A 71,304-nucleotide genomic window follows, 5' to 3' on the forward strand; every position below is an offset into this window, starting at 1 on the left:
ATCTATTTAGCAGGCGCAGGAGAACACGCGCAATAACTTTTCCAAAATTTAACTCGATGTCTAATATAAACACTTTATCATGTGTTGCTCGATAGGAACAATAAATTAGAGTGTTTAACTAAAATTTATTGACAAATTTAAGGGATTATTCTGCCTTTTACATTTGATTACATTGCTGCAAAAAGGACACTTTCGTTTTTGGAACAATATCTAAAAACATCTTAAACTTGAGCGAATTATTAATTGCACAATTAAATTATTTATAATTTGAATTATTCCCCTGGAGATAATTATTTTGTAGTCTTTAATCCTCTGGACATTGACATGACAAATAATTTAGATAATCCGTTCTTAACCCATCCAAGTTCAACCCAACCCATCCAATTGTCACTACTAGTCTTCTGCAATCTTCACTGATATTTGGTTCTTGCTAAAGATGTAGACATATGAGAATACTTTTGTGCCTACATTTGTCTAAAACTATTTCGCCATCTAAATACATTTTATAACAAGAGGCGAATTCAGGCTCTAATGTCACTAAACTAGAATGAGTGCGGCTGTATATTCATACATTTTAATTTTTCCAATATATACATAGTTCGAGCTAAAAGTAGACGGAACCTCCTAGATTCGCCTCACCATTTTACCCTGTCATCATGTCAAAATTAGTGCTATTTTGAAGCATCCATGTACATCAACCTATGCCACCAGCAAGCATGTCTTTGGAAGTATGTCTACATTTCTTGTTTCACTTTACAAGTTTGGACCAATCCAGATGATTCGATTATCTTACTCTTGAAGTCTGTCAAGCTTTCTTCCACTCGGGCAATGTCCAAATCGGCTAGCTCCTTCATTTCCTCCATGACAAGAAACTCAGCTTTCATTCTATCAAGAGCGTTAGTCTTTTTAAAACACTTCTTAGCCAAACTCAATTTTTGCTCCTGGATTGCTTTTCTCTTCGTCTTTGCATCAAGCTTGCCTTCAACTTGCTGATTTGGTATTCAAGTTTGTCATTTGCGTCTTTGAGGTTAGTATAGAGTTCCTGATCCTTTGTGAGTTCGTCGATGAGGAGCACTTTCTTGGCAGCCTTCTTGTAATAATCCTCTGTCCTTCTTAGCTCTACGCAAGGTCAAGGAAAGGTGCAGAAGGTTCTCTTTGAGTTTCTCCAAGGCAAGCGATCTCTCAGCTGATAAATCCGGTGCTGCAGCATATACTGATAGTGCTGCACTTAATGCTGAGCAGTTTCCGGGTAGAAGCAAGTCTTGAGAAGGCATGATTAGTAATCTCTCAATATCACCTTTTGCTGTGGCAAGCATTTCTGCTGATAGCTGAGACCTCTGCGTGGTAAATATTTTGTCATCTATAGGAGAAGATTGGTCAGCAGAAGAACCGAGAGATTGAGTTCGTTTAATTTGTCCACTAACTCGCACAAAGAAGTCTTCTAGATTATCAAATTTCACAGGGCAGTCAGGTGGTTCAATAATATCAGATGTCAAGCTTCTGGTATTAGCTAATGATTGGGAAACTCTGCATTTTTTTCCTTCCTGAAAAGAAAAAGCTCTCAAAATTAGACGGGGTAATCAGACATAACGAACACGGGTAATAAGGAGAGCAATGGTGGAAAGTAAAGAGCTTCACCTGCAACTCTTAATTTGAACGACTAACCTCCAAACATGATGGTTTAACAATATACGTCATGTAAGCATAAATCATTTAAGCCTTCTTTGCATGTGCTCAGACCATTTTGCTCTTTCTCCATTTTCTCCAAATTTAACTTCTTAGCTTCTCTTTTCTACTTTACCCTTGATGGATCTTGAAGTACTCATTTCAGCCACAGTTATACTAGTACCATCTCCAAGATACTACTCGAGAATTTTTTATCACCCAACGGTATGTTATGTAGTGATCATGTAACAGACCTTCAAGGCTCTTCTACTGAATTCAACTTTAATTACTATTCATACTTACATTCACCATTTACAAACAAGAGCTTTCACTTTCCTGTTTTAACTAAAATTAGATCCCATTTTACCACTCATAGTGAGATCCTGCATTTCTCTGCCTCTTTTCACTATGCCCCAATTTGAAGTTAAATTTAATTTTTTTGCTTCACATATCAATCCTTTTTATTAACGAACTGAATAGTAGATGACTAATTCTGGTTTTGAGATATGTCAAACTATTTGACATACTTCTACAAACAGAAGTCATTATAAACCTATTTACAAGTTTAAGAAATTCAATTTAACAAACAAATCAAATTTACTCTATTAGTAGATGTTTTTGCCTATAGAATGTAGTATTAATTTCTTCTACTTCTATAACTATGATATGCAAGTCTATTCGCCCACAGTTTCAGAGAGTAATCAATCAGCCACACTAAAGGATGATCTCAACCATTTCACTTCCAACTTCCAACCAGTATCAAAAGTTAGGACATGAAATGCAACACCTTGGGTAACTTACAGTCATCACAGCGTTTGTCTGCCATTTCTCTTACTACATTTAAGTGATCAAATTCATACATATCGTTGAAAATATATGTTTTCAGCTTTGTTTCCTAAACCTTCTTTCTATCAAGCCTAGCACAGCTAATCCTGGGAAGTCTACTACCCACTTTTTTCATAAACATGCATATATATTGTGTAATACGAAACATGCTTGTGTAGTGCTTGAGAGAAGACTACGAAAGTGAACTTACTTCAGCAGATGAAAGTGGTGATGTGGAAAAGGATGTATCATCAAACACAACAACATCGGTTACAGTCTTCTGACTAGTAACAGTTTCTGCAGAGTGATTTGAGCCATGGACTGCAGGAGAGTGTTTGGTGATGTTAATAGCAGGTTTTGGACTTTTATTTGCAGAGAACTCCGTAAAGCCCTGAAAAGTAGAAAGAGAAGAGATAATGAAACACAAAATTTGCAATGGTAAAAGGTTAAAGAGAACCAACAACTTTGGCTTCAAGGTTTAACTTACAGGCGCGAACCGTTTCCTCTCGGCTTTCTTAGAAGGCCTCTCATCTTTTTCTTGCCTTTCCAACTTCTGTTGCTGTGAAATATACTCTTGAAGAAGAGTAAAAAATTATAGACAATTAAAGAAATGCTAACAAGTTTCATTTAGAGAAGGAGAGTTTTCAAACTTATCAGAGTTATAGAATTTGATAATCTCTCACAGCCAGATTGCAAGTATATCGATTAACGTAGGTGTCAATGGAGAACATAAAACAGAAGCCATCCATGCCCTTTCACTTGAGAGAGTGTACAAATATATGACAGAGAGGTAGATAACTACACTGTAACAATTTTATTTTGACTTTGACATGGCAAAAAACTAGGACATGGAATGTATGTGAGGCCCGTGGGACTATTTTGCTATGTACCATACCTTATATCAACTCATTCTCAAAAGTAGCCACTCATTTCTATGGGTCTAATATGGAAGAAGACTCAGTTACAACTTTACAGATAAGGAGAACTAAAGAAAGGCAAAAGTTCCAAACAATAGTTTTAACAACTTCGCTTTTATTTTCAGCTACTTATTAAATTTTAGCTGTTTCCGTTTTTTACCATACCTTCTTTCCTCCTTTTTTTGGTTGCTTGTTCTCCAGCAATCTGTGCATTGCTTCCTGAATTCTCTGGATGGAAGTTCTTTTTTTCTTGCACCACAGTTGTAGTCAATTGAAAATCTGGTTAAATCCTATAAAGGATCTCCGCAGCTGATTCAGTCCGAGTTCTACCTATATAAGTCGACCACCAGGACTCAAAGGATGAAGTACATTTTGGATTGGCATCAAATTGGACAGCTGAAAATTTTTTCTTCAATTGGACGAACCTTGAATCTACTTCTTTTATGCAATTAGCTGAACGGAAAACAGCGATGAAGTATTGGCAGACTGATAAGGAGGGAGAGGCACAGCCTGTATCATGCCAAACTGCCGTGCAAACTGATTTGGTGCGTAATACTCCACTCCAGCTTTGCAGATAATTGACGTGCCCAGTGCAAGGCCATAATGGAGGTCTCGAGCAATAAGGTAACTGGACCAGATGTCTTTCAGCTCCTCCTTACGAGATGTTCGGCAGTGATGATGCAGCGACAATCTTGGCCACTCAGGACCAAGGGTCCTAGAAGAAAATGGGGTGAACTGGCTGGGAGTTCTGGAGGAGCATGAATAAAAAAATTCAAAACATTCCCGGAAGCTTTTGTGTTTTAACTTGCCTTGAGCCAGGGGGACCCCATAAGTTGGACAATTTTGTGAGTCAGAAGTCAAAGGTCCATATTCAGGGAAATAAGACTGAAGTCAGAACTGTAGGATCCAGAAGGGCCCCCCTGAAGGACCAAACCCTCTGGTAACTACATTTCTACAGCCTCAATACAGATGAGATAATACAAAAGGAGCCAAAGCAAGCTTTCTGCCCGAAGCAAGAGCAACGGCTAATTGGCTACATTCCTTTGTCACCCTTAATGAAGCATTGCAAAAGACGTACTTGCAAAGCCACATAATTAGGAAAGAGATATGTTCATCCTCCGTTACATCGTCTATTTGCATGGATACTTCAAGGAATTCCCTATAAGATAATCTTTTATCGTTCTCACCCGTCGGTAAAGTAAAGGACTTTAGCACGTAGAGCATTGCGCTAATCTCCTTGCCATGAGGTCTGAGCCCTGTCAAGGCAACAATATCCAGTACTGTTGGACCCATCATGCCAAAGTTAAAGTGAAAGGAGTTACTTGAGATTGACCAAAAGCACAAAGCAGCATACAGAAGACTTCTGTCACGGGGTATGTCGAATTTAGAGAGCTGGATGGCGTCTCCACTTCTCCCCTTTTACCTTCTCCAATCGATCAACCCAATCAGTCCGTCCTCTAGTTACACGTGGCCATGACGTCGAAGTTTGGCGTCTTTGCCACTCAGGTTCCAGAGAGTGCATAAGGAGCTTTTCCCCTTTTGCTAAGGGATAAAATGGCTCAAGCTCTGAAGGAAATGCATCCCTGAAGCATGGACCTAATATGAATTCAGAGAAATTTGCAGGATTAGGAACAAAAACCTCAGTAACAATCAAATCATCAGATTCCTTGATTTTTTGCTCCACAATGATTGCCAGTGATGGAGCTTCAATATCTGGACTACAATGTGTCCCTTTGTCCATGCAGAATTCAATCTAACTATGCTGCAATTTTCACGAAATCCAATACTATAAAGGATACAAACAATTGAAACAAAACACATTCGAAATGCCATGTGACCGGGAGGTCACGGGTTCAGCCATGAATGTTCTCTTTGTACGCAATGGAAGAAGCCACAGTACGACAGACCCTTGTGGTCCTTCTTCTCGACCCCAAGAAGACGGAGCTTAGTCTGCACCTGCACGCCTCTTTTATATATCAAATTCAAGAGATGCAGATTAAGAACGACGAGTTTTGAACAAAATTTAATTGATGGAAGAACCACACTGTGAAGTACGAGAGAAATTACCTAAAACAAAGCACATTTGAAATGCACACTTCACCTATATATATATATACATATATCTGAAAATTCAAGCTATACAGATTGAGAACAACGAATTTTGAAAAATATTCAATTGATTGAAAAACTACACTGTGAAGTTCGATAGATTTTACCTAAAACAGAGGCGCGATGAGAAGTTGAAGATAAAATACATTCAACATGATATATACACACACACACACACTGTGAAGTAACTTGATTATTAACCATAATTAACTACGAAGATGACATTTCATGAAAAAAAATGCTGCGATGGATACAAATAAAATACAACTAAACACATTCGAAATGCACACTTAATTTATCACATGCTCGAGGATTATTGATTTGAACCCGATGTTCGTTATCTGCCCTGTAGAGGCGGATGTGATATTTAAATTTTGTGGGGTTGGAACTTATTATATTTTAAAATATATGGGTTTAGAGATATTATTTATTGCGATTTTAGTAGACTTTTACACATAAGTTTATATTCCCGCGTCGAAAGTAGTGGGTTCAAATGAACCTAGTGTTTGAACACTCCATCCGCCGCTGCTACCTTGTGGTCTAATTAATCCGGATGTGCATCGGAAAGTCCCGCTTTTAGGGTAAAGCTCCTCCTGCTGAAGACGATTTTATATTTAAGGTTCGAATCCGATACCTCTAATTAAAGATGGAGTGTATTTACTGCTCGACCATAATTTTAATTTTTAACTGATCAGAGTTTGATAAATATTTGGTACTGACTAAAAGTGCTCACTTTTTGAAAATTTAAAAGACCAAAATTATTCTATTTATACTCAGGGACTATTTTGAACCAACACTCAAACATAGGGACCATTTTTATCATTTTCTCAAAATAAATCAAGAATCTTCAACCTCCCAATTTTTACTCCCTCATCAATACATACAGACACAAAAACATCAAAACAATGGAGGAAAATAATAATCCACCCACAAAACTTAGTATTGTCTGTTGCATAGGTGATATTCATGGCTACATAACAAAACTCCAAAATATATGGTCAAATCTTGAATCTTTAATCAACCCATCTGATTTCCAAACTGCCCTTATCATTTTTTTGGGTGATTATTGTGATAGAGGTCCAGATACTAGTAAAGTTATGGACTTTCTCATTTCTTTACCCTCAAAATACCCTAAACAATGAGTCTGCGACTTTTGTGAGTTAAAAAAAAAAAAGAACCAAAATAGCACAAAAAAATACAAAACTAAGTTTCGCGCACGAATTAAGAGGCCACACCTCCTTCCCCACCACGGTCCCCAGTTTCAAAAAAAAAAAAAAAAAAAAGACCCGCCATTAAAGGGCAATTTCAGTGGTCCCCAACTCCAAAAACGTCACTTTCGTGTTGTTTTTCAACTCAAAAGTTAATATTCTTGGTATATTGAAGTGTAGGAACAAGTTTCTAAGGTTGGATTTCGGAATAAAGCTGCGCAGAACTCATTTGAAAAACTCAAAAAAAGCTTCAATCTAGGTATTTCACTACGAATTTTCTATTACATTATTAAATATATTATTATCCTAAGCATGATCATTGTGTAATTGTTGCGGATTTCGAAAAAAAACTTCTGCTCATTTTATTTTATTTTATTTTTTTTGCGTTTTTGGGGTTGTTTGTGACTGTCCCCTTTTTTTAATTATTTTATTTGTTTATTTGTTGTTAATTAGTTAATTATTTATTAATTGTTTATTTAATATTTGTTAATTGTTAGATTAGCGACTTAAGTATTTGTTAATTATTAGATTAGCTATTTCAATTGTTAGACTAGCTAATTATTTATTTAGCTTTTGTTAAGCCAATTGTTTATTTGTTAATAATTTGTTAGTTGTTTGATTAGTTAGTTAATTGTTTATTTATTACATATATGATAATAATTTTTTAATTATTTAATTAGTTAGTTAATTGTTTATGCTAATTGTTTGCTAGCTAATTGTTAATTATTTGACTTATTAATTATTAATCTTTATATTTTAGGATTGAAAAACCTTAGTTTAGGATTGATAACCCGTAGTTTAGGATTGAAAACCCTTAATATAATCTTCGATAAAAGATTACATAACTAATACTACTTGTTAATGATTGATTTAAAATGCGTAAAATAGATGGATCACCACAACCGTTAATATAATTTTTAATAAATGATTACATGACTAATATTACTTGTTAATGATTGAAAACCCTTATTTTAGGATTGATAACCCGTAGTTTAGGATTGAAAACTCGTAGTTTAGGATTGAAAACCCTTAATATAATTTTCGATAAAAGATTACATAACTAATACAACTTGTTAATGATTGATTTAAAGTGCGTAAAACAGATGGATCACCACAATCCTTAATATAATTTTCGATAAAAGATTACATAACTAATACTACTTGTTAATGATTGATTTAAAATGCGTAAAATAGATGGATCACCACAATTCTTAATATAATTTTCGATAAAAGATTACATAACTAATATTACTTGCTAATGATTGATTTAAAATACGTAAAACAGATGGATCACCACCCTTCGATCCACGCCCGCCGACCGAGGTACTATATCTTCAGTCGGAGCATAGGTCGCAGCATATATGGATATCCGACCTACAGCCTAAGGCTCAGGTCCATACCCGGTTAGGGGACTTAGCATGGGAGATCTTAGCTGCTTGCCCCCCAACATCCTCGCGTCTTGGATATACTATGTCGGGGTGGTATCTATCGGTGCCTCGAAGTTGGTTGGGTACAGCACGATAGATCGCTAGAGATGGCCTTGATTGAGAGGTGGCAATCGGAGACGTACACATTTCATCTCCGTACTAGTAAGGCTACCATTACCCTCCAGGATGCAGAGGTCATTTATGGGCTATAGGTTGATGGATGCCCATTGTATACTGAGAAGCCTCAGGTGTTGCCGCCTTATCGGGATGAGTTGACTAGGCTCACCGGTTTCGTGGCTCCGGCTGGTGATATTTCGGGCCAGAGTCGACTTTTGTTGTCAGCCCTTTGTGCTCACTTGCGCCTCATAGACATGCAGCATCCGATTGGAGAGGACATGCCTCGGGCTGATGTTGACCGAAGTGCGCATCTATACCTACTCATCATATTCAGGGCCATCCTATTCCCTAACACTTCAGGTTCGCATGTGAGCTTGATGTATCTTCGGTATATCGACGATCTCGCCGAGTTAGGATGTTATAGTTGGGGCGCTACTGTGCTGGGCTACATGTATCGAGGATTCTGCCGATGTTCTATGGGCACGAGGGTAGAGGTCCCTGCATTTTGCTCGCTCCTTCAGGTAATATATTTAAGTGTGTGTAATTCAACACTATATTTTTTTTAAAAACGATGACTGATAAAAGATTTTTTTAATGACTATATCAGATATGGGTGTGGACTAGGTTGAGACCTTTTCAGCCCATACCAACTCACCCTCCCGCTGACTATTTTGCTGTGCCAGTACCATACGCGCGGAGATGGTCGCGAGGCGTACGTCGATGTGCGGAGACGTACCACAACCTTCTCCCGTTTAGGGATCAACTAGACCGCATGAAGGCACAGACGGTATGTTCATATTTTGGATCCACACGCTAGACCACATAGCTACTATTTTAGTCTTTTATTGTTAACTAGTTCAATTATTTTTACAGGCTTTTATATGGACGTCATATGATCATAATTTGGATGAGCTGTCAGCGTTTTGTCAGTACATGTGAATGTCGCGGTGTCCATTGATACATATGGATATCGTTGAGTATCACGCGCCCGACCGCGTGTTACTTAAGGTTAAGTATGTACGCATTATACCGCGCTTCGGAATGGGGTCGATGATGCATGGCGGCTCCATATGAAGCAACAGGTCCAGAGTTAGGATACAAGGATGACGAGCCTAGCAGTGGCCGGACATGACACTCCGATCCATGTGTACATGGAGTGGTACATGCGGATCACTCGCATCATTATTGGTAACCCCACTAGGCGTCGTCCAGATGGCCTAGGATATGTAGCTTTCGCAGGAGTGTATGAGGCGCTGGTAAGTTTTATTAGTCTCAAACTAAATCCATCATCTTATGTACAACTTTACAAATTTATTCAATTGTTAATATTTGCAAACATATGCAGGTACGGACCATTCAGACGATGCGCTATGAGAGCACTGCCTGTACGGAGGCCCCCGAGAAAGCGGACTATGCGGCACTTATGATTGAGCTTGCCGAGACTGGTATGCGACAGGCACATGACTTTGAGCGTCTCAGTGAGCGTGTTCCCGGTGCCCCACCCGGTGCCGGTGGTCGTGGTCGCCGAGAGCCGGTGGTAAGGCTCGCAGGGCGATAAGGCTCTCGTCGCCCGAGAGATCCCGTCGAGTTCTTACCGGCCGTCAACTACAGATATCCCGTCAACTTCACAGACACCTCTATATACGCCAGACCCTTTATCAAATTATGTGCCCTGGCCTTCATTTCCACATTCACCAATTCGTGTTCCACAGGGTGAGCGGCCGGTTCGTGATCTATAGAGTGGCTTACATCTGGACTTCGACGCCATCTTCGAGGACTTCGTGTTTGATACGGCACCATCTGCATCTCCTACTCGGGGGGGAGGGGGGGGGGCTCAGAAGCCCTATCACCAGGCATCTCAGGAGGCCATCGACACACAGGTTTGATTTTTAGAATAAAATAATTTATTAATTATTTTTTTATATGTTATTTCATGTTTAGTTTAGAATAAATCTAAACTAAATTGTTTCTATGTTATTTCAAGTTCATTCTTGTATGTCTGTGGACCCATCTCCGGCTCCAGCTATAGCTCCGGAGCCTACTCAGAAGACCGTTGGGGATCCATCTCAGGAGCCCTCTCACCAGTCATCTCAGGAGGCCATCGACACATAGGTTTGATTTTTACAATAAAATAAAATAATTTATTAATTAATTTTTCATTTCATGTTTAGTTTAGAATAAATCTAAGCTAAATTGTTTATATGTTATTTCAGCTTCATTCTTCTGCGCCTGTGTACAGGTCTCCTAATGAGATTGACGAGACTCCTGATGTTGTTGTCCCACTCCCACCGCCCACCGTCATCTCTCATAGGAAGCATGTTATGAACCAGGGTCCGGGCCGAAAGAACGGAAGGAAAGGAAGCAAGGATGATCATGTCATAGAGCATGTATAGATTAAGAGGAGGAAGGGGGATGGAGATAATGGTGAGGGTGGTGGGGGTGGCCTTAGGCCTAGCCGTACTCTAAAGGCTCTCAGATGTGGGACCTGAGATTGTGTATTTGTAAATAAAGTGTACATTTTATGTTAATATTATATATATTTTTGGTTATTATTTTCTTAATGATTATTAGTTATCTTAGTCTTTATTATCGATTAATAATAACTTGTGCGACGTCCTAAATTAATCAAAACTCTATAAAATATGACACTTAAACCTAAAGATAACAAGTTTTCAAATAAAGAAAATTTACTTCGGGGCACTTTAAAACCCCTAAAACGACGATCCAAACGTTTAGATGTACTTGATGTAATGAGCCGACATTATTGTACGCAAAAAAAGATATTAAGTTCTATATAAAATATTGATATTCCGGCATTTTGAAACATAACTAATCTTTAGTCAAAGTATGGAAAAAACATTAACTTTTAAAATAATTGGCCAAAGAACAAAGGCAAGGGCAGCTTTTGTTGCCCTCTTCTTGCGTGAAAGGACCAAACTTTTATTTTTACAGTATGGTCCTTTCACGCACAAAATTTGTGCGTGAAACTTTTTTTTTTTTTTTTTTTTTTTTTTGTGCTATTTTGATTGAACTTTTTTTTTTTTTTAACCCACAAAAGTTTCGGACTCCCTAAACAATCCCATGTTTTCCTTTGTGGGAATCATGATTTTGCATTTGGTGCATTCTTAGGTGTGCTTCCAACAAAAATGCCCCCTTAATGCTTGAGGGTGGGTTCAAAATAGATCCTTAATTATACATTTAGCAGTTTTGATCATTCAAGCTTGCCAAAAGTTAACACTTTTAGTCTCTGTAAAATATTTATTAAACCTGACGGCAAAGTAATGAACAAAATAAATTTAATTATATACGTCAAGAAGGTCTTATCAAATCCTTAAATATGCAATCGAAAAAACTACAAAAGCAAAAATTACATCTCAAAAAACTGCAATAGACTTTGAAAATAAATTTAAAATAACAAAAACAACAAAAATTGTAGAGTTCCCCTAATTTCCTCTTCTTTCCTGGTTCTCATCAAATTTAATACAGTATTCAATAAATATTTAGCAAAAACTAAAAGTGTTAACTTTTTGACAAGCTTAAAAAACAAACTATTAAGTGCATACTTAAAAAGACTATTTTGACCCAATACTCAAACATAACAACCACTTTTGTCATGTTCTCAAAATAAATCAAGAATCTTCAACCTCCCATTTTTACACCATCATCAACAATTCAACATTTATACACTCTTCTGACAGACCCCATATAATACATACAGACACAAAAACAATCAAAACAATGGAGGAAAATATTAATCCACCCAATAAACCTAGAGTTGTCTGTTGCATTGGTGATATACATGGCTACATAACAAAACTTCAAAATTTATGGTCAAATCTTGAATCTTGCATTGACAAATCTGATTTCCAAACTGCCCTTATCATTTTCTTGGGTGATTATTGTGATAGAGGTCCAGATACTAGTAAAGTTTTAGACTTTCTCATTTCTTTACCCTCAAAATACCCTAAACAATCCCATGTTTTCCTCTGTGGGAATCATGATTTTGCATTTGGTGCATTCTTGGGTGTAATTCCAAGTCCACCTGATGGATCTGAATTTTCAGAGACATGGAAAGAGTATGAAATGAATGAGCAAAGAGAAGGGTGGTATAAAGGTGAAGGCTTTTTTATTATTATTACTCCATTCGTTCTAATTTAAGTGTCTTATTTTCCTTTTTGGTTTGTCTCACAGTGCACATTTATATATTTAGTAAGTTAAACAATTCAAACCTTATACATGACAAGTTCATATCTACTAGATTGAAAGGGTATTTTAGTACATTATACATATCGGCAAGATTCAAAGATCTCTATTTATTTCTTAAACGTCGTGTCTAGTCAAACTAAGACACTTAAATTGGGATGGGGGAGTATTTTTCGTATTGTGTAGTTCCTTGTTTTTAGTAGTAGTACTTAGTTATCGCATAGTTTCTTATTCTTTCAATATGTATATTTTTAGCTGTTGCTCTATTTGTTTTGTATTATCTTGCTATTTTGCTGTTTTATTCTATTTTGAGCCGAGGTTATATCGGAAACAACCTCTCTACCCCTAAAGACAGGGGTGAGGTCATCCTACCCTTCCCAGACCCCACTTGTGAGATTAAACTGGTTATGTTGTTGTTTTGTTGTAATTTTTTAAATTTTTTTATTTTTGGTTTTAGGTGAAGGATTTGAGAAAATGCATTTGCAAGGGAGGAGATGGGCTGGGAATCATACTGTTAAGTTTAATACTGCTAAGGGTATTGAGTACAAAGGATCTATATATGATGCTGCACCTACTTTTGAGTCTTATGGTGTTCCCCATGGTTCTGCTGGTATGACTTTTTAATTTCCTTTCCTTTTTTGTTTTGTTGGTGTATCGGATTTTGTCTGTTGAATGAGTTGCTAGTTCTGTGATGGACCAAAAATTGGAAGTTAGATATGATTTATGTTTTTTTCTTCCTAGATGATGGTGAACTTTTGACTCCTGTTGTAGTTCTGAGTATGGTTTATTATGATAAGATCATTCTTTTTTAGTTGATCCGAAAGTCGGTCGGTTTTGGCCCCCTTTTTAGTAGTCTTTTTTGGCAGTCAGTGTTGGTTTTAAGTCCATTCTGTTAGTTGGAAAAAAGGTGCTCTACTTTAGCAAACTTAAGGGACTATAGATGCTCAGGGTCATATCTAAAGGACCAAAATAGACCTACTCCCATAGATAAGGCCTAAGGGACAATTTTAGCTAAAAACTCGTATGTGGAGCTTTTGTACTGATGCTTTGGAATGATTCCAATTATCACTAGCTTGTCTTTAGGCATGGACGTGATGAGCACTGTCGCTGTCTCCCCCCCTCTAATATTATGGTTTCCTATTATGAACTTATGGACCGGTACTACCAAACAATATGCTGATGAGGTTTGAAGGTACATGCTATTTGCAAATGATACTGTATTAATGGACTAAATCTAACTAGGGAGTTCTCCAGAAGTTGGAATTATTGATAAGCATGGTAGAGAATGAGGGTTTTAGGACTAGTGAAAGTAAGGCAAAGAGAAAGGTTAGTATAAGTAGAAGCGAGACGGAATATAGACACTCCAATTTTAGTGCCACAAGAATGAAAGTGAAGTGAGATTAAGCCGGATTGTGGTGCTTAAAAGAAGACAAGTCAGAAATGTAGGCACAATTTTTCAGGAGAATAGCATGAACGATAAAGATGTAAGATTTTGAATTAAAATAGCATAATTGAAATAGAACAATAATATGGAAGTGCTCTGAAGGGGAGCCTTTGCGTAACTGGTAAAGTTGCTGCCATGGAAACAGCCTCTTGCAGAAATGTAGGGTGAGACTGCGTACAATAGACCCTTGTGGTCCGGCCCTTCCCTGGACCTGCTCATAGCGGGAGCTTATAAGATTAGGCAATATCTATAGAACGCTTATAAGATTAGGCATAGCGGGACCTTTAATATGGAAGTGCTATGTGATTGGAAGAGAACTAACTACAGTAAAGGCAATATCTATAGAACGCTTGTAAGGATGGTAATACTATGTGGGATGATGAGGCTCTAAAACCCAACATATCCACTAGATGAGTGTCGCAAAATTCAAGTGTTAAGAAGGATGTATGACTATATAAGATTAGGCAAAAACTCTGGCATTGATGCAAGTCACACAGAGATTATAAATCAGGAGAAATTGCATGAGATTATTTGACCATATTCTACACAAACCTTCATATGCACCAGTGTGTAGGTTCAACACTATGATAATTATAGTTGGTGAAAGGGAATGAGTAGACTTAAATTCACATGGAGTGAATTGTCTCAAAAGACATACAATCTCTTAGAATCGATAAGGATTTATCTCAGACCAGAATAGAGTAGAAGCAAAGGATCTATATATAGGTGATATCAATTAGTTAGATTAGGTTTGGTTGTTATTGCACTAACAGTAGGTTCGATATATGCTAGAAATCTTCTTATTCTAGTTAGGCTTTATGTCTGTGTAGAAATAAGTGTGAGAATTCAAAACCCTCTAATTTTAAAAGAACTCCTCAGTTACTTTTCAAGAAGTATCGGAATGAAGTGAGTTATAGCAGAATGGTTACGAAGGATTTATATAATTGACTCCAACTATTTGTAGCAATTGCTTGATTGACTATTAATTTGCTATCCTGATTCAAAATCAGCAGATTATGTGTATCAGAACCTTGATGGATCACTAAATCTGTTCTACTTTTGTCTGGTATCTTGTGTTTACGGGTGTTTGAAGGTGTTCACAATCGTAAAGAAATGTGTAGCATTAAGTTTTTATTTTTCTCCGCTTCAAATATAGGTGTATATACACAGCTTTTGTTGAGTAGGACTATTCCTTTTAATCTAAGCGTTGTTCTTTCTTCTTGTGCTCAAAGATTGTTCCATTTTTCATATGGTGTTGGGTGGACCTGTTACTGGAAAGACTGAGAATTCTTAATTCTGCCTATTCAATGTTTCACATAATAATCCTTTTGTTAACGTTAAAATTTTACTCTTTACAGATCTTATGCAGGCAGTTCCTGATGAGCACAAGAAGTTCCTTGCCAATTTGGTTTGGATTCACGAAGAGGTAAGCTCTTTTGTCTTAACTATTCTTTCCTTTTACAAATGTGCAAATAGTGTCTCATTTTCAACTTTTTCCTTCCCTTGATCGATTGCTTATCTAAGAAAGACGTGCCTAAGTTTGATTTATGCTATATAAATGAACTCAAAGAGTGCTCATTTATCATGTCATTACATAGCCAACATGCAACAATAACAGGATTTAAGATTTAAAAAGTTTGTTTTGTTATTTTTCTTTCTAGGATGATGTTTCCATAAAAACTGAGGAAGGAATTAAAAAGTGCAAACTAATTGCTGTTCATGCTGGCCTGGAGAAAAAGAAACCTGTTGAGCAGCAAATTAAAACCCTGAAAGCAAAGGACACGAGGATTCCTAAGGTGGAAGCCCTTAGTGGAAGGATGGATGTATGGGAAATCCCTCAGGTGACTTCTCTTTAGTTCTTCTTTTACAGGATTTTCGATGTGTTTGTGTTCACTAGCTCGCAGATGTCAGTGAAACTAGTTGATGCCGCTAGTCTATGCTTTTTTTGGGAATGGTAATGTTGTATTCCTCAGCATTAAGGACGTGCTGGAGACCTCCAAATATTTTGGGCCCAAAACAACAAGAGAAACTAAAGCAATTATAAAGAACCTAAAAAATCTACTAACTGTTCAGCTTATTCTAAACCTTCCCCTTTACACCAAAAGTAAAAAGTATTGATAGATTTCTCTTTGATTTTCTGGATTGAACTAGAAGTATCCTCAAAACATATGTTGTTTCTTTCTCTCCATGGTAACCACCATATGCAAGGTGGTATTATCTTCCACCATTCTTATCCAGCAACTGAGTAGGTCTGCGGTGTGTTCTGGCATTATCCATTTAATTTGAAACATGCTGAGAAATAGAGACCATAACTGTGCTGTAACTTTGCAATAGAGACCACTCAGTCTATGTTGTTTGGACTCTTCAAAAATGCCGCTTACAATGTGTCGGATCCTTCAAAACTAGTACGTTTTTTTCCCCATATTTTCAAGGTTTGGTGGACAGAGTCACTCGGTACTTGTGCTGGTGAGGAGGTATCAGATACCTCGTGAAATCACGGTTATTTAAAAAAAAAAAAAAGACTAGTGTGCTTTTTTTCTTAAGAAAGGTGAGGGTATTATGAAAAACAAGCACCAAGGTGTATTTAGAGAGGGTTCTAAGGTGTGTCCCTGCCTAATCCTAAAGAGCGGCCCATGAGATCTATCATTGCTTCAGCTTCACCAAATGTAGTGCATTTTTAAAGGATCTGATAGGGGTGCCGTAATATTTTTGAAGGATCCGAGCAACATAAGCTGCTCATCACTACATTATGTCTATGCTATCAAAGATGGTAAATGGATTCTCCAACCAATATTGATTGTTGTTGCATTATTTTGTTAATAGGAACTGGCTAAAACTCCAACAATAATCGTAAGTGGCCACCATGCGAAATTACATATTGAAGGCCTAAGACTGGTAATAGATGAAGGTGGTGGATACGAAGATAAGCCAGTGGCTACAGTAGTGCTTCCTTCAATGGAAATTGTACGCGATACTGATCATTTGGTGAAATAGATTGCTGCACGGGAGAGTGACTTTTTGATCAGCTATCAAAGTCTCTGGCACCATATGTAGTATATTGGCTATGTATGAAGTCTTTACCTCTTATATTTTTCTTTGGCTAGACATTTGTTGAATGTAGTCAGAGAATTTACACAATAAGCCTGTGTCGGACAAACTTCCAGGCCTGTAGAGAATCATATTATGTTGTAGATTCTCTACTTTTTGATATACTGCTTGTATACGGGAAATTTTCCCATATTTAATGAAATTATGTACCGTATGATAAAAAAATTTAAAAAATCATTTATACGCCAAAACAAGTTATGTTTAACTTAGAATGTCAATTAACTTACGCAAAGTAAAGTTTTGATGGTATGCCCTCTTTTAGCTTTTGATTGTGTCAAAAAGTTTAGTTAATCCACTAAACAAACATTCTTAGGTTCTGATCAATCGTATTTGTCTCAACACTTTTTCTTTTCTAAAAAGAAAAAGCACACACACTTTTTCTTTTCTGCGTAGTCCACCAAATTCCCATACGCTGCAAAAACCAATACCAACATTTTTGTTCTGACTCGAGCTCGCAAGGGAAGAAATGAATGATAAATCCCTTAGCTCTATATATTGTTCCATTCGATCTTTTAGGTCCCGACTTCACCTCGATGGGTATGCTTTGCATTTTCTATCTTCGTCACTTGGCATTGGAGCTGTAACCTTAGATACAAGATCAGCCCAACCAAGGCAATCCTCAGAAGAAAAAAGATTGAAGTAAAAAATGAAGAGAAAAAAGAAAGAGGAAAAGTTATATCTCACAAGTAGGACCAGGATTTCATCAATTTCCAAGACCTTAAATAACAACGAATAAACAGTCCTGAAGTTCGTTGATTTTGGTGTGTAACCCCATATAAACCAAAATTTCATGCCATGAAACTGCTGATAGACTGTTCATCCCTTTCTGAGATATTAAGCTGAAAGCCACAGTGATTGCTTCACCGGCAACATGCTTTGACAGATCGCAACCTCGTGCTAACAAATTTAAGATAAATGGTATTGATGGGGGGAATAAAGTATTTGAGGTACAAACAAAGCAAACATTAATATTAAAACGACAAGAACCATCTAGTCGGACAAAAAAAGACTAATTTAAGCTCTAAAAAGTACTCTGCCATGAAATGTTTTATTCATGTCAAATAACAGTACTAACGGTTCTAACTTCTAAGTATATCAACTGTAGAAAGATAATCCAAAGTGATTTACCTGAGATATAGTCATATAACAGAAAAAAGAAAAACTATTAAATACTTTTCTTACCTGCCCCTCCCTCCCCACCCCAGCTCCCCAAACATTTGGAGTGAAAGGATATTTTCTCGCAGGTTTCCTCTTCCCTTCTCCCCACAAAATTCGAACATCATGCGAACGGGGAAATTAGGAGAACAAATATCTAGCCAAGAAAAGAAGTTAGTCGGCTTCTGAACCAGATTCATCAGAGCTTGAACCGTTGCCCTTATTATGGGCCGAGCCATTTGCCACAGCTCCTTTACTCTTTGTTTCCTTTGTATCTTCTTCATCTTCACTGTATTCACTTTCATAATCATCGTAATCTTCTTCTTCTTCTTCCTCGTCCTCCTCAATTCCATCCTCCATGGCAGGAGCCTCATCTGCTGCGAAACCACCTCTTGTTCCAGCTCTGCTGCGTTTCATAACCTTCAACTTTATATTCGACTTTGCATCACAACCAATCCAAGAGTCACATAAGCAGAAAGAGCTCAAGTTGTAATTTCCCTCAGCTGGAGCTTGGAACTTCCCCATTACCAGCCTCGAACCATTTTTCACTTTCTCGAGTGCTTCTTTAACGGCAACATTTATTTCCCTTGCACTTGCACCAGACCCTTCCTTTGACTCCTGGATCGTTTTCGATACAGCAATTATTGCTGTAGCGTCATCCATGAAGCTAACCTTCTGAGAGAGCCACACATCATTCGAAAATGAGTCCGCAAGCATCAGCCAAAAATTCTCTTCTTTGTCAAAAGGGAAATACGGACAATGTGGAAGGGCACGTATCAAGCCACTACCACGGTTTATAGTGACCCAAGCATGCATGGTAACGATGTCACCCTCTTGAATTCCTTCCTCACCCTCTGTCTCGCATGTGATATCAATTGTCACCGAAGGCATCATCTCAAGAACCATCTCCACATCGTAGGATTCAGCACTGGAGAACCCAGCAACCTGAGTCAGCAGATCTGCACGTTCATCCGGTGTCATGTCACGGAAGTCTTGAAATGTCCGAACTTTCTGTACATAGAAGAAAGCGTTAGGAATATTCAAAACAAAAGGCTTCACTTGGCAAAGCCCGTGCAAATACTTTGAGTAAGAGGCAGATGTGTTTAGAAAGTTTGAGGAAAAGATGAAAAGCAATAATTGCAACCTTTCTCGCAATTTTTTTAACAACAGCCTCGCTAAAGTGTGGCAGCTGCAAAAATGGTGCATACCCTTCACTGGATGCACCTGCTGCTTTCCTTGCGCTGAGAGGTACTGCCTGAATCATTAACAGTAAAATGCGTCAAAAATTTCTGGAAGTGTCAGTAAGGGGTCATTAATGAGATGTTTCATCTCTACTGATATGTAACCCCATGGAGCTTGAGGAGCCCAGAACAGTTAAGAGCGACATCTGATCTATAAGTCTATTAGCATTCAAAGCAATTCATTAACAGAAAAATGCGTTAGAAATGAGAGTAGGAAAGAAAACCAATTGTGCCGGCAATGTGCGTAAATGATTTTGAGTAGAATATTGGACTTTCTAGGTCCTAAACCTATTAAAAAGGAAAGGAAACAGCCTCCAACTCCAAAACAAACAACTATTGGAAGTCCAAATTTTGTGCACAAAAAACTCATCAAAACAACTGAGAGAAATAAAATGAAGGCTGACAAAACATTCATCTTATTATCCTAATACATGAATCTCAACAATATTTGACGGAAAACAAGAATAAGCAGTGATGCCCGTATGAATGTATCCATGATTATGCCTTCAGAAAATATGATCAGAATACTTTAGTTTCAGATACAAATGTAGAGCCGACAGAGGATGATTGCAGTCAAAATGATGGTTAATGTACCCATAACAGTATTCAATAAGTTATCACGAAATTAAGTTACTTTTCTTGCGTTCTGCTGGAATAGGGAAAAAGAGAAGAAAATGATAAGAAATATGATAAGACGGAATGAGCACAGTTGCACATAATAGATACAGAAACTAGTGATGATCTCTCAGAAGGGTACTGGCCCTCTAGAAAACCTAACCTGAACAACACTCTGAGACAGTTCCACCACTCCTATTGCAGGTCTTAGCCATCCATGCCCCACCGGAGGGCGTGGAATAATAGCCATCTGCATGCAACAAGACAAACACCTTCCGTTACCATAGCAACTCATATTATGTTAAGCAACAAAAACAAACGTGACATATGGACTTGATACAGATTAAAAGAACGGAGCACAAGAAGAAAAAAAGCTGAGCATTCTTATCCTTAGGTTAAATAACGCTATTGCCCCTCCTCTCTCCCATGCACAGCTCAAAAAAACACAAACAATTTGGAAGTCTCTGAACAATCTAACAGCAAGCCACTGTTTAAACCATTTACGGGACATTACTTGCATGTTACTGCATTTCAGCTTCATTTCCCAGACACTAAATATTACCATATCTTCACAAATTTAGGATGTGCCTACTTTTTTTGACATACTAGTACATTATCCTCCTTCCCCTCCCTTTGTCTTCTTTCTCCTATTTCTTACTATATGTGTTTATTTTATTTTGTAGTTAGTTATGCTCCAGATATTTGTTGATTTATTATGGTTACTTCATACAGTAACTAGAGTGATACTGAAATGAATCAAGTTGATTCTAAACCCCAGTGTAGTAGATGTTACCAAATTTGAAAGGGCTTCAAGCATATGTCCAATTATCCAACTGCAAGTCCATTATATGATGCTAAAGAAGTGAATTAATTCACATGATTGAAGCCCATGCAATTTAATTCAGGACTGGACTTAGATATTAGAATTAGCATCTGGCTTAGTATTATATTTTTACTTATGGTGTTATTCGAATTCTTTATACATGTAAGGATTGTGGAATATGTGCTTAGAACTTTTTTCGGCAATAGGGAACCTTAAATACTTTTTTAATCAAGTAATGAAACATTAAATATTTCTTACAGCACCTTTTTCTTGATTAATGCTCTGCGAATTGTATCCACTAAATACAGTATCATAATTCACGATGTCCTCTAATTTTCGATTTTTTTGAGTCATTAATACCATGAACCTTTTCTTTGGTTGGGATCAGTCAGCTATACCATGAACATTTAGACCAATAGCCATGCTGAAGATAATAACATAATGGTATTCCCCTTCAACCCTTTTTAAAACAGCTCGTCGTCCAATATATATTTTCCAACTTGTTAGTGAAAAATTTCACTATCTAATGACAGTTACCTTACCACATATACCATGTGAGCAGTAAATGAAAGGCAGCACCGACAGTAACCTTATCCAAAACCAAAAAAAAATCCAGCACTAACAGTAGTAATAAGACTACAAACAGAACGAATGGTGATACCTTCATCAATTCTTCCAGAAGCCGAGGTGCGAGTTCAAGCACGCGTTTGAAGTCACGCTGTAAAGCTGGAGACAAGGCTGCCGTCTCACGTGTCAATTGGGCTTGAAGCAACAATTCAGTCTGCAAGCAGAGAAGTACTTCTAGCTTATTCTGTTTTCTTTTCTATTTTTAAATTACAAAAAAAAAAAAAAAAGGGACAGTTGTGGCGAGGCTTTTGGACCTTGGAAATAGAAGAGAGACCACACATACCTTTACTAAAGCAGGATGCTGCTTCCAAAACTTAGCCTGTTCTTGCCGAATATTCTTAAGATCCAAATTTAGCTCACTTCTAACCAAGACAAATAGTCTCTGCAGAGGTTCTTCGTCAGACCGACGAACAGGAATATCCATGAATTCAGAAGCCTTAATGAAAACATCCAGGACCTTGCTGCATCATTGAAGTAATATTACTAAGAGACAGAATGGAGTAAATAAAAGCAACATTATCCGTGAAAGCAAAGACTACCGCATAGTGGAAGGGGAGAGAGAACTATCTGGTTGAAGAAGATAAAGTAGAAATCAAAACATGGCTATTCAACTATTATATTTTGACAACATTTCAGCGAGCAAAGGTGAATTTTCAATATTATGAAGCAATCTACAAACTTAAGTGTGTATATCCTTAAGAAGAAAGTCAAATCGACTATTTCTCTCACATACCTTGGAGCTAAAGAAGGTTTCATTAAGTGGTAATATGCGGCTAATGTCGAGTGCATGACATAGTTTCCAGTATACTTTGACGACCTAGACAAGTATATAACAGAAATTGTCAAGGGCAGAATTATACAGACTCCAACAATTCCAAGCAACAGTATTCCTTCGGATGCTCCATCAATGTTTAGAAGGAACTGAGGGAGGGCAATGCCCATTTGAAGCCCCTGCAGGAAGCACAAAAAGAGAAGAAAAAAAAATCATTAAAAATGAGTACATTCCTCATTAATGAAATGATCATGTCTTGGACGAAAAAGCAGAATAATTCGATGTTCGCATTTCCATGTCCTCCTATCCCTCACATCCACAGGACAATGATAGAAGTGAATTACCTGCCGTCCATCGGGATGGCCATATTTTTCAAAATTTTCCCTAGATACAGGATCTGTCAGAGCCTGATAAGCCTTTGAGATGAATTCAACGAAGTATGAGTGTGCCTCTGCAATAGAAGAGACAACAGTCATGGCCAAGTGGCTGCCAATATAGCTCGTCACAGTAATACCTAGATGTGAACACATGATAGCTCTGGGTTCAACCTGGATCTGGATTTTTATCGGGATGATACTGAATGGAAAGTCTCCGATATGCCTTCTTTATTTCAGAGTCTGAAGCTCCATGTTCCAGTCCAAGAATACTGAATGGCTCAAATATTTCGACCTACAGAGTAAAATGTTTAAACTGAGCACAAGCACCATCTACATTGAACAAAAGTCATAAGAAAACAAACCACGATAAAAGGGACATCCTAGAGGACAGAATGAAGGTTGATAAAGATGGTGCTTATTTTATGATAATGTGTTTTTATGACCGATGGAACTTGAACTTATCCATATATATATGAACATGAGAATTTGACAACAACAACATACCCAGTGTAATCCCACAAGTGGGGTCTGGGGAGGTTAAGATGTACGCAGACCTTAACTCAACCTTTATGGGGTAGAGAGGTTGTTTCCGATAGCCCCTCGGCTCAAACGAAATGAAGTCAATGTAGGATTGCAAGAGAAATAAGACAGAAATATATCAAGATACCAAACAAATGAAGCAATACATCGTACTACACACATAAGGTTAAAGATCTACACGATACCAAAATAATACTACTAAGGCAAGGAGAAAAGGAGATGGAAAAGCTATCCCCCCACCTCTCTCTCAGACATCGCAATATGAGAATTTGACATCAGTAAGAAATACCTCATTGCTTGTGTAAGTAAAACATTTATGATATGTGAACTCAAAGACTTACAAATATGACCAATGGAAACAAACACTAAAAAATTTAAGAACACAAGTGTTGTACTATTGAAGACAGCACTAGATTCAAGAACATGCAAACACTATCTTATAAAAATAAAACCAAATTGAATCCTATTTAAAGAAGGCTTAAAAGCACAAGAACACCTAAAATGGGCTGATAAATTTGCACATATAGATGAAAAAACATCGCATTTTCTGCAACTATTACTACCAATAGTATTTTTTCCCACTTAAGGAGTTCTTGGGAAAAGGTTGCCACACACTTGCATTACCAACAAAGATATGGCTTTAGAGTTTAAGAAAAAAGAACCAGATAAACAGCAAGTACCTCAGTGCTGATATGCTTGATGTAATAAACAAGAACAGCCATGACGACCCACAACAGTACAAGGGTCAGATTACTGTACGTTGAGAAGTTTGAAATCTGAAAATCAGAAGAAAAAATAAATAAATAAATCCGATTGCAGAATTAACTTCAATATAAAAAAAACCCAGTAACTAGGCTATACAGAAACTTGCCCGCCTGAATATGGATTTGTGATACTTCCCAGACCGAACGCAGACCGAACACTGGCAGGTGATTTTGGCAGCCTTTTTCTTGAAAGCACCAAATAAATTGACTATTGTGTAAGGAACTAATGGCAGAGCCATTAAAGTCAACACAAAGATGGGGAAAAGTGCACTGTTCTCTTCAGAAGCCCCCATATTGAATTTCTCTTATAATTTAGCAAATATGTTCCTGAAATGGTGATTCCTATTAGAGTACAATAGAGGGCTCAAACCAGCCTTAATAAATAATTTGAAAATTTTATATACTTCGAACAAAACTTTCTCAAACTCTGCCTTATATCATGACAAGTTCAGCTAAGCTGAACTAAGCTTGATATACTACTGAAATGGTCGTTTCCATCGAGCCTAACTCATCAAATATAAGATCACGGCAGCCTCCAATTCAAGGACAGAACAGTGGTTCAAACTGCAGAACCAAACATTAACTGCAAAATTGTATATATTGGTTCAACTTCAAGTACTTTCATCATGAGAACTTCAGCTAAGCAGAACTATACTGAGTGCAATTCTGATCCATCAACAACAAGCTAGCACGATGATAACGAATTGCAGAAGTTTGACATCAACTTTTAATAGATTATCTATTCGAACTTTATCAATACTTATTTACCCTCACAAAATGAGCTCAAAAAAGTATTATATCAATTCATCGTAAAATGCTCACATATCCTCCAATTCAATGGAAAAAACTTGCAGAAATTGAACAGCAATTGCTAAACTCAAGCATATTTTCGTTTCGAACTTCATAAATACGTATTCCTTCTCACAAAATGAGCTAAGAAAAGGTATTTTGAGTACTCCTGAAAATGGTGGATCTCTATTCACCAAAAAATGCTCACTCATCCTCCAATTAAATGGAAAGAACTTGCATAAATTGAACAGCACTTGCTAAATTTCGTTTCGAACTTCATCAATCTTACTACATGTTAAAAATGAAAAAGAGCTCAATATTGAAGATCAATTTATCATTTCACACAGATTTTCGATTCAACAATTATGAATTACATATTCATCACTTAAAAACTTCAGCTATTTATTTGCCCTAGCAAAATTGCATCAAGTAGAAATGAAAATTCCTACTATTTGCTTGCCCTAGCAAAACTACATCATATAGAAATTGAGCAGCAATTGCTAAATTCACTCTATTTATTAACCCTAGCAAAAGTGCATTAGATAGAAATGAAAAAATGCTAGTATTTGTTTGCTCTAGCAAAACTACATCATATAGGAATTAACTCAATTCAATAAAAAAAAAACCTTCCATAAACTGAACAGCAATTGCTAAATTCATGATAATTTTATATTAGCGATACACAGTTCAAAATTCGATATATTATCAGTTCAAACAGATATTCGATTAAAAAATTATCAATTGCTTGTATTCATCACGAAAAAAAAAAAAAACAGCAGCTATTTATTTGCCCTAGCAAAACTACATCATATAGAAACTTGCATAAATCGACCAGCAATTGCTAATTTTCGTAAAAAACTTCAGCTATTTGTTTGCCCTAGCATTTAAGCTATTTATAGAAATGAAGCGAATGAAGGAAATTGACTTACTATAAATAGAGATCGGCGATGTTGTATCTCGACGGAATATTCGCCGGACAGTCGCCGGAGATTAGGCGGCTTTAAAATTGAGCTAAATTTTGGATCGGCTATTACAACAGTTTGCTTTCTACTCAACTAGTATAACGATTTTTATATCATTTGCTATTATAACCTCAGAATTTACCTTTATTGTTCAATTTATCTCAAAAGCTTCCTTATATATGTTCTCACCCCAAGACTATTGTTTGATTGACTTTGACAGTCCAAAATTTGATCTCTTCTTACACATTTTTCGACTTAATTTCTAATATTAATTATTTTTTGGGGGAAAGGGTCAAAAATGCCCCTCTACTTTGGAAATGAGCTAAAAATATCCTCCGTTATAAATTTGGATTGAAAATACTCCTCTCGTCATTAAAGTTTTCAAATATATCCCTGTCTTAACGGAAATTCTCAAATCCCCCAAAGTAACCCGATTTTATTTTTAAACCCGCTCCATATAAACCCGACCCAACTACATAAAAAAAACTCATATGCTACCAACTTGTTCCAGAGTCCTACATCTGGAGCCATCAGGCACAGGAACGGGTAACCCATATGGATTTTGTATTTAGTTGGGTCGGATTTAAATGGAACGGGTTTAAAAAAATTGGGTTATTTTGGGAATTCCCGTTAAGATAGGGGTATATTTAAAAACTTTAATGACGGGAGGGATATTTTTTACCCAAAATTTATAATGGAGGATATTTTTAATCCTTTTTTCAAAGTAGAGGGGTATTTTCAAGCCTTTACCCAATTTTTTGCTACAGTTTGCTTTCTACTGAAGTATAAGGATTTCAAAGTTATTTGCAATTGTAACCTCGGAATTACCTTTATTATCCAATCTTCCTTATATACGTTCTCACCCCAATTTTATGTGTGTTTTTTTTTTTGTTCAGTTAGACCGTTTATAATTTTGATATCTTATGTGCTTGATAATTTCTTTAATTTTTTTTAAAATCATGGTTTTCGGATCAAATTGTGCTCACCTCGACTAATTGGGATACATTTTACATCTCACTAGGTAATTTAACCACCAAAACTAGAGCAGATGGAAAGAAATCACCTAGATAAAAAAAATTATAATCGATTAATCTTCAAATGTAAGTAGCGCACAGTTTGAAATTCAATATATCATAAATATGTTTTCCTATTTCTTTTTACTTAAATAACATGCTTTATAAAAAATACTGGAAAGAGTAGAGAAGGAATTCAAATATCCTTGCCAATGTATTTTGACATCCCACAGCTTCGGCAGATCGCTTAGCCCCGTTCATTTTCGGGGCAAGAGCACTCGATCAGTGAGCTATTATTCACAGTGGAGTTCGAACTCTTGATGGGCTCCTAATTGTTTTACGTGCTGGGAAATTACAATTTAAGTTATATTATATGATCCGTCAATTCATATATTTCACCCTTTTGCGGATAATTTGATATTATATTGACCATTAAGGTGTATGACAATTTAATTGAGTTCTTTTATATTTAGGTCTAGAATTTGAACTTTAAAACTAAAATTGTTTCGATAGAGAGTCTTTAGATTTTTTTTTAGCGAACTTAATTACCCAATGCAAATTCATATTAGTCACTTTAGTAATTTCAGAATATCAATGCTTAACAAAAAAAAAAAAAGCTTATATCAAACTCAATAAAATTGGATGGGAAGCATTTTATGTGTCCTTGCCTGAATCAGGGGTGAAGTAATAAATATTTTGGAACATTAAAATTGAATACCTTTGACCAATTAAATTTTAGTTGTATCATGCAATGTTGGAGTAAAAGCCTCATTCAATTGGTGCAATGACCTCATCAGACTAATTATATCATGCCACGTCATATATTCTACGTGGCCAAGACAAAGTATCTAAAGCCGTTAACTCCTCACTTGGTTTTAGTTTCATTTCAAAAGAATTATAGTGGGGTAAAATTAATTAATTCATAATTAGCCACTTTCCAATATATGTAATTTAAAAATATCTACTATTATTAAGTTTAGAATCTCACTAGTACAACTGCACCTATAAATTTGAAACTATAAACTTAAATGGAGATTTGGAGCACCAGTAAAATTGTCTCCGTATGACTTATAGGTTACATGTTTAAGCCACGAAAATAACCACTAATGTTTTGTCTTAAGATAGGTTCTTATATCACACCCTTTGAATTTTTTTTGTATGGTTATGAGCCTATTTGGATTGGCTTATTTTTGGCGCTTCAAAGCCAAAATGACTTTTAAGCACTTCTATAGTATTTGAATAAAATAAAAAATATTTTTAAATACTTATTTTAAAGCCAAAATAGTAAAAATAGGCTAAAAATTATAAGTTAGAATTCCTAACTTATGACTTGAAAGTCAAAAAGTCCATCCAAACAGACTCTCGATTGTCATCCATAAAAGACCATTATGAATCAAGATTCAAATGAATAGGTGGCTGGCTTTTAAAGTCTGCTCATACTGTCATACTTGGGGACGTGGTATTAAATTTTGTTATAAAATTGACTCTTTATTTGAGAGTATAGTATCACTATTGTTGTCGTAATCTAATCACCAAATAATAGAGTTATCACTTCAACAATAGTGGACTTGTTAAGCTTTCTTAGTCGATTAACAAAATTTGTTTTAGTGTACTGTTGTCACATTGAAAGCTAACCCATAGAATTCACGTCTTCATAATGTGTGTCAAAATTAGAGAAGCAGTAAATTTTTGACACTACCTATATCGGCTGACTGCTTAATATATGCATGGACAAGGGTAGGGGAACAAGGAGGTTCATCTGAACCCCATTGTCAGAAAATTACGTTATGCATATAAGGTTAAATTATTTATGTATATAGTATAGATGTTGAATTCTCTTAACTTCTTTATAAATTTGTGTGACTTCTAGCAACGAAAATTCTGATAAACTCCCTTTCATCCCTTTAACTCAGCCCATATTCTTAACCATGCCCTATGAGCTTACTATTAGCAAGCTTTGTGAGCATAACTATTTAACTTTCTTATGTTGATTCCACTATTTCTTAAGAATCAATCATGTTGACTTGGGCGCTAGAATAGGCCTCAACTTGCTCCGACAAGCCAGTGCCCATTTTACCAAATTCTTAACTATGATAAGTTTGATCAAGGCATCAAATTAATAAATGTATGATATGTTTTTATATATAAACATCTACAGTTTTCACTTAATTATGATTAATTAATTCATTTTTAACTTTACTAAATCACTTAACCATGCTGTAAGCTTACTTTTATCAAGCTTTGTGAGCATTAATACTTTTATCAGAGTACAAACATTTGCTAATGGGCAATTAGCAGGAATGCCCTTATTACGGGGTGATATTAAGTTTTGCCCTTCAAAATGGTGGTCTTTAAAGTTTGCCCTTCGCTAGGGACCGGTTGGTAATGGGTTCAAACCCCCACTCAGGCGAAAATTAAAAAAAAAATCGCAAGACATAAGTTTAGAAAAAAGACAGAGTTATAACTGCGCTGCGTAATTTGCAAATTCCGCCGTACGCAAGTTCGCCTTAGGCAGGCAAAATTTCGTCTGCGAAAAAAAAATTAAATTTTCGGCTATGGGTTCGAACCGTGACCAAGCGGGGGTCCTGGCGAAGGGCAAACCTTAAAGACCACCAATTTGAAGGCCAAAACTTAAAGACCACACCAAATGAAGGGCAATCCACGCAAAAATAAGTTTGCTAATTGACAGAAGTCACAACTATAGTTTAAGAATCATACTCACTTAGGCCCTAGAATAGGCCTCGACTTACTCTAACCAGTCAATGGACTCGGAGATATTCAAGACAAGCATGCAAATAAGATTTGGGCTTGTCACAACCCAAATACCACTAAGTCGTACAGGCATCTATCATATCCCACCTCGGTAGGAGAACCCTTCCCTTAATCAGTTATACAACAATAATTAATAAATAAAGGGGAATTAATTAAGAGTCCAACATATATTATAAATACCAAGTGCGGAATTCCCAATTCTAAATACAACCCAAGGAAAATGGTCAGAAAAGTACAAGAGCCACTAATCAACATGTCTGAATAATACATGAGTCTCAAAACTAGAAATACTGTCTAAAGATCAAAGTATGACAGTAAGAATGAGTCCCAGAGGCGGCGGACCCGTCCAAGAAGCTCACCCTAGAAAACTCCGTAGATAGCCTCGGGATTAGTGTCGAGGTGCAGAAGTGGTACCGATCTCGTACTCTGCACTCAAAAAGAATGCAGTAAGGTAGGTTCAGTACAAACACAAGTACTGATAGGTATCACAGGCCGACAATAATTAGCTAACATATATACAAGAAGAAACTGAAGAATAGACATGGTCGCAATCAAGTACAAGTAAAAATCACAGTCCAAGATATCAGTCCAAGTATAGAAAGGCATATACAGAATCCAAGGCATAAAAGGATGATATGAGGAATGAATATGCAATGCAAGGCAATACAATACAACGCAATGCACTATCCGTACACACATGCAGTGGCGGTGTAGATCGTCGCCCAACAGCCATAACCTATGGGGGACCCGTGAAGTCCATGTACCACTCTCACGATCCCGGTAAGGACCTCGGGCCTCGTGTACTCTCATGATCCCGATAAGGACCTTGGGCCTCGTGTACTCTCACGATCCCGATAAAGACCTCGGGCCTCGTATACTCTCTTCCGTATCATCACTTCTAATCACAGTCACAATAGGTTATCATGTAAAATAAGACACTATGTCATGCAGGTTATCAATTTCATACAGGTTATCAATTTCATTCTTCACAAAGTAAACTTCATCATTTCAGGCCATTTATCAATATTCCTTTCTCTCCGATGATAAGAGAGATGTCAAGAGAGAGATGAAAACCAAACAAGTCACAAACACAACCATATAAGGCTATAAGCCCACAAATCGATCTACAATACCAACCTAGTCCATCCCAACTTCGTACCCGAAGGCGTACATGCTTTCTCCGACAGTATCTAACTATGCATATGTTTCGCTAATCGAAGTCTAACCAAGAAGGTAAGTCATAACCTACCTCGGTGTTGAACAAGAGCCACTAACAATCAAACTTGAGCTTTACCCTTCCGGAACGCTTCCGAACGATCGAAATCTACAATTAAGTATTTTATGTTTAAAAAAAAAAACAATTCCATCCACAAATAGGCTCTCAATTCATATATTCTCATTATTTTAGGACTAGGACTCAAACCTTCAATTACCCCAAAATCTTAACTTAGGATTAACATCTCACCTCCCACAACTCAAATACCATGCACTTATAGGTGTACATATAATCCAATACCCTAATATTCAATTACATATACCCAAAATATATAAAAGTTGTTAACCTAATAACTATGACCGAAGATGAAACCATAAGCAATTCTCGGAACACTATTCACAAAACCAGAGGCAATTTTTAAGAAACATTAATGATCGACCCTTAAGCCATTATACAGAAAACCATAATCATTAATCATCACTACCTCATGATTGTTAGCCCTTTCCATCTCATCATTACTATCCATTATTGACCCAAAATTATTACTCCCTCGGTAAAAATCTGAAACCAGTAAAACCCAAAGTAGATAATGACTTCAATCCCCTAAATAATATTAAAATAATATCCCTCAACAATAATACACAGCAACATATGTAATACCCATAACAGTGCAACATTTACCCTACCATTTTCTTAATGATTAGCAAATCATTATCCAATTATGTATCCTAATCATTAACCTAATGATTACTTTATTTAAATTACTACTAGTACAACAATTCAATTCAATAACTCACGTGACATGGGTTAAATCATTTACCTACAAATAGTTATGTTTTCCTCGTTGTGCAGAGTTCGTGCACAGTGTATTACCAACTGCTCCTAGACCCTTTCTTTTCTATGCAATTAATGAATTAAGACTCTATATAGTAGGTCTCCGCAGATGGGCCACAAGGAAAAGATATGTGGGCCTAGTCCGATTATTTATCACTGTAGCTTCCTTAATTCATTTATTCCCTTAACCACTTTGTCTACTTTAAAATTTACCCACTTCGTCAAATAATATATTTACCAACTTATACCTTATATGGGTGCAAATGATATTCCTATGAATAAACTATTCACACATGTTAAATAAGTATATATTCAAAAATTTACCCGTCAATTAAATAATCGAGTCACCCATTACCGCAAGCTATAAACACCAAAATACGACTACGGGAAGGGTGTTTTAGGAATATTAGGTCTAAAAGTGCTAAACGGCCAAATGGGTTGTTACATTTTGGAATTGATCAATGAAATTTTGACCCAATAACGAAGGAAAACTTACGTGAATATACACTTCGGCCATCTTGTTTACCAAATAAGGCCGAAGTATATACTACCTATATACTTCGGCTGTATAGGTATGTATAGATATAGATATATATATATATATATATGATATGTATATTATATTTATATGTAGGTATATATACGTAGTATAAACTATACACTACCTATACATTGTGTACGTATTAGGTAAACTAGACGGGCCGAATGGTACTTGGTTGTAATTTTTCCAATAACAAAACTAAAAAGTTTACAGGTCCCAACTCCTCAACTAATAGCATAGTTATTATGGTTCCTTTGGTGTGTGGGTAATTCTTCTATTCTTAACACATAGTCACTGCTTAATTATGAAAAAAAGACAAGTAAAAAAGGTTATTGTGTAGTTGATTTATTTTGTAAAATAATTAAATTGTTGTTGATCATTCATGTTAGGTCTTTATACCTAAATTGATACAAAGCTTTGAATATCAGCGCACATGTCCTAGGAAGCCATCATGAAATAAATGTTTCAGAAGGTGAAACAATTGTCTAACTAACATGTTTAGTCTGTTACTGGTTTAATGTCGTCTGCGAAGTCTATTGTGTTTCTTTTCTTTAATGAGATTATGGAATTTAACTAAAAAAAAATTGTGCATGAGAGAAGAAAGCACCGTTAGAATGGATGGAAAAGTTAATTTTTGGTCAAGTTTTAAAAACTTAAGGGATGTTTTTGATTAAGTGAGATAGTATAAGGATGTAATAAAAGTTGTGATGAAACAATAGGGATGATTTTGGTCAAAAGCTCCTTCTATTTCTCTCTTTATATATCCCCTAATTTCTTTTCTCTTCTAATCAACAGCCTTAACCCTTAAAATTTATTAAATTAAAATATACTTTCTTCATCTTATTAATGAAAATCCCCTTTGATCATACATCAACAGTCTAAAATAAGATGAAAATCCCCTTTGATGAAAATAACCTTGGATGATGAATTATTGCACGTTTTTCTTTAAAATGAAGAAAATACCTCAAGAATATAATATAGAAATTAATACTAGATTTTATTACTCCTTTTGTCTTAATTTAAGTGTCTTAATTTGAGTGTATACGAAGTTTAACAAACAAAGAGACTTTTGAATTTTGTGGTCTTAATAAATTAAAGATGTGTGTAGTCCAACAAATCTTATAATGATCTTAAAATTGTCATGTCGACTGTTAGAATTAAAAAAATTATTAATTATAGAAAGAGACACTTTTTTTGGGACAAACCAAAAAATTTAAAAATTAAGACACTTAGTAGGTGTTTGGTCATGCGATTTGAATTAGGATTTCACATTTTCTATTTCAAACCAGCGTTTGTTTATTAAATTTGCGCAAAATTTTAACTTCAACTTCATATCATGAATTCAAATCCCAAATTCTAAAAAACTAGATTTGGGATTCCTAACCGTGATTTAAAATTATTTTTTAAATATAAAACGTGACTCAAAATACCAATGTTGGTTTATCTTCTCTGTCCAACAAATAGTGAAGTAACTATTAAACTGAAGAATGTTACTACACAAACAAGAGTTACTGGCTGTTATATAATTAAGTGTATTTTCGTATCTGGTTTAATGTGATAAAAAGTTATCCCAGAAATAAGAATCTTAGAAGGTAAGCGTAGCTTTACCTCCTGGAAGGATGTTCTTTGCCTTATTATGTATGAAATACAGCAAATAAACTTGAGGTGACAACCGGGGAAGACACACTGATCTGTTGCAGGTGGATAATATTTAGCAGGAAGGAAATTACTAGTGTAGTAATATTTATCTTTCAGTAAATATTCTGGTATTGAAATGCCATGTTATCTTTGTTGGGGTATATACCATTAACTATGCATTTAGATATGGTATATTCTAACAATTGTCATGATTAAAAGTCTAAGTGGGAGATTGTTAGGATATATACTATTAACCATGTGTTTGGATATAGTATTTATTTAGAACAATTATTTATTCAATTTTTAATAAAGAGTTAAATAGATCATGTACTAATATGTGTGTTCTTTACTTATTTAGTAGATGATTTAGTATATAGAGTTTAGCTTATACACGGAAGATTAAATCATCGGTTCTTACTAGTATAAAGTTTATGTTCACAATCTAAGATGAAAATTGGACAAAGTTATCGGTATGATTGTAGCACAAGATTAAATATAATTTATCTTGATTATGGGAATGAGCTTATTCCAACTTCTTGTGCTAGTACATTTTGTGTGTATTAAACGGACCAAGTAGAGATAAGTGTTTTTGTACTGAATATATAAAACAACCTCTCTAGCTCATTAAATGTACTTATACTCTTAATCTTGATATGATTATTGTGATCAATGTGATTTGTTCATTATTTTGATTTATTAAAAGATACGACTCAATTGCAGGTCTATGTATTTCTGGTAAATTGGATAATGACAAAATACATTTGAGAAATAATAATTAGTTGATAGAATCCATGTCTCGACTTTGAGATTAATGATACCCCTTTATGGATGCTTATAAGTTTTCATGTGAAAACCCTGTAGGTGGATTTTGTATCCGTCACATGAAATAAGTTAAGCGGAAGTATAAAAGATTTAATTCATCAATAAATTAAATTGTATGTAATTTAATTTAATTAATTGGTATTTGTAATCTTAACATGGGGAGTTAAATAAGATTTAATGAAAGATTTCGAAATTGAACTGAGGAGTGAAATTACGAATTTTTAGTGGAATAATTCGTAATTTATTATGGTAGAATTAATTCAGATATTTCGAATTAATTTCATAATAGGAAGCCTCGTAATTAAATTATGTGGTCCCTGTTGTGCCCGAATAATAAAGAATTAAATGGAATCCTATTTTTTGGTGGAAAAGAAAGACCTAGCAAGTTTGGAAAAAGGGTGTAAACCCTAAAACCTGTAGTTATAAAATGGGTCTTATTCCATAAGGAGGTGATGGCCATTACAAGTTTCTACACTTGGGTTACACAGTAGAAGACCGTGGAACTGGAGGATGATCCCGTGGATGGTTTTTGCTCATGCTTGAAGGCTACATTCGTGGTAGCATTCACGCTTCAAGAGAAAAGTATCGATTTTTATGTTTGATTAAAATCTTTATTATGTGTTGTCTATATTACATGCAAGTTCGATCCTGGCTATTTGCTTCAGCTGTTTATGCCTGTATTCAATCAATCTTGTCACTTGTCAAATTTGTTACGTAATACCTTAAGTCTAGTTTCAACTTGCCATTCGACTGTATCTATGGCGAGCCTGTTAATAGACTCTTGGAAACAACTGTAACAGAGATCTCAATTGAGTGGATTATTTCTGTCTATATACTATTCATAATAAAGGATGTGCATTTCAGCTATCCATATTTTCATAGTAAACTTCTGTTAGCATCAAATTGAAGGGTGGCTACTCATGAATCGTGACAAAGTTTGACAGTACCAGTGTTCAAGTCTTTCTTTTTGCTTCTAAGGTTCTTACTTTCTCAAAGGCAGCTATGATGAAGCTGCAGATCATTCTTAGGACACTTTTTAATGAAGCCATTGTGACAAAAGGTCATTGAAGAGACGCGCAATTCAAGGTGTTTGAAGTTTGAGAAAAGACATTCTTAGCAAGATGCTATGTTATTGAATCATACATCTTTTTCAAGAGGAAGTATGGTTTCAGTCTCTCTTTCTCCCCATGTGTTAGACAAGTTGCATTCAGTCTTTCATCCTATCATCCCAAGTTTCCTGGTACAAAATGTGAATGTAGAAAGAATAAGATGCTCTAGCATATTTATTGTGCAACTATAAAGGAATTTTGAACAGAAAGATCCTTAAATGTCAAAGTTAAATTTCAATCAATTGTCTTCTGTAGTTATCAACCAGTTATTATTATGTTCCTATAGCGTTAATGTACCACCTTACATGATTCGTGGTACATTTTGAAATTGAAAGGCCACTGAAATATTAGAAGAAGACTGCAGTGAGAAGGAAAAGGCAGAGAAAGAGTCTAAATTAGCTAACTAAACTAAGTTAATTCATTTCTCAAAAGACGATTTACAACGGAACAAAAAAATTCTTACCTATTGACTCAGCTATAGCTAGCTATATCAGAGAAGCTAAAATGCAATGCTAACTTAAGTCATAAGAAATTTTGCGAAAACGAGCTAAACCACTTGGTGCTAAATGGTTGTTCACATGAGTTAGTTGCGTGCTAGAAATTCAGATATATCAATTCGCAATCTACTGTTGTTCATGTGGGTGTTATAACATGTTTTATCGCAATAGCTGTCCTTTCCAGTTAACTTTTACGTTGGTGTTATAATCGAATTTGTAATTTACAGGGTGCTTGAGATCTGTCTCCAGCCATCCATTTGCTGGTGACATGATTTATAACATTTCTTTTAATCGACTTGTTGAAGCACAAGAAGAATACATAAGAACCAGTCTGTGTTTTGTGTAGGTTTATTGTATTCAGGTAAACAAATTGTGTGTATGATCCTTTGAACTTGTCCAATTGCATCTAGGGGATAACTGGCCCCTCTTCAAATAATTTTGTTAAGTTGATAGTAATGCTTGAACTTCGATTAATTTTTTCTAGACGCATTTGCAAACTTGGTGTTTGCTTCAAAAATTTGCAACTTTTTTTTATTCTTCTTTAGTTATTTAGCAAAAATTGTCTCTCAATCAGACATTGAGAAAGACAAACTCTCTCTCACATTGGGAAAGTGTTGGTCATTTTAACACTTTCATCACGACACTTAAATAATATTTGTAAAGATCTTATCAACCACGACTTATTTGATTGTTTCCGTAAAGTTCTACAGAAATAGAAAGCACGTCCGCTTTGTTATCAAAATAAAATTAATCCTTTTAGGTGCCAAATCATTTTTTGTCACATTAACCATATACGAAAACATGTTACTCTTGTTTGTGGAGTAATATTCTTCGGTTTGATATTTACTTTTGTTCGACATTTTTTAACTTTTCAAGTTATTCTTGATGAGCAAACATAATGAATTTTGATTGTCAAGCCGAATGGAGAGAGTTAATAGGCTGATTGATATGAAGCTCGTAACATAGTACCGACTTATGCAGTTATGTCTAACGCACCGGATGCTCGTACTCGAATTTCACACATAGTTTTCTAATTTTTCTAATGCATCCTTAATGGCAGCCTCTTGGCTATGTTCATTCATAAGATGATATCCGTAATTACTCCAAAAAAAAAAAAAGTAATTGCCCAAACTTCTTTGGTTCAAATTAAAGCGTGGAGAGTAAATATCTCAAAAGGCCACCTATGAATTATATAGCAAAGTCATTCAACTTTTTTTTGTAATAATAAAATAACTTAACCAAATTTGTTATTAAAAATGTAACATAGTAAAATATATTAATTTTTTATGTCATGTAGACATGAATCCCACAAATAAAACAAAATTAAAAGAAAACCCACATCTAACACCCAAACACACCCACTGATGAGTCTTGGATTTTAGGGCTTTTTACATCCACTACTTATACTTTTTGAGTAGTCTTTTCAAGTGTTTGTTCATGTTTTCGTATGTATTCATGTGTTTTCAGGATTTGTGAGTTGAGGACAAAAGAGGGACAAAATGGAACATAAAAGAGCAAAAGAGCATAAAGTTGCGGCGAATATGCGGCACCGCAAATTAGATTTGCGGCCGCATCTTTTGCCAGAAAAATGACAGTCAGCTGAGGAAAGATCACCAAGTTGCGACGAGAATGCGGCACCGCAACTTTGGAGTTGCGGTCGCATGTTGGAAGCTCGAACACCCAGTGAGCCAAGCTACATGCCTGAAGTTGCGAAGCCGATGCAACACCACAAACTCAAATTGCGGCTGCATCCTCAGAAGAGCTATGAAGCTTGGCTCACTGCGTAAACTCCAATTGCGACCGCAAACTTGGATCGCATCTGCTATATTTGTCCGAAATTTGACTTTTTGTCCTCCCTCTATAAATACTTGTACCTAGTGCTCTGTGCACATTATTGAATATTCCCTACTTTTCACTTTTCAGTTGTCTTTTAGCATTGAGTAAGCTTTGAATATCATTTATTGTGGAAGCTTTTGAGAAGATTCTCCATCTTTTTGTCATCTTCTTCATTAACATTATTGTAAGCTCCATGAATATTCTCTTTGCTACTACTTTTTATTTAATGAGTATGAGTAGCTAAATCATTTAGCTAAGGTTGTGGGACCAAATGTGTTAGTTATGTGATTGGGTTTTTGCATTCAACTTCCATTTATGTGTAATGATGTTTTTCTATTTACTCTTCATTCTTTAATGTCATTTAATGGTGTACAACATTATTTGTGCCTATTCACTTTTCCTTTGCTTGAGAAAGAAAGGGGAAGTTAGGAAAAGAGTAAATAGCAAGGATTTGAGGCTTATAAACCTCATCTAATAACTTGAGCTAGAGATAGGAGAGTTACTTGAGATAAAATGGGTGTTCATATTTTCTACATTCTAAGGCTTGAGAAAGCTTAGTAATGATCTTTATCAATTTGGTTGAGAAACTTTTGATAAACTTTTGTATCCTATATTTAATTACATCTACATATATAAAGGAGTTGGATTAATACCCAGTTGCATTACTTTCCATTGGAACCACAACCTTAGTGCCTTTAGTAATTGTTAATTAAAACCAAGCATTCTCTTAACAATGATCATGACAAATATTAAAACCAAACTCTTTGTACATTCCCGTCCCTAGAAATATTGACTATTAGTCAAGCGTTACACTTAACGAGTTTATTTCTTCATTGTATTCTCTGTGGGATTCGACCCCAACCTTGTTGGGTTCTATATTTGACAACGACCGCTTACTCCTATTTTAAAGGTGTAATTTGGGCGTATCAAATTTTGGCACCGTTGCCGGGAAATACGGTCTAGAAATTTACTAATTAGTGTAAAACTTTACTTTTAGTCTTTATTTCTCTTCTTATTTTGTTTGTTGTTGTGTGTTGTGCGGTGCAATATGGATGATGATGGTAATGAATTCAAAATGATTGTGGAACCGTCGAAGGATGGGGCCGCTATGCAGCCCGCAATTCGGCCCCCCCGCCTCTAATTGGAAACTTCGGGAGTTTCCACGTGACCAACACCATGCTGCACCTGCTCAACACTAAGGGCTATTTGGCCGGTCTACCAAAGATGACCCGAATAGGCACCTTAAGAACTTTCTTGGGGTGTGCTTTACCAATGTGCATCCAAATGTCTCAATTGAAGATGGTTGAAGCTGAGGCTCTTCCCGTATCTCTCTCTAACGGGGAAGCCACGGCTTGGTTAGATGATCTCCCGTTCGGGTCCATCATTACATGGGAGGAATTGACCGAAGTATTCCTCAAGAAGTTCTTCCCTCCATCTCGGATGTTGCAACTCCGTGATGAAATCAACAACTTTCGTTAACTTCTTAATGAGGCTCTCTATGAAACTTGGATTTGTTTTAAAAAGAAAGTCAAAAGCTGTCCCAAGCATGGGTTGCCCGATAGTGTGCTTCTACAAACATTTTACAGTTCTTTGGACTCGGTCAACAAATCTGTGGCTAACAACATTGCGGAAGGATCTATTATGGATAATTCTTATGCCACAGTTTGTGAATTGTTGGATAAATTGACCGAGACTAATGAAGCATGGCATACTAGGGAGTTGGAAGTAGGTGGAGGAAGTTCCTCCAAAAATGTGCTCACTTGTGAGATGATTAAGAAAGAGGAAGAGAGAGATGAATCCATGGCAAAACTTGTCACCCAAATGGACCTTCTTACAAAACATGTCATGGGTGGTGGAAGCAAAATGGTGAATGCGGTAGGATCTTGTGAAGGGGGTTCTGTGGATGAGCAATGTTTCCAAATGTATGATGAGGAGGCAAGTTATATCAACAATCAAAGGGAGGGCTCCCGGCCAAACTACCAAGGTCTTAATCAAGGATCTTGGCGGCAAGGTCAAGGGAATCAAGGTTGGAACAAGGATCAAGGTAACTCGAGTTGGAGAGATAATCGCGACAACAATCAAGGGGGTTACAACAACAACTACAACAATCATCGGAGTTCAAATCCGTATGTCCCTCCAAAGGGGAATCAACAAAACTCTAGTCAACCGCCTACTAGCGACCCCGCTAGTTCAAAAATCGAAGATATGTTGTCAAGAGTGTTGAAGAAAGTGGAATCCACCGATACCTTTTGCAAGGAGACAAGAGATGAAGTGAAATCAATGGGGCAAGTTGTAAGTTTGCACTCTACCTCCATTAAAAAATTAGAGTCTCAACTTGGCCAAATCTCGGCTATCCTCAACCAAAGGCAAAAAGGCACACTCCCTAGTGATACGGTTGCAAATCCAAGGAATGATGGTGATCATAAATGCAATGCAATCACTACTAGGAGTGGCAAAACAATTGGGGAAGAGGCATTGGTGAAAGATGATGTGGTGGTTGATGATGAGAAAAATAGTTGAAGAACCCATCGTTGTTGAGGAAGAAGTGACTCCAAAGAAGAAGCGGGATAGTATTGAAAAGCCCATTATTGTGGAAGACGGTCCGGAAATTGAAAAAGCTTCAAAAGGCAAGGAAGCGGTAGAGGAGGTGCCAAGGGCTTCACCGCCCGTTCCAAAGCCTCCTCCTCCATTTCCTCAACGATTGGCAAAAAAAGCGGATGATGAAAAATTTCTCAAGTTTATAGAGAGATTGAAAGGGCTTTCAATTAACATTCCCTTGGTGGAAGCACTTGAACAAATGCCCGATTATGCCAAATTCATGAAAGATCTTGTAACCAAGAGGAGGCATGCTAGTTTTGAAACGATGGGAGTTACACATCATTGTAGCTCTATTGTGACAAAGGCCTTGGTTCAAAAGAAAGAAGATCCGGGAGCTTTCACCATCCCTTGCACAATTGGCATGTATAAATTTGGCAAAGCACTATGTGATCTTGGAGCAAGCATTAACTTGACCCCGCTTGCTATTTTTAACAAGTTGGGTTTGGGCACTCCCCGACCCACAACAATGAGATTACTAATGGCGGATAGAACCGTGAAGAGACCGGTTGGTATCCTCTATGATGTGCTTGTGAGAGTTGATCGATTCATTTTTCCGGCCGATTTTGTGATCTTGGATTGTGAAGTTGATTTCAAGGTGCCCATAATCTTGGGGAGACCTTTCTTGTCCACGGGGCATGCTCTTGTAGATGTGGAGAGGGGTGACCTAAAATTTAGAATGAATGATGAAGAAGTCACTTTCCATATTTGCAAGTCAATGAAACAACCGACGGATATGAGTGTTGTGTCGGTTATTGATACAATTGATGAAGCCATGGATACAACCGTTGAGCATGAGCATGTGGGTGATATGTTGGCGGCGGTGATAATGAACTATGAGGGGGAAGATAAAGAAGAGTTCGAGGAGACGGTTAATGCATTGATTGGGTTGGGGTCATACCATTACAATCCAAAGAAGCTTGATCTTGATTTAGAAAACTGAGCAACTCCTCCCGCAAAGCCTTCTATTATTGAGCCTCCTACTTTGGAACTCAAACCTCTTCCTTCACACTTGAGGTATGAATTCCTTGGTCCTAACAACACATTGCCCGTGATTATTTCCGCCCGGTTGACGGATGAACAACGAGAAAGGTTGTTAGTAATCTTGAGAAGATACAAAAAAGCTATTGGTTGGTGTATTGCGGATATCCAAGGGATTTCGCTCGGTATTTGTACTCATAAAATTCAACTTGATGAAGAATGTGAGCTAAGTGTTGAACATCAAAGGAGGTTGAATCCTCCTATGCAAGAGGTTGTGAAGATCGAAATCATCAAGTGGTTAGATGCCGGTGTTGTGTACCCTATATCGGATAGCTCTTGGGTTAGTCCGGTTCAATGCGTGCCCAAAAAGGGTGGAATCACCGTGGTTGCAAATGCTAAAAATGAATTGATTCCCACTCGCATGGTCATCGGATGGCGGGTTTGCATGGATTATCGGAAGTTGAACAAGTGGACAAAAAAGGACCACTTCCCAATGCCATTCATGGATCAAATGCTTGATAGGCTTGCGGGAAGGGATTATTATTGCTTTCTTGATGGCTATTCCGGGTACAACCAAATCACCATTGCCCCCGAGGATCAAGAGAAAACCACTTTCACTTGTCCTTATGGGACCTTTGCTTTTAAAAGGATGCCCTTTGGGCTATGTAATGCACCCGCAACCTTTCAACGTTGCATGATGTCTATCTTCTCCAATATGGTTGAGAAATCCATTGAAATCTTCATGGATGACTTTTCAGTGGTGGGGGACTCCTTTGATGAATGCTTGGAGAATCTTGCCCAAGTATTGAAAAGAAGTGAAGAGACAAACTGGGTTCTAAATTGGGAGAAGTGTCACTTCATGGTGAGAGAAGGGATTGTCTTGGGGCACAAGATTTACGAAAAGGGCTTGAGGTTGATCAAGCTAAAATTGAGGTTATTGTCAAGCTTCCTCCCCCAATCTCAGTAAAAGGTGTTCGTAGCTTCCTTGGGCATGCCTGTTTTTATAGAAGATTCATCAAGGACTTCTCAAAAATAGCCAACCCTCTATGCAAGTTATTGGAGAAGGGGTCAAAGTTTGCATTTGATGATGCTTGCTTGAAGACATTTGAGGGCTTGAAAGAAAGACTCAGTTGCTCCTATCATCATTGTCGGATTGGTCTCAACCCTTTGAGTTGATGTGTGATGCCGGATTTCCATGGGGGTTATTCTTGGTCAAAATGTGATAAAATCTTCCACCGATTTACTATGCAAGCAAGACTCTAAATGGTGCCCAAATGAATTACACGTCACCGAGCAAAGAAACATTGTGTTTGCTTTTGAGAAGTTCCGGGCTTACTTGTTGGGAACCTATGTGATTGTTCACACTGACTATGTAGCTCTACGTTACCTCATGACAAAGAAAGGTGCTAAATCGAGGTTGATATATTGGGTCCTTCTCTTGCAAGAATTTGACTTTGAAGTCAAAGATAGAAAGGGTTGTGAAAATCAAGTGGCGGACCATTTATCTCACCTTGAAGAGGGTGGGCGTCCATTGGATGGTCTTGAAATAAATGAGTCATTCCCGGATGAGCAAGTGATGGCGGGGTCATATGATATGATTCCATGGTATGCCGACTTTGCAAATTATCATGCTAGTGACATCATGCCGGAGGATTTGAACTTCCACCAAAAGAAAAAGTTCTTGAGTGACGTCCAAAAATTCTATTGGGATGAGCCATATCTATTTCGGGTTTATGCCGACAACATCATAAGGAGGTGCATACCCGAAGTAGAAATGATGCCCATCATTGAAGCGTGTCACTCATCTCCGGTTGGTGGACACCATAGTAGTTCAAGAACGACAACCAAGGTTCTTCAAAGTGGTTTTTATTAGCCCACCATCCACCAAGATGCCCATGACTTTGTAATAGCTTGTGACCAATGTCAACGCCATGGTAGCATCTCAAGAAGACATGAACTCCCAATGACGCCGATTCTTGAAGTGGAGTTGTTTGATGTTTGGGGGATCGATTTCATGGGTCCTTTTGTGAGTTCCTATAATAACAAGTATATCCTTGTGGCGGTGGACTATGTGTCTAAATGGGTGGAGGCCGTCGCGCTTCCTAACAATGAAGGAAAGAGTGTCACCGCGTTCTTGAAGAAACACATTTTCACAAGGTTTGGGACTCCAAGGGCTATCATTAGTGATGGGGTAGTCATTTTTGCAACCGATTATTCAAGGCACTTCTTGAGAAGTATGGAGTCAAGCATAGAGTTGCCACCCCTTATCATCCCCAAATGAGTGGTCAAGTGGAAGTGTCAAATCGGGAGATTAAGAGCATCCTTTCCAAAACTGTCAATGCCAATAGGACCGATTGGTCAAGGAAGTTGGATGATGCTCTATGGGCTTACCGGATGGCATACAAGACACCAATTGGCATGTCTCCTTATCAATTGGTGTTTGGTAAAGCTTGTCACCTTCCGGTGGAACTTGAACATAAAGTGTTGTGGGCTTTGAAAAAGTTGAACCTTGAATGGGGCGAAGCTTCGCAACTAAGGATGGATCAAATAAATGAGCTGGATGAATTCCGATTTCGAGCCTATGTGAGCTCCTCCATCTATAAGGCCCGCATGAAGCACTTCCACGACAAAAAGATCTTGCAAAGAGAGTTTAGCCCCGGAGATCGGGTTTTGTTGTTCAATTCAAGGCTCCGGTTGTTTTCGGGTAAATTGAAGTCCAAGTGGTCCGGGCCCTTTGAAGTGACACAAGTGTTCCCACATGGAGCAATTGAACTTATTGGTCCGGATGGAGAGCATTTCAAGGTGAATGGGCAAATGGTTAAGCATTAATTTGGCTTACCTAATGAAGCAAAGACAATGAAGGTCACCTACCTCAATGAACCATAAAGAAAAAAAGGGTAAAACCGTCGTGCCGCAACGTTAACTCAAGCGCTTTTTGGGAGGCAACCCAAGTCTTTTGTTTAATGTTTGCTTAAGTGTGTAGGATGCAAGGATGCAGGGAAAATAAATGCAAGGTGAACTCGTGGGGAGAATTGGAAGAGAACATGAGAAAATTAAAGGCAAGGGTGAATTTATGGCCTTGATGCGGTACCGCAACTCGTGATGCGGTGAAAGTTTGCGGCGCAAACTTCACCCCACAAAATGGCAATGACCAATGGAAAAAAAAGGGAAGTTTAAGAGCCATTTGCGGCAACTTTGCTCAACCCAATCAGCCAGTGCCACGCCAGGTAAGTGGAGTTTGCGGTGGGAATGCGAGGTCGCAAACTTGATATGCGACCACATTCTCCCTGCAAACTCCAAAAGTATAAAAAGTCGTTTGAAATGTTTTTCGTTTGAAATGTTTTTCTTTTTCATTCTTCTCCAACGTGACTCCTTTGCCCTATTGTTACCCCTAATCTCAATTGCAAGCATACACCCCTCAAATCCAACCCAATCCCTTCCCCTCTTGTGTGTAGTGGTGCATCTATTGGATTGTAATCAACAATTTCCCACTATCCCATCTCTACTTTTGATCTATAAGGTATGTTACTTGGCTATTGACTTTAACTTTTTTTAAAATCTTGCAATCTAATTATGGTAGTAGCCGATGACATTGCCTTGTAGCATTAGTGTGAGGTGTGACCCATTATCCCCTTTGTTCAATGTGATTTACGATGGTTTATGTGGGATGTTAATGTTTATGTGTGGAAATTGTTCGATTAGGGGTAGGGATTGCTTGTTGGTAGATTAAACGTGTTAATAATGCTTGTTGTGATTGGGGGATGGGGGATAATGTGCCAAAAATGCTTAAAATGGTTGTAAAAAATGGCTTGGGCCTGAATTTTGGGGACGATGATGGATTTGCGACCTCGAACTGAGTTTGCAGTCACAAACGTAGTTTGTGGTGCCGCATCTCCATCGCATCCTATGTTAACTTGACAGTGACCTTGCCAAAATCCATGAGTTTGCGAGCAAGATGCGGCTCCGCATCTTGAGTTTGCAACCGCAACTTTGTAGTTGCGGCCTTGCAAACTCAACTATGTGGTCGCATCTTGTCTCTTCTTCCCTTGATTTTCTTCTGTTTCTTATGCATCGTTGCTAGTTTACTGCTTTCTTAAAACCATAAAAACATCAAAAAGATTTCCCTTTTGTTTTTCTTAGGACCTAATATTTGTTGACTGTACAGGGTGACTAGTCGCAAGAATTTGGCACAAAAAAAAAAAACCCGAACTCGACCGGGAAGAAAAAAGCGGCTGCCCGGGTGCGGGGCCATCTACCACACCCTCACACCTCGGCCCAACTCCTACGCCCCGTGGGGCACCGGCCACAACCGATGATGTGATCCGACAGAGGCTCGAGGCCCAGATAAAAAGGGAAGAAGGTCTCTGATGGGCTATTGAAGGGTGAAGGAGCGTTATGACATAACGCTCCTTCAACATTGAGAAACGCATCGATGTTCTTTCGGGGTTAAGAGAGTCATTTCCCAGGATCATGGAGCAACTGCACCAGAGAAACTAGATAGTGTTCACCGAAGAGCCCGGGAAGTTTGTCCCCCAAATTGTCAAGGAATTGTACTCCAGCTTAGGTGTGAACATGAGCAAGAAAAAGAAAGCAGTGGTGGGCTACCTTTGTGAGAGGAGAGGCGGTGCCCTTTTTTCATGAGGGGGTCAACTAGAATACTTTGACAACAAGGGCACCCCTCACAGTGAATATGAAGAAATAATTCAATCAGATGTGGCTGAAACCAAACGAGGCTAGTTGGCAGAAATCATAGCGGCTCCGAGCACTACTCCTCCGTGGATAAAGCCTAGGACGGGTATTGAAAAGGTGACCCTAAATATTGAAGCAAAATTTTGGTTATCCTTCATTAGCTCCTGGTTCTGGCCGTCCCATAATGAGACCCTAGTGGAGATTCGCAAGGCCATTCTCATCGTCTGTATCATGACTGGGGTACACATTAATGTGGGATGCATTATGTACCCCCACATTATCGATAGAGCTTGGCAGACATCTCGGTCCATCCCTTTCCCGTGCTTGATCACTGCTTTATGCAGGAGGCACAAGGTGTCTGTGTTTAAAAGGGTGGACCAAGAATGTGCAGCAGTTGAAGTCGTAGATATTCTCCGGACAGAAGATGATGATAAGCCCGAGAGGAAGATAAAGAAATCCCAAGCTCAGACCATTGACCTCACTGCCGGATTAGAGGACCTTGCTAAGCCTGCCATTTCAGCCATTCCGACACCTCGGGTCGGCGGCCGGGTGCCTCCACTAGCACGGTGCAGGGGTCCCACCACTAGTGACACCCCCACCTACTACGAGCGGCCTACCTCGGAGCACGCGCCCCTCTCGTTGATGATTTTGGAACATGGCCTCGGACGCGAGGGGTTGTGGACTCCAAAGTGACTTCTTCATCCGCACTCTTTCTGACATTATTAAAAAGGCGATGAAAGAGTCCAACAGCCAGTGGAAAGAGCGTGTGGTTAATCTGGAGAAGAGGGTAGAAAAGATAGAGGCTGGTGAGATAGAGAGTGTGAAGGCGGTGACGACCGACCTTGCTCAGTTGCGTGCCGATTTCACAGCTTCCCGGACCCCACTATTTGAGGCCATAGGTACAGGGGTTGGTATGGATGCGAGGGGTCCCGGGGCCTAGCATGAGTCGAGAGGTTGTCGAGAGTTCTTCGCATCACACTCCCGCCGAGAGATGATCCATTAGATGCGGGTGATGATGAGTACGAGGAGCCTGGATGATATTGAGACACTTCGGATGCCTCGGAGGAACAGCTACGGGCGGATGTTAGCAGCTGCACGGGCCCGATGGCCACCGTGTTGCTCGTACGGATGCAAGCTTTGCCCGACATGTAAATAGCACGCGAGCACTCTCTTATAGTGACGGCGGAAGAGTACAGTGCCATCACGAGCCTGCTCAAGATTTAGCGCCATCCGAGAGCTATTGTGCCCACCACCGAGCACAGTGCTCGAGAGTGCTACTTGTTTATTGCATTAGGGACAATGTAATGTTTTTAGTGGGGGTAGTACTCCTAATGTCATTTGATGGATTTTTGAGTCTTTTTGATATGATGTACTTTTGACGGATAGTACTTTTGATTGTTGTTTTAAACATTGTAGTATTTTCATTATTGCATAGTTATTGTTGTATTGTTGCCCGGATGTTGTTTGTGTCATTTTGTGGTATTAGCTATATCCTTGGCTTTTCTTAGCCGTGGTTCTTTTTCTAAGGATGCTAATGGTCTTTTGAACCCGGTATTTGTAGAAAGTTTTGAGTCGGCTGGTCCCAATGATAGATATTTGGGCGCTTTCTTAAGGGAACTAAGCCTTGTAGGGTTGGGACGTGAGCATGACTTATTTGGTATCAATACAGTTAGAAGGTTACATAATAAGGCGTACCCCCCCCCCCCCCCTTCCAAATTTTTTAAAGCTTTTTGAGAAATGATGACCATGACAACTTAGGCTTCACTTTATTACTCTTGACTATTCAATTGGGTAAACCATTAATTGATCTTATTTTGATAGATATTGACTCATTCTGAACAATGCATATGGCAGGAGTAGTGACGTTTGACGTTTCGTACTGACTTGTATGATTCCTTGTGTCAACTAGAACTTGCCCGGTTTGTCTTTCTAAGCGAAACTTAAATAATCGGTTGAAGAAAGGATCTTAGGCAATCTTTGAATTTCCGTGTGAAACACCTTGTTCATATATGTATCACTAGTCAACCTTTTGAGCCTTTAGCCTTTTTCTTGATTGCCACAGTACAAGCCGTACCAATTCATGTATCTCTTTTGAACTCATCCTTCCTTGAACTTTAAAATCTCAACATAGGCTTTTAGCCTAAGTTGGGGGTGAGAGGCCATGTGAGAAAGGTCGACGAAAATAGAAAGTGGAATGGCGGTAGTTAGAAATGAAAAGGTTGCCCTTGCACGAAAGAAAATAAAAGAAAAAGAAAGAAGTTTTGTTTATTGTTGTATTTGCTAGAAAGGATTCTCTAATAAGTGCAAAAGGGGCGGTTAATAAGAAGGCAATAGAAAGATGTGACTAAGGAGAGAAAAGGTGGAAAGAAAATGAAATCATGGTGAATCAAAGAAAAGGCCTCAACCAAGTCAAATGTAGTGCTCAAGGAAGGGATAGTCACTTTTGTACCCAAATTTGTATCCTACCAAACCCAAAGCCATCATTACAACCCGAAAAGACCTTTGTGATCTACAATCGATTGTTTTTGGAATTAGTATGGAAAGAAAGTAAGGGCAAGCATATGGTTTGATACTTGTGACACGTGAGATTCTTTTTTAGTGCGAGTGTTCTCCTTTTGTCCCTCTATATTGATTGATATTTGTGTGAAAGGGACTTTCTTTCTTGTGAGGGCGCATGTATTGTAATAATAGATGAGCAATGAGACCATGCAAGCAAGTCAATATAATGTGAATGCGAATTGAGTAATCTCGAGAAACCATGTGAAGCTTTAGAGTGTCATAAGGTCATTGTTAGTGCATTTTTGAAATAACAGGAAGGGGCGGATATAGTAGAAGGATTATGTGTGTTTTCTAATTATTGATACCAACCGATAGTCATGTGCAGCCCATGTAGGCCAGTTGGCAAGTTGTGAGTCGTGAGTATCGAGTTGTTTGCTTGAGGACAAGCAAAAGGTTAAGTTGGGGGTGTTGATGAGTCGTGGATTTTAGGGCTTTTTACATCCACTACTTATACTTTTTGAGTAGTCTTTTCAAGTGTTTGTTCGTGTTTTCGTGTGTTTTCATGAGTTTTTAGGTTTTGTGAGTCGAGGACAAATGAGAGACAAAAAGGGACAAAATGGAACATAAAAAGAGCTAAAAATGAGCAGCCGAGAAAAGATCATCAACTGGCGAATATGCGGCACCGCAACTTCGGAGTTGCGGTCGCATGTTGGAAGCTCGAACACCCAGTGAGCCAAGCTACATGCCTGAAGTTGCGAAGCAGATGCGGCACCGCAAACTCAAGTTGCGGCCGCATCTTCAGACGAGCTATGAAGACTTGCTGAGCATTCTGCGATCGCAAACTCCAGTTGCGACCGCAAACTTGGATCGCATATGCTATATTTATCCGAAATTTGACTTTTTGTCCTTCCTCTATAAATACTTGTACCTAGTGCTCTGTGCACATTATTGAATATTCCCTACTTTTCACTTTTTCACATTGTCTTTTAGCATTGAGGAAGCTTTGAATATCATTTATTGTGGAAGCTTTTAAGAAGATTCTCCATCTTTTTGTCATCTTCTTCATTAACATTATTGTAAGCTCCACGAATATTCTCTTTGCCACTAATTTTTATTTAATGAGTATGAGTAGCTAAATCATTTAGCTAAGGTTGTGGGACCAAATGTGTTAGTTATGTGATTGGGTTTTTGCATTCAACTTCCATTTATGTGTGATGATGTTTTTCTATTTACTCTTCATTCTTTAATGTCATTTAATTGTGTACAACATTATTTGTGCCTACTCACTTTTCCTTTGCTTGAGAAAGAAAGGGGAAGTTAGGAAAAGAGTAAATAGCAAGGATTTGAGGCTTATAAACCTCATCTAATAACTTGAGCTAGAGATAGGGGAGTTACTTGAGATAAAATGGGTGTTCATATTTTCCACATTCTAAGGCTTGAGAAAGCTTAGTAATGACCTTTATCAATTTGGTTGAGAAGCTTTTGATAAACTTTTGTATCCTATATTTAATTACATCTACATATATAAAGGAGTTGGATTAATACCCAGTTGCATTACTTTCCATTAGACCCACAACCTTAGTGCCTTTAGTAATTGTTAATTAAACACCAAGCATTCTCTTATCAATGATCATAACAAATATTAAAACCAAACTCTTTGTACATTCCCGTCCCTAGAAATATTGACTATTAGTCAAGCGTTACACTTAACGAGTTTATTTCTTCATTGTATTCTCTGTGGGATTCGACCCAAGCTTGTTGGGTTCTATATTTGACAACGACCGCTTACTCCTATTTTAAAGGTGTAATTTGGGCGTATCAAATTTACCCACTCGTATATTATAATTTATAATAAATTTAATATGATTTGGTCAATTGTCCTACATGTGAGAAAACTTTTTTTTTTTTGGCTCGGAACAAAAACTAATATAAAAGAAAAGTATTAAACCTATAAATCTCTCCCTAAACAAGACTCTTTAATGACTACATTGGATGCTTTTGTTGCTATGGAATAGATCTTTTCTACCACAAAAACCCTTTCCATCGAGAAAATCTTTTCAAAGTAAATGACAATTATGATAAAATCTAATAAAATTCAGGGAAAACCCTAACAAATCCGACAAAAAGAGAGAATTAAGGGTGTGTTTGGTCAGAAAATATTTTTCAAAAAATAAGTGATTTCCTACTCATTTTTTGTGTTTGGTATGCAAATTTTAAAATGTCATTCTAAGAACATTTGCATGTATTCATCAAGTAAAACACTAAGGGGTTGCTTGGTATGATGTATAGTTATGCAGGGGTTATAATGCAGGGATTAGTTATATATGGATTAATAATACAGGGATTATTTTTTGTTGGGTGTTTGGTTCCTTGGATTATTCATTAAACTAAAAGTAATGAATTTACAATTTTACCCGTGGATCCTTGACCTTCATTGGCTTCTAGGAAAAAAGATAAAGGTAGTTTTGTCCTTTTGCTACTTTAACCATGTACAAGTTATACATGGATTAGTTATTCCATGTTTAGTTATTCCCCAAGGAAAAGTCTGTCTTATGCGACAGACTTTTATTTATGCCTTAAGACAACGTTTGCTGCATAAGGAAGACTTTAGTTATGCCTTAAGATAGACTTTTTGCAAAGCCTTGCCTTGCGATTTTTTTTTTTGCGAGCGGGGGTTCAAACCCAGAACCTCGAGATATTTTTGGCTAGCTTTTTAAGCAAAGGGCAAAAGTTAAAGACCAACAATTTGATGAGCAAAAATTAAAGACCAATGCCTTTGAAGGGCAATCCGCGCAAAAAAATGTTTTCAAATTACTTAGTGAAAAATTTAACCCAATAGAAAAACCAAAGGACTTATAGGTTCAAAGTCCTCAACTAATAGCATAGTTATATCAATTATTATGGTTCACTTGATGTGTGGATAATTTTTTGTGTTTTAACACATGATCATTGCCGTTTATTTTGTAAAAATGATTAAATAACAATTGATCACTAACAACAACAAGGTCAAAAGCGTTGATTGACAATTCACATGCGGTTGAAGAGAGCCTTTCAGTTTATTCAGAAACACTAGGGACGAGCCATTACAATCGATCTAATGATTTTGGAGTCACTATCATAAAGCTTACGAGTCGGAAATAAGCAAACTCGAACAGCTGGCATTTGCCTAGGGTAAACCACCACCTATCGGGTTTGCTTATTGATTCCACCATACAGGCCAGTGATAGGCAATAAGTACTCCCCCACTCTCCCGAACACAACTTAAAACTTTCATTGTACTGTGCTCTTCATCAAAGAGCAACTCTTTCTCAAAATCTCACTCAAAAGGTGTTGAGTTGGAATCTCGTCCTAAGTATTCTTCTTCATCCAACTACACGAGAACCAGAAACGCAGAGCTGTCCTTCCTTTTCACCCAATTATTTGGTCTTAAGATGTAGTACTGTACAACTATGTCCTAATCCCAAATAGTGATGATCATTGACATTGTTCTAAAAATATCCCTATCACAGTTCATTTGGCAGAGATTGTTGGATTTTTTGCCTTGAGGTAGGAATAAATAAAAGAAAAAGGGTTGATATTGGTATACTTTGATTCATTATGAAAGAACAATAGTAACACAATGAATCATTTTTTTTTTTTTTATATACGACGTAAGGAACTTCACTAAGTTGATTCTCAAAAAATGTGAAATCAAACCAATGTAATTATCTCATCAACTCATTCTAAGTGCCACTTAAATTAAATCAATGTCAGTGGTTTCTTTTTCAACTAGTATATTATTATGATGATAAAGCATATAGAAAACCAAAAGAATATCCATCAATGTACTCTTCAGCTAAAATAATTGGAAATGTGAAATCAAATCAATGTAATTATCTCATCAACTTATTCAAGTGCCACTTAAAACAATGTCAATGTTTTTTTTCCAATTAGTATATCATGAAATGATATGTAAAGCATATAAATAACCAAAAGAATATGCCATCAAAGCACCCTTCAACTAGAACACACTTGAAACTTTTAGAAGACACCACCTAAGGATGTGGTGCAATGGATGGGTAGCTTTTCCCTTAATCAAAGGTCTCGATTTCAAGCCCCGTATATGAAAAAAAAATTGTTAAGGAGCGCTTCCCTCAAATGGGCCTTACGCATCGTGAATCCAAAATAATCATGCTATAATGCGGATATCGAACACCGAATAGGAAAAAAAAAAAAAAGACTTTTAGAAGACATGGAATAATGCCACTGAGATGCACAAAAAAGATCACAGTATTAAACCCCCCAAGAATGAAAAAGACAGCTGATCACTTGCACGTGGACATAAGCATTTGTAGCCTTTCATTCCTCATCTTTTTAAAGAAGATTCATATTTTTTTGGGCCTGCACGTGGGCCCTTTTGCCATATGAGACTCAACCTGTATGCACCTTCTTTTCTTTTCTGGAAAAAATATCAAATTGACGATGGAGAAAAAGTTTTGTGTGGGACCCTTCACTCCAATCTCCATGCAACCCATCTCCATACACTTGTGAATTTGTATTTGTATTTTCCTCAAGATGAGGTCTCTATAGCTCATTTTCCAATAAGAAAAATATCCAATTTTACATTTCAGTTTTCACCAACCTAATTAATCGGGGTGGAGTACAAAGTCAATAGTATACTAATAAGAAAAATAAAGATGTGTGGTCTAATGGTAAAAAAAATGAATTGTGTATCATGAAGTGCGTAAGCTGGTCCGGTCGCAACAATTATAAAAAGAAAAAAGGAAAAAACAAAGAAAGTATATACTATCGCTTTAATATACTACATAGCCTTGATGAAACTAAAGAAAATAATCTCTTATGTTTAAGGGATTAAGTTGAACCCCCTCGACTGTAACTTCGTCATTGCTTATGTCTACTTACAATTTAAATAGAAGAAAATGATTATATTGAAATTTATTTTGTTTACAAAGCTTTTACTGATCTTCTATGAAAATGATCATATAATTGAAATAACATTTGTAATGGATTGCATAACCAAATCTTTCGATGATAGTGGACGAAAAGTCGTAACTCAAATAATAATAATATTTAAACTCGAACAAATAGTATCACGATCTCTACGTCAATTAGGATTCATAAATTTGATCTCAATTTGTTTAAGACTGAAGTGTGTTATTGTGCGTATGCCTTGTGTGTACGTATCGTGTGTGAGTGTGAAAATTTAATTTACGTGGCGTAGTGGATATAAGAATTAAGAAATTATAGAAAATTAAAACTTGTCTTCTTAAATAGGACAACAACAATAACATACGCAGTGTAATCTCAGTGGGGTCCGGGGAGGGTAGTCGGGTCTGAGATAGAGTATGTCATTAAGATTTGTTTTTTTTTTTTAAAAAAAGGCAAGTTATGTAATATATAAACGAAGGCATAATACATAAACAGGTCCTCAAATTTGGTCTGAGTTGGCAAGTATGTCCTCCAACGTTAGGTGTGCAGAAGTAGGTACCTCAACTTGTATAAAGTTGAATATGTAAACACAAATGCTGACCTGACACTATCTTGACACATAAATATTGGAGGTGTATAGATGATCATTTTGTATGTTGGGAATGTTCAACCGACAAAGTGGAAACAAGTTGAGGTGCCTACACCCAAAGTTAGATGGCATACTTGCCGGCTAAGCCAAGTTGGAGGACCTGTTTATGTGTTATGCCTATAACTGAATCACTCTTTCTTAAAACTTAAACATGCATATAAAAAAATGCTACATAAAATAAACGGAAAAGGCTCAAATATGCCATCGAACTATCGAAAATGGCTAATTTATTCCACTCGTCAATAGTTTGGCCCATTTATGCCATCGAACTATTGAAAATGACTCATTTATTTCGCTCATCAATAGTTTTGCTCATTTATGCCATCGCTCGTTACCAAAATGACTCATCCATGTCATTTTTCATTGACGCCGATTTTGCAATACCAAATATGACACGTGACCTCTAACTAGATTATGATTGTGGGTGGGTAGAGTATATGAGTCAGATTTTTTTATTATATTGAGATTTAAAATTGGACTAATTTAATTACACGACGTAGACCTCTAATTAGAGGTCGCGTGTCAAATCTGATATTATAAAATCAGCGTTAATGAAAATGGAATGAATGAATTATTTTAGTAACAGACAATGACATAAACGAGCCAAACCATTGATAAGTGAAATAAATAAGTCATTTTCAATAATTCGATAACATATCTGAGCCTTTTGAGTAAAATAAAAAGGAAATGAGTATAAATGGAGTTACTTATTTTAAATAGAGATAAATATAGAACTCTTTAAAACCCACAAAGTATATTAAAATCCTCCTCCACTCTTTCTTTCACGGTTCTCTTGGCGCCTTGAACTTAGCACATTGACAGTCAGTTAGTTATATCACACTTATCAGATCTCAGTGTTTGTGTAGGACTTGAGTTCCTGTCTCTGTTTTTTCACAAAGGGTATGAAATCCTATTGAAAAGATGGTGTACACACTATCTGGAGTTCGTTTTCCTACTGTTCCATCGGTTTGTAAATCACCTGGATTCTCCAATAATGGTAGTGGTGATCGAAGGAATGCTAATGTTTCTGTCTTCTTGAAGAAACACTCTCTTTCACGTATGCTCTCAGTCTCTCTCTCTCTCACTGTGTGTGTGTGTGTGTTTCTTGGAATCCTGATATGGTTTTCTTTGGTTTGAGTAATTGGGGGTTGTTTAAAGTTAGTATTATGCATACCCTTTTGAGTATAGTCTTTTAGAAAGCAAAAATTATGAATCTTTTGTGTGTTCTTGCAAAAACACTCTCTTTCACGTCTACTCTCTATCTCTATCTCACTGTGTGTATTTTTGGAATCCTGATATTTTTTTGGTTTGTGTAAATGGGGATTCTTTAAAGTCAGTATTATACATTTGAGTATAGTCTTTGAGAAAGCAAAATTCAGGCAGAAACTTGATTGACATGGCTAAAGGTAGCAACTTTTTTCAAGTCCTCATAAGGGTTTAGGTTCTTCTTTGGTTTATGTAATTGGGGATCTTTTGAAGTTTGTATTGTACCCTTTTGAGTATATTCTTTGAGAAAGCAAAATTATGAATTTTCATGGAGAAACTTGATGACATTACTAAAGGTAGTGACTTTTTGTCCTGAAATTAGTCAAGGTTTTTTTTTTTTCTTTGGGTTGTGCAACTGGAATTTTGATATGGGTCAAGGTTATTTCTTTGGTTTGTGTAATTGGGGGTTCTTAAAAGTTTGTAGTATATATACCCTTTTGAGTAATTGGGGATCCTTTAGAAGTTAGTGTTATACAAACCTTATTAAGTAATTGGGGATCCTTTAGAAGTTAGTGTTATACCCTTTTGACTATATTCTTTGAGAGAGCAAAATTATGAGTTTTTGATGGAGAAACTTGATTGACATTGCTAATGGTAGAAACTTTTTGAAGTCCTGATACAGATCAAGGTTTTATTTTTGGTTTGTGTAATTTGGGATTTTTTGAAGTTAGTATTATACATACCCTTTTGAGTATATTCTTTGAGAAAGCAAAAATTATGAATTTTCATGGAGAAACTTGATTGGCATTGCTAAAGGTAGTAACTTTTGAAGTTTGGTCAGCTGTAATTGAGATTGGCTCGAGTTTAATGGGACCTTCTATGTTGGTGAGATCTTTATTGCTCCAAGGTTCTTTCTTTGGTTTGTGTAATTGGTGATTCTGTAAAGTTTGTATTATACCCTTTTGAGTATTTTTTGTGAGAAAGCAAAAATTATGAGTTTTCACTGGAGAAAGTTATTGACATTACTAAAGGTAGTAACTTTATGAAGTCCTGATATGGGTCAAGGTTCTTTCTTTGGTTTGTCTAATTGGGGATTCTTTAAAGTTACTATTGTATACCCTTTTGAGTATTTTCCTTGAGGAAGCAAAATTATGACTTTTTCATGGAGAAACTTGATTGACAGTTTTGAGAAAGCAAAAGTTGTGAGTTTCCATGGAGGAACTTGATCGATATTACTAAAGGTAGCAACTTTTTTGAAGTCCAGATATGGGGGTCACGGTTCTTTCTTTGGTTTGTGTAATTGGGGATTCTTTGAAGTTAGTATTATAACTTAGTATTATAACCTTTTGAGTATATTCTTTGAGAAAGCAAAAACTGTGAGTTTTCATGGTGAAACTTGATTGACATTACTAAAGGCAGCAACGTTTTTGGGATTTTGATATTGGTCAAGGTTCTTTCTTTGGTTGTTATAATTGGGATTCTGGTGTGGGTCAAGTTCTTTCTTTGAATCCTTGAAGTTTGTATTATGATTAAGTATAATCTTTGAGGCACCCAAGGGTGTGGTCTAGTGGTCAATGAAGTGGGTTGAGCACCATGAGGTCTGTGTTCAATTCCCTACAAAGACAAAACACTAGGTGATTTCTTCCATCCGTCTTTAGCCTTGGTGGACAGAGTTACCTGGTACCTGTTGTTGATGGGAGGTGGCAGGTATCCGTGGAATTAGTCGAGGTGTGCGCAAGCTGGCCCGGACACCATGGTTATTAAAAAAAAAAATAGGTATGGTCTTTGAGAAAGCAAAAATGATGAATCTTTTCATGGAGAAACTAGATTGACATTCCTAAGGGTAGCAACTTTTTAAAGCCCTGGTATGGGTTAAGATTTTTCTTTGGTCTGTATAATTGGGATTTTGGTGTGTGTCAAGGTTCTTTCTTTGGTTTGTGTAATTGAGAATCCTCTAAAGTTAGTGTTATACCCTTTTAAGAAGGCAAAATTATGAATTTTCATGAAGAAACTTGATTGCCAATACTAAAGGTGGTAACTTTTAAGTCCTGATATGGTAAAAGTTCTTTCTTTGAAGTTAGTGATATAGTTGCCATAGTTTACTGTGGGGTATATTCTTTGAAAAAGCAAAATTGTGAATTTTCACGGAGAAACTTGATTGACATTACTAAAGGTAGTAACCTTTTGAAGTGTGATGAGCTGTAATTGATTTGGCTTGGGTTTAAAGGGACCCTCTATATGGTGCTTTCTGGTGAGATCTTTACTATTCCAAAATATGAGCTGTAAGAATCAGTGCTAGGATCTTCGTTTTCTTTTTCAGTGATCAGTTGTTTTTTCTTTACGTGATTTTTTGATTAAGTGGTTAAGTGGTGAATGTTGAGGTTTTCATGGAGAAACTAGATTGACATTACTAAAGTTAGCAACTTTTTTGGTTTGTGTAATTGGGAATTCTGTTAAGTTTGTAGTATAGCCTTTTGAGTATATTCCTTGAGAAAGCAAATTTTGAATCTTCAGGGACAAACTTGATTGACATTACTAAAGGTATGAGCTTTTTGAGCTCCTGATATTGGTCCAGGTTTTTTCTTTGTTTGTATTATTGGGATTCTGATATGGGTCATGGTTCTTTCTTTGGTTTGTGTAATTGGGGACCCTTTGAAGTTTGTATTTATACCCTTTGGAGTATATCCTTTGATAGAGTAAAATTATGATTTTTTTTTTTTTCATGGAGAAACTTGATTGACATTGCTAAAGTTAGTAACTTTTTGAAGTTTGGTCAGCTATAGTTGAGTCCGGCTTGGGTTTAAAGTGACCTTCTATATGGTGCTTTCTGGTGAGATCTTCATTGCTCAAAGTATAATTTTGCTGTAAGAATTAGTGTTAGGATTTTCATTCTCTTTTTTTAGTGACTGATCAATTTTTTTTTTTTTTTTTTTTTTTTTTTTTGCTTTACGTGATGTGTTGTGAGTGGTGAAGGTTGAGCTTTTTGTCTGAAGAAACGGGGGTTAAAATAGTTTGGTTGGTATTGATTATTTCTTTTGTTCGTCTAGTTGGGTGTTCTTGAAGTCTATTTTAAACCCTTTAAGTTTATTCTGTAAGAAAACAAATTAATGAATATTAGTGACATTTTTAAAGGTAATAGTAACTCTTTTGAAGTGCCGGTTTGGATTAAAAGGACCTCATGTATGATGCTTTCTGGAGATATTTTTATTGTGGAGATATAACTAATATGATATATGTATGTAGGGAAGATCTTGGCTGAAAAGTCTTCTTACGAGTTCGAATCCCGACCTTCTACAGTTGCAGCATCGTCGGGGAAAGTCCTTGTTCCTGGCAGCCCGAGTGATAGCTCCTCATCCTCAACAGACCAATTGGAATTCACCGAGGCAGTTCCAGAAAATTCCCCAGTATGTTACATTAGTCTCCACCGCATGAAAAAAGACTTTTTTTTGGGGTTTGGGGGGGGGGGGGGGGGGAAGGAGGGAAGGGGTGGAGGTGGCAGATTTTCTTGCGGAAACACTTCTATATAAATCTCCTCCTGAGTCTGCTTAAATGAAATTGTTATTGCGTTTTGTTTCAATGACAACTGAATTTAGTGATTAATTTTGTCACTTTGCTTTATAATTGTTCTATTACATTTTGTGCTTTAGGCATCAACTGATGTAGATAGTTCGACAATGGAACACGTTGAGCCAGCAAGTGGTCCTACAGGAAGTGTTGAAGAGCTGGATTTTGCTTCATCACTACAACTACAAGAAGGTGGTAAACTGAAGGACTCCAAAACATTAGATACTTCTGAAGTGACAATCATCGATGAATCTGATAGGATCAGAAAGAGGGGCATTCCTCCACCTGGCCCTGGTCAGAAAATTTACGAAATAGACCCTCTTTTGAAAAAGTATCGTGAACACCTTGATTACAGGTAAAAATGTTTTCGTTCGTTGAGTAATTTACCTATTATAGAGGCAGAATTCATCTATAGGCTATTGTACATTTTGCCTTTGATAGTCATCTGGTTGATGATGTTTAGGATATTTATATTTGGACTTCAATATGCTACTGCCACCAGTCCATACTTTGCCATCTATAGTCTAAAGTCTTTCTTTTTCTATGTTGTCCACTTTTAGGTTTTCACAGTACAAGAAAATGAGGGAGGCAATTGACAAGTATGAGGGTGGTTTGGAAGCTTTTTCTCGTGGTTATGAGAAAATGGGTTTCACTCGTAGGTAATAACTGCTTTATATCTTATTTAATTTTCTTTCTCAAGGTATTAGAGACCGGCCTTGTGCAAAACCTTGTCAAATGTTTCATGCCATATTGTGATTCTTTGATGCCAACTTGCTACTTGTTTGACCCAACTCTCATACCTATATAGTGTGCAATAGCTGCAGCAAAAAAGTAAGAGAAATAGATTATGTTTTGTATTTAACGACATGTATATAGCAGCGGTTAATTCGTGACATTCTCAACCTTTGTAAAAATAGGTTCGCGTAGTTCAAGTATTCTTTAGCATTTCATCTGTTTTTGAAAGTTTTTCTGGAGTATTTATTACTTCCCTGCTGTGTTAATTACTCGAGTATGAAATGGATGCTATCCCACAAAGGCCTTACCGTGACTAAATTCAAAAGAAGGCATGGTATATATTGGAATTTGAAATATTTGTCTCAGATAGGGGTGGGCTGAATTTGGGCGGGTCGAAATGGGCTAACTTAATAAATTGGGGGCGGGGGGGGGGGGGGTGTGTGTTCAATGGCACGTCTAAAAGTTACTTGAGCTGAAATGGATTGGGCTAAAAAGCGGATCATAACCCAACCCACCCAATTCTGACTAAGTTTTAATTTTTTTTTTTTTTAATAGTTTCTTAAGTACCTATTTTTTTTTCCCCTTTGTTATAGCTATATATAAAATAGTATCAAATAAAAATTGTCTCTTTGAAAATATTCTGACAAGGTTTCTCATGGGTCAATTGGGGTACATATTAGCCCCATTTTTAGATGGGCAGAAATGGGTTGGGCTAAAATGGATGAGATAACTGACCCGCCCAAACTTGGATGTGTTCGGACGGTTATGTTTTTATGGGCTAATTTTGCGACCCCTACTTTCGGACAGCAGGAGTGAATCCTGGAAAGTGACCTTCCAAAGCTAATGTTACACATAAATGTTGGAAGAGAATCTATATACCTCATTGATATAGTTTTTCCCTTTATTGTAAAATTCTTTACTTTTTTTCTTTTCCTTGGAGTATATGTATGTGGTATATGCTTCTCCTTTCCCTTTGTAAGTTTGCTCTCCTTAGAGGGCCTGAAGTAGTACCTCTCGCTGATTGCGTATGAACTTTGTTTCCAGTGCCACAGGTATCACTTATCGTGAGTGGGCTCCTGGTGCCAAGGTCAGTGTTTACTTTCTTGTTTTGTTTAGGTTCTCTATGATAAAAAGGAGTACAATTCCAGTATAGGTACCTATAACAGCAAGCCAAGTGGTTTGTCTTTTGGTTAGTGTCATTCTATCAGAATAAATGTGGTTTCTGGATTTTTTTTTTTATGACATGGGAACCCTCAGCCGCTACCCTTCGGGTGCGCACAGGGTAAACCTAGCTCCTGTGTAATAGCTCACAAACCTCACAGGAGAGATAACCCGCACTTGGCAAGCCCCGTGCGATGAGCTCGACCCAGAAGGCAAATCCCCTGCTGTCGTAGGTAGGGGTTTCGAACCTGAGACCTCCATTATGAAAGCCCCATGCTCAACCAACTGAGCCACCCTTGCGGGTTGTTGTTTCTGGATTCTTATTAAGTCAGATGTGTTCAGTGTGTTAATTTTTCATCATGGAGCTTTCTAAAAGATAGGAGAATCCCTTCGGCAACACATAATTGTTTGATATATGACAGAACATTTTTCGACCAAAGCTGCACATTCTGACGTTTTGTGTAAACTGATTACTAGAAAAATAAGGTTTAGGTGCAGTATATGATGAAATGAGAGATGAATAATGTGAAATAACGTGGAAAATCATCGGTGTTCTCTACTTTTGTGCCCGTCAGTTATACCAACTTCTGCATGTTGTTTATGATATGATAATATAGGTTTGTTGAAAGTCTGATTGCATGTATATCCTCTTCTTTCCTTTGCAGTCAGCTGCCCTCATTGGAGATTTCAACAATTGGAACCCAAATGCCGACGTTATGGCTCGGGTATGTCCCTCATAGTACATACCGAAGTGGTTCTGTTGCCATTTCTGAACAGGAAATTTTTATTAAGTGCCTTGTGTTCTTTTTGTTCGATAGTCTTTTGCTATTCATTTCACAGTTTGTATCAAATTTCTCATATTCTTAAAACTAATTGATGGTCTATAAGCAGAATGAATTTGGTGTCTGGGAGATATTTTTGCCAAATAATGCGGATGGTTCTCCTGCAATTCCTCATGGGTCCAGAGTGAAGGTATGACTCATAGGTGTTGTAAGAAAAAAAATGAATCTGCCGATACTACCGTTTTCTACCTTTTCGGGTAAAATACTTAAATGTTCAAGAATTTTTTTTTTTTTTTTTTTTTAATATAACTAAACCTGATAGCATCCCCTTCAATAAGGAACAAAATACATATTCATCAATGAATAAGCTTTCAAAAGTTGTTGCCGTGACGCAATTTCTTAATTATTAAATTCAAGACTAGTAACAAAAAATATCTTCTAGGTTAACTTAAAGAAAAATACTGAATCTGTTTGGTTCTTTGATTAAGGAATTTGTAACCAAGAGACGTATAACTTTGGAAATTTTATCAACTGAACATTTATTACAATCAGAGTATTTAATTGTAGTTCATCATTTCTATAATGTAGTATATTGTAGGTTTCATAATATAATTATAGTTTATAGTCTATGTCTGATAATGGATGTTATATGCCACTATTTGCTAATATTTGCTCTTAATATACTGAAAATGTAGATACGTATGGACACTCCATCAGGTGTTAAGGATTCCATTCCTGCTTGGATCAATTTCTCTGTACAGCCTCCTGGTGAAATTCCATACAATGGAATATACTATGATCCACCCGAAGAGGTTGCACTCTTTTCTCTCTATTGTTTCTAATAGGCAATATGTGGGCTTGTATTTTATTCTGCATATTGAAGAATGTGGTGAAAATATATTTAAATAAATTAAAGTTTTTCCCTTTTTTTTCCTTACGAGGTTGCTTGCTTTCCCTTGCTTGCTTCTGTATCCTCACAAATGCTTTTTTATTTCAGTTGTTTGTTTTCGTGTTTTTGATTCGTTTTATAATTTCCTTGTAGGAGAGGCATGTATTCCAACATCCACGGCCAAAGAAACCAAACTCACTGCGAATATATGAATCTCATATTGGAATGAGTAGTCCGGTGAGCATCCCTCCTCTTTCATGTAATTTATTATTTATGATCTGAGTTTTCTGTCATGATCACCGTATTTGTGATGCAGGAGCCTAAAATTAACTCATACGCGAATTTTAGAGATGAGGTTCTTCCTCGCATAAAAAAGCTTGGGTACAACGCGGTGCAAATTATGGCTATTCAAGAGCATTCTTATTATGCTAGTTTTGGGTATTTCTCCTTTTACTGTTTGCATTTGTTTGCCTGGTTACTCTGTAAGTGTTTTAAACTGACTATTTTAATATTCCTAATGGAACTCGTTATCCTTCTTTGTCTCAGTTATCATGTCACAAATTTTTTTGCACCAAGCAGCCGTTTTGGGACGCCTGACGACCTTAAGTCTTTGATTGATAAAGCTCATGAGCTAGGAATTGTAGTTCTCATGGACATTGTTCACAGGTATTAATTAATATTTTACTATTGCAACTGCGTTTAGTGAATCTATGGGTCGTGTTTTTTTTTTTTTTTTTTTGGGGGGTCATTTGTTGACATATAGTTTTCCTTGAGATGGGAGAAAGCCTTTTGGACTTCCATTGGCCAACACCAAGAATTAATATACAATGTCTTATCCAGTTCATCCATTTCTTCCCAAATCACTTAGTGAAAATGATATAAAAAAACTTAAGAGAAGTAAGAACCTTTAAAGCATAAAAAGGAGGTTAAAAAGTGAAAAACATTGTACCGTGTACAATATTTTTTACTTCTGGATTTTGTACTGAGCTTGTGTACTACTCCCTCTGCCCCAATTTATGTGACACTCTTCCCTTTTTAGTCAGTCCAAAAAAGAACGACACCTTTCTATATTTAGTAATAATTTACTTTAAAATGCCCATTTTACCCTTAATGAGATGATTTATAGCCGCACAAATATTTATGGCTTATTTTAGACTACAAGTTTTTAAAATCTTCCTTTTTTTAAACTCCGTCTCCGGTCAAATACCTTTCACATAAATTGGGCCGAGGGAGTACTGTACTTGTTCTATTTTGAGGTCTGTTTTCTGGGCTCTTGTGGTTCATGTGCATAGCTTTTTCATATTAGGCTTTACTTCTTACTCCCTTAGATCCATCATTAAGCTTTCTCTCCCTAAGGTGCATTTCCTGTGATTTAATTCATAGATGAAAGAAATGGCACTTAATTCTAGAATCTTGTCGTAGCAAGAGTTATCTTTTCTTTTTTCACCTGCACATATTTTCTATTGACATGCTTTACTTTGTCCTTAACTCACTGGAATTGTGCAACTTTTTGCAGCCATGCATCAAATAATACTTTAGATGGGCTGAACATGTTTGATGGAACAGATAGTTGTTATTTTCACTCTGGATCTCGTGGTTATCATTGGATGTGGGATTCCCGCCTCTTTAACTATGGAAACTGGGAGGTACTTTCTTCCTTTCAAACATGAGTCAAAAAGAACCTCGTGCCTCGTGGGGTCCATGGTGTGACCAAAAGTATGTTTCTTGTTGTAGGTACTTAGGTATCTTCTCTCAAATGCGAGGTGGTGGTTGGATGAGTTCAAATTTGATGGATTTAGATTTGATGGGGTGACATCAATGATGTATACTCACCACGGATTATCGGTATAGTTTTTTCGACATAATCTTCATACTCAATTTTGGAGATATCAGTTTCCGTTATCCTGCTTCATATGTTTTACCAAGGTGGTCTCGGTATTCTGCTAAACTGCTTACCTGATACATTTTAATTTCTATAGGTGGGATTCACTGGGAATTACGATGAATACTTTGGATTGGCAACTGATGTGGATGCTGTGGTGTATTTGATGCTGGTCAACGATCTTATTCACGGGCTTTTCCCAGATGCAATTACCATTGGTGAAGATGTAAGTACTTCCTGTCACCTTGATCTTGTCCTTGACATCGTTGCTTTTGTAGAAACGTATCAAGCTCGGTCGGTTTTTTATATTCGCGGTTTTTGTCGCAAAAAAAGTTGACCGAGTTCGGTCGGTTTTATTTAAAAAAAAGAAAAAGAAATTAGGATCAAAACTGATCGAGTCGGTCGGTTTTTCAGTCAGTCCAAAGGTCGGTTGGCTTTTGTCGTACTTTTAGTAGTGTTTTCTGATAGTGACTGTTAGTTTGTAAGTCCATTCTGTTAGTTGGACCAAAGGTGCTCCACCTTAGCAAATTTACGGATTAAAGATGCTCAAGGTTATATTTAAAGGACAAAAATAGACCTACTCCCATAGATAAGGGACAATTTTGGATGAAAACTCGATTTTATAAGGTTTTATCCTTTTTGGTTCTACTATATGCTTTTCAGAGGTTTTTCTTTATGAAAGAGTAGTTATGCTTATTGCAAATTACGCAATGTGAAGAGAAAGGACATTTTACTGTATATGGGCTGCGGCTCTTGTGATCATCCTCTTGATGCTTCTCTTTTTTTCCTTCTAATTTCAGGTTAGTGGAATGCCGACGTTTTGTATTCCTGTTCAAGATGGGGGTGTTGGCTTTGACTATCGACTTCATATGGCAATTGCTGATAAATGGATTGAGTTGCTCAAGTATGCTGTTTCTAAATCTTCACATGAATTTATCCTTGAAATTTCATACTCCTTCTGTCCCAAGTTATGTGACACTCTTTCCTTTTTAGTCAGTCCAAAAAAAAGTATATTTAGTAACAATTTAACTTTAAAGTACCTATTTTACCCTTAATGAGATGATTTATAGCCATTCAAATATTTCTGACTTATTTTAGATCACAATTTTCAAAAGTCTTCCTTTATTTTTAAAACTCCCTGCCCAGTCAAACTCCTTAACATAAATTGGGACAGAGAGAGTTAGTATTTTGTGCTTGACTTCAATTAACTTCCAGTAGTTCATATTTTTTTTCTGTGCGCAATTCGCTGATCTAGAAAGCTCTTTTTCCTAACACTATTTGTTACAGGAAAAGGGATGAGGATTGGCGAGTGAGTGATATTGTTCATACACTGACGAATAGAAGATGGCGGGAAAAGTGTGTTTCATATGCTGAAAGTCATGATCAAGCTCTAGTCGGTGATAAAACTATAGCATTCTGGTTGATGGACAAGGTTATATACACTTTTTGTGTCTTTCTCAGCAATCACATTGAAACTTAGTATGCGTTTGGACATAAAGAAAATGTGAATTTTTTTTTTTTTTTTTTAAAAAAAAGTAGTATTTGTAAAAAAGTTGAAAAAGTTTATTTGGAAATCTGAGTTGTGTTTGGACCTGCATTTACTTGAAAAAAAGTTGATAATCTTGTGAGTGGAAAAAAATTCACTAGAAAATTATTAGAACAACTTTTTAAAACATGAAGCTCATCTTCTTGATCAAAAAAAAAAAAAAAAAAAAAAAAAAGAACCTTGAAGCTCATCTTCAAAAAAAAGAGCATTCAAAATTAACTAAAGTTTTTTTGGAAAAAGTAAAGTTTATATCGACAAACGAGAGCTTAAGATTGCGCATGCCACTTGAAGGAGAATCTTAATTTCGCATTATTAACTCATCCATTAATTCTATTAGTTGTTTTATGATTTCTAATGTATCCATACATGGATTCACTACTTTCTCCATTTCAAAATTACTAATTTTTCATTTTTTTAGTAATAATAATGCGTGAGCATTAACATGTTTGATTTAGTTTACCAAGTTCTCATGTAATGCTTAACTCCACCCTCCCAACCCCACCAACTATCCTTTTCAGGATATGTATGATTTTATGGCTCTGGATAGACCGTCAACACCATTAATAGATCGTGGGATAGCATTGCACAAGATGATCAGGCTTATAACTATGGGATTAGGAGGCGAAGGGTACCTAAATTTCATGGGAAATGAATTCGGCCACCCTGGTAAGATTGCTAGCCTAATTTTCTCCTTGGCCATAATTCTTATCTTGGCTGCTTCTGATCTTGTGCAATTTTCTTTGCCTGAATACATCGACAACTCTTAAACTTGTCAGTAAATTTCATCTAGACAACTCAAACTATGACATGTTCCAATTAAGCACATGAACACATGATAAAGTGTTTCTATTAGATACTTCCGGCTCAAATTTTGACAAACTTTTGTGCGTGTTCTTAAGCGCCTATTATGTAAATAAGTTAACCACATAAAATATGTTACCTACTTTAATTATATGCATCAGCCTCAATTGAAACAGGCTTGAGGTGTTTCTGCTTATTGACACTAATGCATGTAAATAAGGAAGGTGGTATATTTTAAGTGATTAATTTATCTATGTAATGGATGATTGAGAACACTTGCAAAAGTTTTTTTTTTTTTTTTTTTTTTTTTTCAAAATTTGAGTTTTAAGGGGTCGTTTGGTTGGAAACAAGTTATCCCAGGATAACTTATCCTAGGATTAGTTATTCCACCCTCCCACGGGGATAAAATAACACTACAATCCTGGGATTAGTTATACCACCATTTTATCCCAACCAAACGTGGGATAAATTCATCTCAAATATAATTCCGGGATTATTTATCCTTATCCTTTATACCGAACGAGCCCTAAGTGTCTAGGAACACTTTATCATGTGTTCAATCGGAACAGGCCGTTGTTCGAGTACCTAAATGAAATTTACTGACTATGTATTCAGTCATTTCCTTTCCTGGTATTCTTTATGGTATTGTAATACTTTCGATTGTTTTCCAGAGTGGATTGATTTCCCTAGGGCTGATCAACACCTCCCTGATGGCAAAATAGTTCGTGGGAACGGTTTCAGCTATGATAAATGCAGACGAAGATTTGATCTGGTTAGTCCTTGCACCTTTTCTTATCCAGGTTATATGATTTTCCATTCTAGCTTCTTAGTGCATTGATGTGGCACTGATGCAAATACTCCCGCCGTTCCCAAAATGAATGATGGGGAGTACTAGGGTCAAAAATATACTTGAACTATTTCGCGGCATTATACCATGTTCCTTTTTAGCTATTTTTTGGTCTTAATTTGTGAGTGGTTATCCTTGCGGGATATTCAGGGAGATGCAGATTATTTAAGATACCGTGGTTTGCAAGAATTTGACCGGGCTATGCAGCAGATTGAAGAGAGATATGAGGTATGTGTTTATATTGTGCCTGCTTTCTCAGTTTCGTGCGTCTTGATTTCCCGTATTTCATTTTTGTGGAATATCATTAAGGTCTTGAAAATCATACTAGTTCGAGATTTATGTGCTAAGCATCTTCATGTGGTGTCTTGTACCATCTGTCTAAACACAGTTTGCTGAAAATGCTTGGCTATAGGCAGTAATCATTTATCATCCTTTGAACAATCAGACTAAACTGATAATACCATTTCTTGAACTGACTTTTAAAAGGATAATGGCATTTCTGCAACTTCTAATAGAAACAATCGAGTCAAAGCGAACAAATGTGGAACAGCAAGTAATTTTTATGCCAATCTCTTGGCAGTCTTCTTTAGAAAACAAGCACGATAATAGTCTGATGTGCAGCTTTATTTGCTTCAGTGGTCATGTATATTACTACTGTATTCATTTGTAATTTGTTCATTTTTTTTATACTACTGTGTTTGATTGACAAATTCTTATCTATTCTTTCTGGCAGTTTATGACTTCAGAACACCAGTTCATATCACGAAAGGATGAAGGAGATAGGATGATTGTATTTGAAAGAGGAAACCTAGTTTTCGTCTTTAATTTTCACTGGACAAATAGTTATTCAGACTATCGCATAGGCTGCTTCAAGCCTGGAAAATACAAGGTATGCTGAGTTGAAACCTTTCTTCTTTCCCTAGTACATTTACTCAACCTTTCCTTTGAAATGGAGACCATCACTTTTGTACAAGTGAGGCAACCAATTTATCTGACATTAGAATGAATACTCGGAAAATGTTCTTGTTGAAGTGTGTCCATGTCATTTAAAAGCTTAAGCTGTTAAAACAGAGCATTTTAATTTTTAATTTTTAAAATATATTATATCTCAACACGCCTCCTTTAGTGCGGGCTTGATTCTTGTTTACAAGCCAAGCAAGTGGATTTTTTTTTATAATGGGTAGCAATGAGACTCGAATTCAGGAACTCTGCCTGCTCTAATACAAGCTGTTAGAGAGAGCACACCTTTAATTATTTGATAAAGAATAGGGCATCCTGGTATCCCGCGAAACCGGTGTCTTTTTGAAGTCTACTACTAAGAAAATAAAGATTTCAGAATGCTGCCTTAGTTTCTTCTGTCTCAGCCTTCTTGATGTGCTCTATGAGTTCAACTAACTTTATTTCAACGTGATTTAACTCAAATGTTCCACATTCCAGGTTGTCTTGGACTCGGATGATCCACTTTTTGGTGGCTTTGGGAGAATTGATCACAATGCCGAATATTTCACCTTTGTGAGTAAAATCTCCCTTCTTTATTAATCTCAGTATGTCTTTTAGTTTTGTTTCAGAGAGAAATTTCTAAAATTTATACAATCTTTATCTATACAGGAAGGGTGGTATGATGACCGTCCTCGCTCCATTATGGTGTATGCACCTAGTAGAACGGCAGTTGTCTACGCACTAGTAGACAAAGAAGAAGAAGAGCAAGAAGAAGAAAAACTTGTTGAAGAATGAACGGACTTGTGACCTCGTTGAAAGATTTGAATGCTACCCGTTCATCAACATCACTTCTTGATCTGGCAAGTGGAGTTTAACGTGACAAAGGTTTGCAGTTCTTTCCACTACTAGTAGAGCAATGATATACGCAGGGATGAAGTGCAGAACAAGCATATGTAAAATCGATGAATTTATGTCGAACTGCTGGACGGGCTTCAGCAGGTTTTGCTTAGTGAGTTCATATTGCATTTTGTAAATTATCATCTTAGCTGAGACAGTGGGACATAGAAGTAAGATCTCTTTATATGTACAGCCAACTAGATATCGACTATGTGACCTAAACTACAATAACTATAAAATGGAAATAGAGCTGATCTAGTGATGTTCTCTTGGGCTCAAAACTGGTGACTAAAAGTGTTTTTTTACCTTCCAAGTTTTGCTACCATCTTGGTGGTTCCTGTGTTATTGTTGGGGACTTCAAATTCTGGACATATAATTGGTGAGGACAAAAACCCAAGTGCTTAAAATGAAGCCTCACCAAGCTCTAACAGCTAAGTACTCTAGCAGACTGTATCGCTAAATATGTACAAATTGCGACACTCATGACGGAGAGCGGCGGGGGAGGGGGGGTGGTCAAAGAGAAGGACTAGGTGAATCCCACATCAGAATGGGAGAGGAAAGTGAAGAATTATAAGGCATATCACAAGTTCTCATGATAGTTTTTGGCCTCAATGATGTCATAGCCCAAGGGACGGATTTGTAAGGCCTATTGGGTCAAAGCGGACAATATGTTCCCTAGGCTTGAGTTGTGATACATTTATAGGCATAAATTTTAACAACAAAAGTAAAAGGTTCTGCTCTTTTGCACATTCGTTTTGGGATGTCGTTGGTCAAACAACTTTCCTGTCTTAATGTTGGAAAAGATGAAACGGAAAAGGGCCCAAATTACCCCTGAACTTTGGAAAATAGTTCATCCATACCCTTCGTTATACTATAGGGCCAATTATACCCTTACCGTTATACTATAGGGCCAATTATACCCTTACCGTTATACTATAGGGCCAATTATACCCTTATGTTAAACGGCCTGCCACGTGTCATCATCCTAGACGCCCAGCCCATTTTTCCCCCCAAATAATTTTTTACCCACCAACTTAACCTAACCCGACTCGGATATAATTTTTTCACCCAACTCATTTTCTTTTCTCTTTCTTACTCTCTTCTTCTTCCTCCATGCCCAACTCCTCCATGTCCACCATCTCCGAGCCCTCACCCCAGCTCCTCCATGTCATTCTCTTTTTTGTTTTTTCGTAAATGAATTTGAATAAATTTGTTTGAAGGGTATTTTTCTTTAAGTTAAATAATAGCCAAATATGTTGGAAAAATTCTCTTGACACTTTTAGCAGTCACGAGCGTTCAAGTTTGTCTTGTATTAATAGCATCACATTTCTGGTTAATCATCTGATTTCCACATTATTCTTCTCTGCATCTCTTCTTGGCAGGAGCGGTTGCTTAAAAGACGATAGCTCAACATGAGAGATTAATGAAGACACATTTTCATTTGACTTAAATTTACCCCAATTCACTTCAATGGGTGAAAATGATTTTTGTATTTTCACCATCTTTGATATAGGATTTCTGAAAATAGAAAAATAAAAGCTCCTTTAAAGATTGATAATCATTCAATCGACATGTAATGCCATGTAATCTGTGCCCAGATGAATTATGTATTTCTTTTTTCCGGAGATAATCACTTAAAAAAGAGAATGACATGGAGGAGCTAGGGTGAGGGATCGGAGATGGTGGACATGGAGGAGTTGGGCATGGAGGAAGAAGAAGAGAGTAAGAAAGAGAAAAGATAATGGGT

General features: G+C 36.9%; 5 protein-coding genes across 7 annotated transcripts; 4 read left to right on the forward strand and 1 right to left on the reverse strand.

Moving 5' to 3' along the window:
- The first annotated feature begins 8,258 nt into the window (after window positions 1-8,258).
- Window positions 8,259-9,207, forward strand: LOC132058033 (protein MAIN-LIKE 2-like). The gene is made up of 4 exons (XM_059450602.1): window positions 8,259-8,345; window positions 8,394-8,789; window positions 8,876-9,055; window positions 9,142-9,207. Exons 1-4 carry the CDS (start codon window positions 8,259-8,261, stop codon window positions 9,205-9,207), a joined length of 729 nt encoding a protein of 242 aa, XP_059306585.1.
- Window positions 9,208-11,981: 2,774 nt separating this feature from the next.
- LOC132057427 (tyrosine-protein phosphatase RLPH2-like) lies at window positions 11,982-17,228 on the forward strand. The gene is made up of 5 exons (XM_059450022.1): window positions 11,982-12,382; window positions 12,929-13,081; window positions 15,274-15,341; window positions 15,577-15,756; window positions 16,739-17,228. Exons 1-5 carry the CDS (start codon window positions 12,007-12,009, stop codon window positions 16,907-16,909), a joined length of 948 nt encoding a protein of 315 aa, XP_059306005.1. The 5' UTR covers window positions 11,982-12,006; the 3' UTR covers window positions 16,910-17,228.
- A 635-nt stretch (window positions 17,229-17,863) lies between these two features.
- LOC132057428 (dnaJ protein ERDJ2-like) lies at window positions 17,864-25,822 on the reverse strand. 2 transcript variants are annotated; one of them, XM_059450024.1, is made up of 12 exons: window positions 25,656-25,782; window positions 24,342-24,520; window positions 24,045-24,264; window positions 23,854-23,949; window positions 22,805-22,925; window positions 22,601-22,707; window positions 22,218-22,435; window positions 21,768-21,945; window positions 21,519-21,638; window positions 20,198-20,284; window positions 19,323-19,433; window positions 17,864-19,189 (listed from the first exon to the last, which is right to left on the reverse strand). In XM_059450024.1, the coding sequence occupies exons 3-12, from the start codon at window positions 24,228-24,230 to the stop codon at window positions 18,353-18,355; spliced, it is 2,061 nt and encodes a 686-aa protein (XP_059306007.1). In that variant the 5' UTR covers window positions 24,231-24,264; window positions 24,342-24,520; window positions 25,656-25,782; the 3' UTR covers window positions 17,864-18,352. The 2 variants fall into 2 exon arrangements, with proteins under 2 accessions (XP_059306007.1, XP_059306006.1); XM_059450023.1 differs by lacking the exon at window positions 24,342-24,520 and having other exon boundaries at window positions 25,656-25,822.
- A 13,849-nt stretch (window positions 25,823-39,671) lies between these two features.
- Window positions 39,672-42,148, forward strand: LOC132058557 (uncharacterized). The gene has a single exon (XM_059451021.1). The coding sequence runs from the start codon at window positions 40,452-40,454 to the stop codon at window positions 41,502-41,504; it is 1,053 nt and encodes a 350-aa protein (XP_059307004.1). The 5' UTR covers window positions 39,672-40,451; the 3' UTR covers window positions 41,505-42,148.
- Window positions 42,149-55,064: 12,916 nt separating this feature from the next.
- LOC132057429 (1,4-alpha-glucan-branching enzyme 1, chloroplastic/amyloplastic-like) lies at window positions 55,065-69,838 on the forward strand. 2 transcript variants are annotated; one of them, XM_059450027.1, is made up of 22 exons: window positions 55,065-55,365; window positions 58,758-58,918; window positions 59,162-59,433; window positions 59,639-59,737; window positions 60,858-60,900; window positions 61,640-61,699; window positions 61,866-61,946; window positions 62,452-62,568; window positions 62,799-62,882; window positions 62,962-63,083; window positions 63,192-63,311; window positions 64,162-64,291; window positions 64,380-64,490; window positions 64,625-64,753; window positions 65,328-65,431; window positions 65,815-65,959; window positions 66,592-66,739; window positions 67,546-67,646; window positions 67,872-67,949; window positions 68,455-68,610; window positions 69,159-69,233; window positions 69,330-69,838. In XM_059450027.1, the coding sequence occupies exons 1-22, from the start codon at window positions 55,230-55,232 to the stop codon at window positions 69,453-69,455; spliced, it is 2,598 nt and encodes an 865-aa protein (XP_059306010.1). In that variant the 5' UTR covers window positions 55,065-55,229; the 3' UTR covers window positions 69,456-69,838. The 2 variants fall into 2 exon arrangements, with proteins under 2 accessions (XP_059306010.1, XP_059306011.1); XM_059450028.1 differs by having other exon boundaries at window positions 55,224-55,365; window positions 58,763-58,918.
- Window positions 69,839-71,304: the final 1,466 nt, after the last annotated feature.

This window comes from Lycium ferocissimum, chromosome 5, assembly GCF_029784015.1.
Source record: "Lycium ferocissimum isolate CSIRO_LF1 chromosome 5, AGI_CSIRO_Lferr_CH_V1, whole genome shotgun sequence".
Taxonomy (NCBI): domain Eukaryota; kingdom Viridiplantae; phylum Streptophyta; class Magnoliopsida; order Solanales; family Solanaceae; genus Lycium; species Lycium ferocissimum.

Bases quoted from the DNA above. Each gene is read 5' to 3' on its own strand.
- LOC132057428 (XM_059450023.1), bottom strand. From the start codon at position 24,230: ATGGGGGCTTCTGAAGAGAACAGTGCACTTTTCCCCATCTTTGTGTTG. The intron at 22,436-22,600 runs GTAATTCACTTC...TGCTTCCTGCAG, and splicing joins GCCATCCCGATGGACGGCAG to GGGCTTCAAATGGGCATTGC. The intron at 20,285-21,518 runs GTATCACCATTC...TGTTGCATGCAG, and splicing joins TTCTGGAAGAATTGATGAAG to ATGGCTATTATTCCACGCCC.
- LOC132058557 (XM_059451021.1), top strand. From the start codon at position 40,452: ATGATGTGGTGGTTGATGATGAGAAAAATAGTTGAAGAACCCATCGTT.
- LOC132057427 (XM_059450022.1), top strand. From the start codon at position 12,007: ATGGAGGAAAATATTAATCCACCCAATAAACCTAGAGTTGTCTGTTGC. The intron at 15,342-15,576 runs GTAAGCTCTTTT...TTTTCTTTCTAG, and splicing joins TGGTTTGGATTCACGAAGAG to GATGATGTTTCCATAAAAAC. The intron at 15,757-16,738 runs GTGACTTCTCTT...TTTTGTTAATAG, and splicing joins ATGTATGGGAAATCCCTCAG to GAACTGGCTAAAACTCCAAC.
- LOC132058033 (XM_059450602.1), top strand. From the start codon at position 8,259: ATGGCCTTGATTGAGAGGTGGCAATCGGAGACGTACACATTTCATCTC. The intron at 8,346-8,393 runs GTCATTTATGGG...TATACTGAGAAG, and splicing joins TTACCCTCCAGGATGCAGAG to CCTCAGGTGTTGCCGCCTTA. The intron at 8,790-8,875 runs GTAATATATTTA...TGACTATATCAG, and splicing joins CATTTTGCTCGCTCCTTCAG to ATATGGGTGTGGACTAGGTT.
- LOC132057429 (XM_059450027.1), top strand. From the start codon at position 55,230: ATGGTGTACACACTATCTGGAGTTCGTTTTCCTACTGTTCCATCGGTT. The intron at 65,432-65,814 runs GTATGCTGTTTC...TATTTGTTACAG, and splicing joins AAATGGATTGAGTTGCTCAA to GAAAAGGGATGAGGATTGGC. The intron at 67,647-67,871 runs GTTAGTCCTTGC...CGGGATATTCAG, and splicing joins GCAGACGAAGATTTGATCTG to GGAGATGCAGATTATTTAAG.